The sequence below is a fragment of the Lithobates pipiens genome, unplaced genomic scaffold, assembly GCF_037356315.1.
Source record: "Lithobates pipiens isolate NorthernLeopardFrog02 unplaced genomic scaffold, aLitPip1_a1.2 Scaffold_1, whole genome shotgun sequence".
NCBI lineage: Eukaryota > Metazoa > Chordata > Amphibia > Anura > Ranidae > Lithobates > Lithobates pipiens.
The window spans coordinates 150,208,095-150,280,183 of record NW_027507685.1 but is presented as its reverse complement, the minus strand read 5'-3'; the positions used below and the strand labels follow the sequence as shown (position 1 = coordinate 150,280,183).

General features: G+C 44.5%; 1 long non-coding RNA gene across 1 annotated transcript; it reads right to left on the bottom strand.

The window, feature by feature from the left end:
- Positions 1-41,898: 41,898 nt before the first annotated feature.
- On the bottom strand, positions 41,899-69,620 carry LOC143988454 (uncharacterized). The gene is made up of 3 exons (XR_013276860.1): positions 69,417-69,620; positions 44,684-44,923; positions 41,899-42,547 (listed from the first exon to the last, which is right to left on the bottom strand). It is a non-coding gene; the product is annotated as an uncharacterized LOC143988454 (long non-coding RNA).
- Between the last annotated feature and the right edge of the window lie 2,469 nt (positions 69,621-72,089).

Here is a 72,089-nt window from a genome sequence, read left to right as displayed (position 1 = left end):
TATACTCGGTGGAGCGAGCTCATAGGGTCCCATCCAGACCCCTACCGCCGGAACACCCACCCCGTACTGTATTAGCCAGACTGCTTAACTACAAGGACAAGGAGATAGTGCTACGCCAGGCTCGTGAACGGCACAATGTGCAATTTAATGGTGCCCGCATTTCCTTTTACCCCGACTATTCGGCGGACATACAAAAACGCAGATCCAGATTTACAGATGTAAAAAAAGAGGCTTCAACGTCTCCATGCTACTTATGCAATGCTGTTTCCAACAAAGCTGCGGATCACTGTGGGGGGCAGTCATACTTTTTTGAAATGGCAGAAGATGCCTCCACTTGGTTAGATGCAAATGAACCCATCTTTCGCCAGGCAGGGAAAGGCCCAGCAGAGGGAGACTGAAACTACACCTTACCACCACTACGTTCAGCTGGGAAGCCATAACCTTGATCTTTATTAAAGCAATGTGAGCAAGTGAGATCTACAAATGACGCATTGAGACTTTACTCATACAGTTGTACACTAGCTCGACCACTGTTGGGCGAGCAGGATACCAGTTGGATCGGGATGCCCGATAGTATGTTTTCCTCCAGTTGTGCCCCATTTTCCTGGCATTACTCTACTCCTCAACATACAGGTTGCGAAATCAGGAGGAGACCCAGAGTAGAGATTTTGCAGGCGCTGGAGGCATACAGAGGCCTATTTGGGTTGGGGGACTTGTTTGTGTTACGTTTAACTATTTCTTTCACTGTTTTAACCAGCAACTGTCCAGATTACAACACTATGTGTGAAGGCACAAACTCCACTACGTGGGCCTCACGTCTGAGTCCCCTCATTCGGATGGTCTGCAAGGAGGACACCAGCCACTACCCCAGTCACTCATGGCTATAGAACTGCCTAGCCATGTCTTATACATATCTCTATGGACAAAAACAGTCCCCTGGTATAAATGCTCTGCAAGAAACACATCTTGTACTGGACTCATTGTCTTGTGTGAACTACTCCTGGGTGGGATGGGCGTACCACTCCACTCACACCTCATATTCACCGGGTGTGAGTGTGCTGGTGCACTGAATGGTGGACTTCCAATTGCACGATAAGTTAATTGACCCTGAAGGGCGGTTTGTAATCTTACTCTGTAGAATATATCAGATAAAATGTATAATTGCAGCCTTGTATATACCGCCGCCGTTTGGTTTAGGTGTTGAGAACTGTGTTGACGTATCAGCTGGGCTGCCCGGATGTCCCCTTTGTGGTGTTGGGTGACTTAAATTGTTATATGGACCCAGCCCTGGACAAACAGGAAGGAAGTTGGATGGATTGATCCATGGCGGGACCATAACCCACTCCAAAAGCAGTTTTCCTGCTTCTCCAAAACACACCTTTCCCTGTCTAGAATAGACTTATGTTTGTGCTCCCCTCAGACTGCATGCCTTTTGCAGGACATTCAATACCTTGTAAGGGGTATATCGGGCCACTTCCCCTGATAGTGTCTGTGCTAGCTAGACCGACCTTAGTCCTGCCTAGAGCTCAGTGGAAACTGAATGCCTTCTGGCTTAAATTGTTCCCCGCCCCCGAGAGGATATCTGCGGAGATATCTGAGTTCTGGCAGTGGCATCATGACCACCCTGATCTAAATTTAACATGGGATACAGTTAAAGCTTTCCTACGCGGTATACTTATTAAGGAGGTGAATAGGGTTAAGTCCAAAACAAATTCCCAACGGGAGTAGGCGGCCCAAGTTAGTCGGTTAGAGGCGGATTTTATAGCTGACCCTTCAGATACCTCTAGAGAGGCCTGGTTAGCTGCCCAGGAAACAGTTGATAGAATTACTGGCTCTGCAGCAGACAGGAAAAGGTTTTTTAATAAACTAGCCTTTTATGAGGAGGGGGAGCAGACGGGCAGACTTCTTGCAAAAATTCTACGAACCTCGCAGACCTCACCGTCCATTAGTGCCTTGCGATCTGATGGCGGGAAACTGGTGAACACCCCCGACCTTATTATGCAAACTTTGGTAAAATTTTACTCGGATCTGTATAGATCTCGAGTGAAGTATACGCCAGCTGACCTGCAGGGCTATCTACAAGGTATAAAACTACCCCGCCTGACTGATATACAGAGATCGCAGCTAGACGCCCCAATTCTGATAGAGGATCTCCAGGAGGCACTTGGCCTCTTCCCCAGCTTTAAGGCCCCAGGAGACAATGGCATATAGAACTTTTTAAACAATATGGTATAAATATCCTGCCCCACCTGCTCAGGGTACTGAATGCGGCTAGAGAGAGACAGTGCCTGCCTACGTCTATGACCAGGGCCAATATTGTCCTAATTCTTAAACCAGGGAAGGACCCCCTAGACCTGGGATCATATACACCAATATCCTTACTACAAAGTGATATAAAAATCCTAGCTAAGGTCCTGGCACTACGCCTTAACGGAGTCATTTCCAGCATTATACACTCAGCAGTCAGGCTTCATGCCTCAAAAATCCACCAAATTAAACTCCGGCGACTATTCCTAAACATACAGACGGGGACGGGAGGACAGGGTGAAAGGGCACGGCTGTCGCTAGATGCCCATAAGGCATTTGACAGCATAGAGTGGCAATACCTTTGGGCTGTCATGGGCGGTTTTGGCTTCGGCGATAGTTTTCTCTCATGGGTTAAGCTGCTTTACTGCTCTCCACAGGCGGTCATAAGAGAGGCGGGATGAGTATCACTACCATTTCAACTACACAGGGGTACCCGGCAGGGATGCCCGTTGTCCCCCCACCTCTTCGCTGTGGCCATCGAGCCCATGGCAGCACTGATAAGGGCAAACACACACATTAGGGGCTTCCAACATGCAGAAATTCATGAGAAACTCATGCTATATGCGGACGATGCTATGTTGTTTTTGACACAGAAAACTCTTTGGGAGAGGCTATGGCATTGATTAAACGCTTCGGCGATTACTCGGGGCTTGTGATAAACCGGTCCAAGTCCTCTCTAATGCTGCTGGACGCAGACCCAGATTGTGTCCCGCAGGCGGTTCAAGGGGTACCAGTTACACATAGCTTTAAGTATTTAGGAATACAGGTCACTCCAGAACCTAGAGACTTTGTCTTGCTTAATTTATCCCCCCTAATAAACAGGATCAGGGACAGAGTAAAAATCTGGTCGTGACTTTAAATGTCAATGGTGGGGCGGGTCAATCTTATTAAGATGGTGTTTATGCCCCAGCTTTTGTACATACTGCACAATACCCCTATGGTGACCCCCCTTAAGATATTCCACATAATTAATACCATATTCAGACCCTTTATATGGCTTGACAAGCCTCCTCGAGTTAAGCTTGATCAATTACAGAAGTCCAAGGAGAGGGGAGGCCTTGCGCTCCCTAACCCTTGGATCTATTACTTGGCCACGCAGTTACAAAATATTGCCCAGGCTATGTCTACCACACCACAGTCGGCAGAGGAGGATGCCGGATTTGACCCCATTGGGGCTCTTATGTGCCACACCACGAGTACAAAGAATGTGGCCGAAGGCCTGGAGGCTTTAGCGTACTCCAAATCCAATAGAAAGTTCCCAACATATGTACTCATACAAAAGGTATGGAAAAAGCTCAGGCAGTTGCAGTCTGTGGAGGGGTTTACCAGTTACAGCCCGATATGGGCTAATGGACACTACGAGGAATTGCAGTTACTGGGGGACAGGGGACTGTGGAGGAGACATGGAGTTACTGTCAGGGCTGGCTTAGCCCTTCCTTCTCTGGGCCTGCCTCTCAGCTGTCGGATAATTGCCAGCTCTCTTCTCTCTCCACAGTTACCAGCTGTTCCTGATGATGCTCGTCTGACCTGCCTACTTAAAGCCTTCCAGCTCACTTCACCTCTGCCTTCGCCTTGTTCACATCACTGAAACCATCTCCTGCGGTTTGTTTAAAGACTGGCTTGCTGACATCCCTTCTGGCTCCTTATCCTGCTTGCTGTGCTCTAATTGGATCCTTGACTTCTGGCCTGGCTGACTACCCGATCTGGTTACTGGACTCTGGCTATGCTTGACTACGCTTTTTCTATTTACCTTTTTATTTTTATTAATAAACAAGTGTGATTTAATTGTACTTCTGTCTCAGCCTGATTCATGGTTTCTGACAGTAGGCGAAGGCCATGAATTCAGAAGATACAGTCAATCCACTTGTTGGTAATATTTTTCCAGATTGGATGAGCAAGATCACCGCATGGATCAGTTTGCCATGGCGTTACAAACGCTCCTGAATCGCACGGCTCACCTGGAATCCCCCGCGGTGGCTGCTCCGGTACAACCTGAATCGCAGGCCGTCCCTGCTGTTGCACCAGTCTCTGTGCAGGCACCCGCCTCGAGTATTACCTTTATAAGAGGTATGTCTGGTTCTGCTCCGCTTCCCCAGCGATTTGGGGGCGATCCACTTCAATGCAGAGGGTTTCTCAATCAGGTTGAGCTATACTTCGAGACGCTGCCCCAGGCGTTTCCCACGGACAGAAGCAAAGTAGGTTTCGTGATATCTTTGCTTTCTGAGAGATCCTTGGCCTGGGCTAACCCTCTATGGGAGACGCAAAAACCTGTTGTCTTGAGTTACTCTCAGTTTGTGGCCTCCTTTAAAAGGGTTTTTGACGTTCCCGCACGCTCCGCTTCTGCTGCCAAGTGCCTCATGTCCATCAAACAGAGTACGAGAACTGTTGCCGACTACGCCATTGAATTCCGTACTTTGGCAGCAGAGGTTGCTTGGAACAATGAGGCCCCCGTGGCTGCTTTTTCTCATGGTCTCTCGGATTCCATCAAGGATGAGATAGCAGCCCGAGATATACCCACTGAGCTGGAGAGCTTGATCTCGTTTGCCATCCTCATTGACTACAGACTCAGAGAAAGACTTTCTCTTAAGGAGCACTTGCGGAAGCCTCCTGTAAGTTTGCCTCTGAGCTTTGTAGTCCCACCCATGCCTCCCGCACCTCCCATGCCTCCTGGTACCGAGTTGGTCAGTGAAGATGAACCCATGCACCTGGGCTTCACGCGTCTCTCTGCGGATGAGAGAGCCTTTAGGAGGAGGGAGAGATTGTGGCCAGGCAGGTCACTTTTTTAAGTCTTGTCCTACCCGTCCAAGGAACGCCCGAACCTTGAGGTCCTGTCTTGGACAGACCTTAGGTGGCGTTGTTTCGTCCCCAGTTATCCAGAAGGATAATCCTCTGGTTTTGGTCACTCTTTCTTGGGCTGAGTTGTCTATCGAGATACAGGCTCTAATCGACTCTGGGGCTGCAGGCCTGTTCATTGATGCTGCATTTGTTTTGCAGCACTTGATTCCGATGCAGCTGCGTGACATTCCACTTGCCATTGCGTCTCTTGACGGGAGGCCTGCCCATGTGACTCATGAGATGGTTCCGTTGTCCATGGCCGTAGGGGCTCTTCACCATGAGATTGGGCAGCACAGTGGTGTAGTGGTTAGCACTCTCACCTAGCAGTAAGAAGGGTCGCTGGTTCAAATCCCAACCACGACACTACCTGCCTGGAGTTTGCATGTTCTCCCTGTGCCTGCGTGGGTTTCCTCCGGGTACTCCGGTTTCCTCCCACAATCCAAACACATGCAGGTAGGTTAATTGGCTTCTGTCTAAAATTGGCCCAAGTATATGAATGGGGACTTAGGATTGTGGGCTCCTTGAGGGTAGGGACTGGTGTGAGTGTGCAGTGTACAGGGATGGGGACAGTTGTAGACACTCACTCAGGTTGAACTGAATGGACTGGTGTCTTTATTCAACCTTACTAACTATGAAACTATGAGATAATCCAATTCCAAGTTATTTCCTCACCCAGGTTTCCGCTGGTTATTGGTTATCCTTGGTTACAGAGGCACAACCCCTCTTTTGATTGGCTCCGTGCTGAGGTTCTCTCCTGGTCACCACAATGCCGTGAGACATGCTTCCTGAAAGTATCCAAGGTCCTGTGCACCTCTTCACTCCCCTCCCTGCCGGAGGAGTACCGTGATTTTAGTGATGTCTTTGATAAAGGTCAAGCCGGTAGTTTGCCTCCACACCGGTCTTATGATTGCGCAATTGACCTTCAACCTGGTGCCATACCTCCTCGTGGCTGGGTTTACCCTTTGTTGGTCTTGGAGGATAAGGCCATGGAGGAGTATGTTGCTGACGCACTTTCTTGAAGTTTGATCTGCAAATCCTCATCTCCTGCTGGTGCTGGTTTCTTCTTTGTAAGAAGAAGAAGAAGAAGAAGAGCGGTGAACTGAGACCTTGTATAGATTATAGGGATCTCAATTGTGTCACGATCAAGAATGCCTACCCGATTCCATTGATTACAGAGTTATTTGACTGCCTCAAGGGAGCCACGGTTTTCACGAAGCTTGACTTGAGAGGGGCATACAATCTCGTGCGCATTAAGGAGGGCGACGAGTGGAAAACTGCGTTTAATACCAGAACAGGCCATTATGAATACCTGGTAATACCTTTTGGCCTTTATAACGCCCTGGCAGTTTTCCAGGAATTTATTAACGATGTCCTCCGAAATTTGTTGCAGTTGTGTGTGGTGGTTTATCTCGATGATATCCTCATATTTTCCAAGTCCCTGGAGAGCCACCACACAGATGTCTGTCGTGTGCTTTAGAAACGAAGAGAGAACAATCTCTATTGTAAACTGGAGAAGTGTGAGTTCCATCATGAACAGGTTACATTCCTGGGCTATGTCATTTCCACTGCTGGTTTTTCGATGGACCCAGAGAAACTTTCGGCAGTCCTACAGTGGCCTTGACCCGTGGGTTTACGTCCTCTGCAGCGTTTCCTGGGCTTTGCCAACTACTATCGGAAGTTTATTCGTAACTTCTCGTCTCTGGTCAAGCCCCTGACTGATATGGCCAGAAAGGACGGTAACCCACAGATTTGGTCTCCGGAGTCCATTAAGGCCTTTGAGACTCTCAAGGCTGCCTTTGTTTCTGCTCCTGTGTTGGCACATCCTGATCCTACGTTGCCTTTTATGCGAGAAGTTGATGCTTCTGAGACTGGAGTTGGCGCCCTTCTGTCTCAACATCCTAACTCTGAGAGCGCTATGCATCCGTGTGGCTACTTTTCCAAGAAATTGTCACCTGCTGAGTGCAATTATGAGATTGGTGACAGAGAGCTGTTGGCGATCATTTTAGCCCTGAAAGAATGCAGACATCTCCCTGAAGGTACCACTGTGCCTGTTCTTATTTTTACTGACCATAAGAATCTTACATTCTTGTCTGAGGCTAAGCGACTCTCTCCCAGAAGGGCGCGATGGGCTCTTTTCTTGTCGAGCTCTAATTACATTGTCTCATTCTTACCCGGTACTAAGAATGTAAGGGCTGATGCCTTGTCATGACAATTTTCCTCCACTTCCAAGTCTGAGTCGGTTCCGGTTTCTATGATTCCTCCTGATTGTATCTTGGTTATGATTCGCACCAGTCTTACTTCTCCTTTGGGTGACAAAATTCTTGCTGCTCAGGTCCATGCTCCTCCTGATAAACCTTGTGACCGCTGCTTTGTCCCTAAGAGTCTCCGTACTGCTGTGCTCCAGACTTACCATTCTTTCAAGGCAGCTGGCCATCCTGGGAAGAATCAACTCATTTGGGCCATTTCCCACCAATTGTGGTGGCCTAGTCTACGGGCTGATGTTACTGCCTTCGTAGCTGCCTGTCCCATGTGTGCTCAGAGTAAGACTCCACGACACCTTCCAGTGAGCCTCCTACAACCCATACCCAATGTAGAGAGGCCCTGGACTCACCTGTCTATGGATTTCATTGTGGAGTTGCCCAACTCCCAAGGCAACACTGTTATCCTTATGGTGGTTGACCGGTTCTCAAAGATGTGTCATTGTATTCCACTTAAGAAGTTGCCCACCTCTAAGGAACTGGCTTCCATTTTTGCTCAGGAGATCTTTCACTTACATGGGCTACCCAAGATGATTGTCTCAGACAGGGGCAGTCAGTTTGTTTCCCGGTTCTGGCAAGCCTTTTGTGCACAGTTGGGAATCTAGCTTGCGTTCTCTTCTGCATATCACCAGCAGTCTAATTGGGCCGCAGAGCGAGCCAATCAGTTCTTGGAGCAATTCCTACGTTGCTATATTTCTGACCATCATAACAACTGGTCTGACCTATTACCTTGGGCAGAGATTGCTCACAACAGTGCCTTGAATAATGCCTCCCGATTCTCTCCATTTATGGCCAATTATGGTTTCCAACCTTCCATGTTGCCTGACTCGTTTGTTCCGCAGAGTATTCCTGCGTTAGAGGAGTGGTCCGTAAGGGGTATGGTCCGTAGGAACGCTCCTGGGTTTCATCCTCGGACGTACATGCCCCTGTCCTCCTCCGCGAGTTCCATAGACGGTTTCCCCTCAAGCCCAGTGGCCCTCCGAGGGAGAGGGGTACTGTCAGGGCTGGCTTAGCCCTTCCTTCTCTGGGCTGGCCGCTCAGCTGTCGGCTAATTGTCAGCTCTCTTCTCTATCCACAGTTACCAGCTGTTCCTGATGATGCTTGTCTGACCTGCCTACTTAAAGCTTTCCAGCTCACTTCACTTCTGCCTTTCGCCTTGGTCACATCACTGAAACCATCTCCTGCGGTTTGTTTAAAGACTGGCTTGCTGACATCCCTTCTTATGTGCTGTGCTCTACTTGGATCCCTGACTTCTGGCCTGGCTGACTACCCGATCTGGTTACTGGACTCTGGCTATGCTTAACTATGCTTTTTCTATTTACCTTTTTATTTTTTATTAATAAACAAGTGTGATTTAATTGTACTTCTGTCTCAGCCTGATTCATGGTTTCTGACAGTTACGCTCCCGAAGCACATTTTTGCTCACGGGAAACTGCGTCCCTTTTCTGAGTTGAGAGATCAGTTCTGCCTCCCCATCTCAATGCTTTTTCATTACATGCAGCTGCGTCATGCAGTGGCGGCTCAGATTAGCGGGGCTCCGTGGATCCTTTCTCCAACGTCTGTCTTCCATTACATGGAGGGGGTGTCCCAGTTCAGAGGCTTTATATCTAGATGTTACTCTATGATCCTCCAGATCCATCTGGGGGGCTTCCCCCTGGGAGTAACGAACAGGTGGGAAAAAGACGTAGGCACCTTTGAGGAAGGGCACAGGTTCTGGACGGGGGTTGTGTCCACGATTAATGGTGCCTTTCAGGTCATGGTGCCGATGGACCCGAAGCCTTGTCTGCTAGGGATAGTGGATGACATCCTAACAGGAGAGAGTCAGAGATAGGCCATTGCCAGGGACTTGTTTCAGGCCCGCAAGCTGATCCTTAGGTGCTGGAAGGCGGCGGACCCCCCAGCGCTTAAGGAGTGGATAGCACAGATGGGAGACACGCTCTGGCTGGAAAAATATATATACTAACATAGGGGACGCCTACAAAAATTTGACAAACTATGGTCCCCCTGGCTGGATACCCCTGGCCTTTCACCTCTAGACTTGGTGTTGGATAGATTATTGCTTTTAACCACATATATGTCCTTAGAGTATCAGTAAATATTGGAGCTAGGAACGAGTTGACTCAGAGATAAGGGGTAGACTTTGTGAGTGGCGGTGCAGACAAGAGATGTCTGGGGGCATGGGTAGTCTGAATTTACACTGAATGTTTTTTGAAAAATGGAAATACTGGTTATAGACCTGTACCGTACGTTATTGACCTTTCTGAGGATTAGTGCCTTATTTGTGCAATGGGAACATAGAGTGTTTCTGGATTGTATTTGAGAAATTGTAATGCGTTTTTCCATGAAGACCATTAAGTCAGAACATACTTCTGGACCGGAACCCCAAACCACGTGACTTCAGCACCTTAAGTACCCTCTCCCAGAATACACAGCGAGACATCGCACCCACTGATTGGCTCTGAGAGAGAGATTGGTATCCAATGCGTCCAACCAGACTGTTTCGATGTCAAAGATGATACATACCCCTATGACCAGGCAGAACATAGTACAGTCCAGCCAAACTGATGCCAGAATCACAATTTTATATAATTTAACCCTAAGACCCAACTATGGTCTTAGAAAAAACTAAATTTACAAACATAGCGCGTACTCTTCAGAAGTACCGGCGCTACACATTTTTTGTGTTATAAAACAACAAAAACATTATAAACACTCGTCAGTGGTAATCCATAGGATCAAACCTTGAATCGTAATGTGGGACAATAAAGCCCAAGATTTCGAGATCGAAACCACCTTAAAACGTAATCACTGGAAGTAGGCCCACCAGGTAGGAAAGCCCACGTCCAGCGACCACGGTTCATGAAGTATTACACGTTACCAAGCATTGTAATGGTCCCACAGAAGGGACTCCCGGCTAGAGGTGGCCTTGCGGTTCGCCCGGCTGTCGGTTCATGGCGAACTTTGCTCGTTCGCGATTCGACAAACCGGCGGACTTCTGCCGCTGTTCGCGGCGGCCATATTCATTTACATTTTGAAGAACTTTGACCCATGACACATCCATCATGGGGTTCAGGACAGACAATTGAGACATATCAGCACATGGACATACCCCCTACCTTAGAAATAGACCTGATATGGCGGCCATTTTACATTCTGTCTTTTGTCACTGTAGGGAAAGGACGTTGTGTGGAGCAGGGACAGTCAGTCTAATCACTAGCTAGCTAATTAGCTATTACTATTAGGTCCACAAAAGTCCTTTTAAGGACAATATATAGGGTTGTAATACACTTATAATATACTTTCTTTCAAATATAGAAAGTATATTATGGTGCACTGCTGTGCTGCTGAGTGCTGACCAATTCTGCAGCTGTCTTTTATCAGTGTAGGGACTGAGGGACAGTTTGGTGTTTGGAGCAAGGACAGTCTGAAAATCACTAGCTACTAGGTCCACAAAGGTCCTTTTAAGGACTAGTATAGGTGTACAGTATATAGGGTTGTAGACGTATAATATACTTTCTTTCAAATATAGAAAGTATATTATGGTGCACTGCTGACTGCTGTGCTGCTGAGTGCTGACCGATTCTGCAGCTGTCTTTTATCAATGTAGGGACTGAGGGACAGTTTGGTGTTTGGAGCAGGCACAGTCTTCAAACCACTAGCTACTACTAGGTCCACAAAGGTCATTTTAAGGACTGGTATAGGTGTACAGTATATGGGGTTGTAATACACGTATAATATACCGTATTTATCGGCATATAACACACACTTTTTTCCCCTTAAAATTGGGGGGAAATCGCTGGTGCGTGTTATACGCCGATCCTCCGCGATTTCCGCACAATTTTTGGGCTCTGGGCGACTTTTGGCCCTTTTGGTCCGAGAGCGGCCGAAAGCCGCCGAGAGCGGCCAAAAGCTGCCGAGAAGGGCCGAAGCGGCCAAAGCCGCCGAGAAGGTCCAAGAGCGGCCAAAAGCCGCCAAGAACTTCTGGGCACCGCCGAGATACACAGGACCTCTCGGTGGTGCCATTTTTAAAAAAATAAGCTGACGTCACTGATGCACAAGGCTACAATGATGGAAAAACTGCATGACAAGGCTGCATGATGGACAGGCTGCATGACAAGGCTGCAATGACGGACAGGTTGCATGACAAGGCTGCAATGATGGACAGGCTGCAATGATGGACAGGCTGCATGACAAGGCTGCAAATGACACTGACAAGGCTTCAGATGGACACTGATAAGGCTGCATTGATGGGCTGTTTTTTTTCCCTTAAATTTCCCTCCTAAACTTGGGATGCGTGTTATACGCCGGCACGTGTTATACGCCGATAAATACGGTACTTTCTTTCAAATATAGAAAGCATATTATAGTGCACTGCATGCAGTGCTGCTGACCGATTCTGCAGCTGTCATTTCTCAGTATAGGGAGGGACAGTTTGGTGTTTGGAGTAATTCACTAGCTACTAGCTAGCTACTATTAGGTCCACAAAGGTCCTTTTAAGGACTGGTATAGGTGTACTATTTGGTGTGCAGTATATAGGGGTGTAATACACATATAAAATACTTGCAAATATAGAAAGCATAGTATAGTGAATTTCCACTGTGCAGAATTGTGACTGCTGAGCGGTTCTGCAGCGATACTACAAAGAGTGACAAACGCAATTAGAAAAAAGTATTATAATTGGTGTGATAGACCAGTGGCCCCCCAAAACGACAGATTGAAGTGGGGTGTTATATACCTTCTTCCACATACATACTGCACTTTTGTCACAGGGTCATTTAAAAAATGACAGGCAGAGGAAAAGGCAGGCCCTTCCGCAGGGGTGGTAGGGGTAGGGCAGGAGCAACAGGTTTGAGCCAAAGTGGGAAATTGCAGAAGGTGCATTTGATTACGTCAAGGGACGCACCAGACTTGGATGAGTAGCTCACTCAGCCTTACTCTTCTGCACCCTCCTCATCCTCTCGATCTGCACCCTCTTCTTTACTCTCTGCTGTGTGCACCCCCAAAGACACTACCACCAACACCACCATATACCCTCCGCTTGAGTCACAGGAATTATTTTCCGATCCATATCAAGACATTGCCGATGGGCAGCCATTCTTGGCATTGGATCAGGAAGAGGAGGTAACAACAACCGCCACTCAGCAGTCTGACGACAGTACCCAGATCAGCCCAAGGAGGAGGTTGGTCCCCGGTGTTGCTGCCTACTCCAAGATCTCTAATTATAGCGGTGGGGAAGCTGACGTCGATGATAACGTGTCTAGTGATGTCAGGTGGGTGCCCACAAGAGAGGAAGAGGAGGGGAGTGCAGAGGGAGATATGGACCAGCAGATAGGGAGGAGAAGCAGGCAGAACTTAGATTGCACAGGAGGGACAAACCAGACTGCTAATGTATCAGGAGCGAGGCATCAACCATGTACGGTCACATCTGGCGCTCCCAGGACGTCGGCATATGGCTCCGCAGTGTGAGCTTCTTTTAACGTGTCCGCTGCTGACAATAGTGTTGCCATCTGCAGCCTTTGCAGTCAACGCATAAGTTGCGGTAAGCCCAACACTCACCTAGGGACGACCGCCTTAAGAAGGCACATGAGCTGCCATCACCGAGCCCAGTGGGAGCAAAGGAACCCACAAAGCCACACTCCAGGCTCTCACCGTCCAGCCTCGTCTTCTACTTCTCCTTCTCCTCTCTCCTCACAATTGTCCTCCACTCCACCTTCCATCATGTCGTCCTCACATTTTTCTGGAAAAAGGCAGGCTCCCATGGGCCAAATGTTTGAGCGTAAAAAAATGATGATGCCGGATAACCCTCTTGCCCAACGGTTGATGGCTGGCTTGTCAGAACTGGTAGCCCGCCAACTACTGCCATATAAACTGGTGGACTCGGAGGCCTTTCGAAAATCCCAGAGCTATATGGCCATGTTCAGCAGCAAGCGAATGTATCTCTGGCTCACAGTGTCGGTGCCAAGATACATCTGACCACAGACACATGGTCTAGCAAACACGGGCAGGGAAGGTATGTAACTTTTACTGCCCACTGGGTGAACCTTCTGAGGGCCGTCAAGCATGTAACCCATGGCACCCGTGTAGATTTGGTTTTACCGCCATGGATTGCATGCAGGCCTGCCTCTTCTTCTCCTTCTCGTACTCCATCCTCCCGCTCCTCCTCGGCTGACTCCTCCTTTTACGCTGCTAGCGTCTTTTCTGCTGCGTCGCCCAAGATCCCCAGAACCTATTCGACATGCCAGGTGAGACGTTGCCATGCTGTGCTGCGTCTGTTGTGCCTGGAAGCCAAGAGCCACACTGGCCCTGCACTCCTTTCAGCTTTGCGTTCACAGGCATATCAGTGGCTAACACCGCTCACTTTGACAGTTGGTAAAGTGGTGTGTGACAACGGTGCCAATCTGCTTAGCACATTGTAACATGGCAAAATTATACACGTGCCATGCATGGCTCACGTATTAAATTTGGTCGTGCAGCGATTCGTTGTCAAATACCCTGGGGTCCAGGACATCTTGCGGCAGGCAAGGAAAATCTCGGCCCTTTTCAGAAGATCTTACACGGCCATGGCTCGCCTTGCTGACATTCAGCGGCGACACAATCTGCTGGGCAGACGTCTTATTTGCGATTGCCCAACGAGATGGAACTCAACCTTCTATGTGCTTGATAGGCTGCTCCAGCAGAAACATGTAGTTAATGACTACCTGTACGAATTCTGCGGCAGAACAGGTTCTGGGAGCTTGTTTTTTTTCACTGCGCCAGTGGCTGCTCATGCGCGATGCATGCAGACTTCTGCGGCCATTTGATGAGATCACCAAACTGGTCAGTCGCAGCCATGGTGCCATCAGTGACATCGTACCTTATGCCTTCTTTATGGAGCGTGCATTGCGTTGTTTCATTGATCAAGGGGCAGGAGCAGGAAGATGAGGAAGTCGCAATGCTGGATGAATTGCCAGGGGGGCTACTCTATCTGAGACAAGTCAACAGCAGGAGTCTGAAGAGGAGTCAGAGGAGGATGGTGCCGGGGCGGATGAGGAGGAGGAAGAAGAGCATGCTTTAAACCTTTCTGTGATCCCTGTTGTTGTCCGTGGATGGGGAGAGGAGAACGAGGAAGACGACATTATCCTGGATGATGAGCAGGAGCCAGGCCACCACACCACTTCCAGTTTAGTGCAAATGGGGGCCTTCATGCTCCAGTGTTTTAACAGGTACCCCCGTATAAAAAGCATATAGGTCAAGGACCAGTACCGGGTGGCAACTTACTTAGACCCCCGGTACAAACACAAAATGGCAGAAATGTTACCACCATCACAGAGGGCTGTTAGAATGGAGCACTTACAGGCCTTGCTTTGAGAAATGCTGCATTCTGCTTTTGCGTGCTCTGGCAGAGGAGGAATTCCCACTCCCAGAGAAAGAGTTGTGGGTACCAATCCAACAGCACCTGCAAGAAGAGGGCAGTTTGAAGATGTGTTTGTGACTTCTGATATGAGGTCATTCTTTCAGCCGACCCATCGACAGGTCTCATCTGGATCCAGCATCAGGGAACAACGGGCCAATGTGGACGCTCTGAGAAGTGATGAACCCCTGGATTACTGGGTGGACAGGCTTGACCTCTGGCCAGAGCTTGCCCAATTTGCAATGGAACTGTTGGCTTGCCCCTCGTCCAGTGTCCTGTCCGAAAGGACGTTCAGCGCAGCAGGGGGGATCGTGACCGATAAGCACACTCGCCTAGCTCACGACAATGTTGACTACCTCACATTTATAAAAATGAATGAGGCATGGATCTCGGAGGAATTCAACACATGTGACCAGTAGACCATGTATATGCATAACTCTATAAACAATTTATTTAATCTAGCACACGGACCTTTTTTCTACCTTTTGGCTCACTTCCTTGTACAAAAAAAGCACACCGTACTATATGCTCGTACCCTCCTGTTTGAAGAAGTTGAGTGGTGTCATATTTTTGGGTCCCGCAGTGAGTTGCTGGTATCAGTGCTGGTGTCAGTGCTCTCTATCTCGGTGCTGGTGGTGTCAGTGCTCTCTATCACGGTGCTGGTGGTGTCAGTGCTCTCTATCACGGTGCTGGTGTCAGTGCTCTCTATCACGGTGCTGGTGTGGTGTCAGTGCTCTCTGTCTCGGTGCTGGTGTCAGTGCTCTATATCTCGGTGCTGGTGTCAGGGCTCTCTATCACGGTGCTGGTGTCAGTGCTCTCTATCTCAGTGCTGGTGTCAGTGCTCTCTGTCTCGGTGCTGGTGTCAGTGCTCAGTCTCTATCACAGTGCTGGTGTCAGTGCTCAGTCTCTATCGCAGTGCTGGTTTCAGACAGTAAGGGAGATAGGGGAGAAGCCAATCAGCAGGCAGTGCCAGCACCATGGCTGAGGATCAGCACTGGACTGGCACCTCCGGATCACCGCAGTGGAGCCCTGCATAGGTGGGGGTAAGGGCCGGGCAGAGGGAGGGGCTCAAGTACAGGTTGGCACACTGGGACACTGGCACAGGACTGCGCTGCCCTGTCTGTGGCACTGATCATCTCCTGCACCCCCTTCATAGCCTGCCTTGACCTTGCCTCTCCTCCATGGCCTTCATGCGCTCCTGAATTGTCAACATTTGACAGAATATAAAAGAATGCTTATCGTTGTTGATCCCAGATTCACTTAATACTTTTGTTATGTCAGTGTCCATGTTGTGGGAATATGTGTGCACAGCTAGTAAGTATTTTGTGGCTGAAAATATGACCTGGAGGTTTTTAAAAATGGAGAAGGGGAGGGACTTTGGGATTTTAAAGGCACCAATATAAACTTGTAGGATACAGTACACTCTTTTTATATAAATTTATTAAAAAAATTGAAAAGGTACAAAAAGAAATGATTAAAAACCATAGACAGAGCTTCTATCCATACAAACACTGGGATCTATATCAGCTAAAACCATCATAATATACTATAGTGAAATCATAATTATATATAATGACTATTATTTTAGACCAAAATATAATGAATATTCAAATATGTAGTCACTGTAGTCACTACAGTGACTACATATTTGAATATTCATTATATTCTGGTCTAAGATAATAGCCATTATATACAGTGCCTTGCGAAAGTATTCGGCCTCCTTGAACTTTTCAACCTTTTGCCACATTTCAGGCTTCAAACATAAAGATATAAAATTTAAATTTTTTTATGAAGAATCACCAACAAGTGGGACACAATTGTGAAGTGGAACGAAATCTATTGGATTTTTGAAACTTTTTTAACTAATAAAAAAATGAAAAGTGGGGCGTGCAAAATTATTCGGCCCCCTTGCATTAATACTTTGTAGAGCCACCTTTTGCTGCGATTACAGCTGCAAGTCGCTTGGGGTATGTCTCTATCAGTTTTGCACATCGAGAGACTGAAATTCTTGCCCATTCTTCCTTGCAAAACAGCTCGAGCTCAGTGAGGTTGGATGGAGAGCGTTTGTGAACAGCAGTTTTCAGCTCTTTCCACAGATTCTCGATTGGATTCAGGTCTGGACTTTGACTTGGCCATTCTAACACCTAGATACGTTTTTTTGTGAACCATTCCTATGTAGATTTTGCTGTATGTTTGGGATCATTGTCTTGTTGGAAGATAAATCTCCGTCTCAGTTTAAGGTCTTTTGCAGACTCCAACAGGTTTTCATCCAGAATGGTCCTGTATTTGGCTGCATCCATCTTCCCCTCAATTTTAACCATCTTCCCTGTCCCTGCTGAAGAAAAGCAGGCCCAAACCATGATGCTGCCACCACCATGTTTGACAGTGAGGATGGTGTGTTGAGGGTGATGAGCTGTGTTGCTTTTACACCAAACATATCGTTTTGCATTGTGGGCAAAAAGTTCGATTTTGGTTTCATCTGACCAGAGCACCTTCTTCCACATGTTTGGTGTGTCTCCCAGGTGGCTTGTGGCAAACTTTAGACAAGACTTTTTATGGATATCTTTGAGAAATGGCTTTCTTCTTGCCACTCTTCCATAAAGGCCAGATTTGTGCAGTGTATGACTGATTGTTGTCCTATGGACAGACTCTCCCACCTCAGCTGTAGTTCTCTGCAGTTCATCCAGAGTGATCATGGGCCTCTTGGCTGCATCTCTGATCAGTCTTCTCCTTGTCTGAGCTGAAAGTTTAGAGGGATGGCCAGGTCTTGGTAGATTTGCAGTGGTCTGATACTCCTTCCATTTCAAAATGATCGCTTGCACAGTGCTCCTTGGGAAGTTTAAAGCTTGGGAAATCTTTTTGTATCCAAATCCAGCTTTAAACTTCTCCACAACAGTATTACGGACCTGCCTGGTGTGTTCCTTGGTCTTCATGATACTCTCTGCGCTTTCAACAGAACCCTGAGACTATCACAGAGCAGGTGCATTTATACAGAGATTTGATTACACACAGGTGGATTCTATTTATCACCATCAGTCATTTAGGACAACATTGGATCATTCAGAGATCCTCGCTGAACTTCTGGAGTGAGTTTGCTGCACTGAAAGTAAAAAGGCCGGTGATTCTTCACAAAAAATTTAAATTTTATATTTTTATGTTTGAAGCCTGAAATGTGGCAAAAGGTTGAAAAGTTCAAGGGGGCCAAATACTTTCGCAAGGCACTGTATAATTAGGATTTCACTATAGTATATTATGATGGTTTTTGCTGATATAGATCCCAGTGTTTGTATGGATAGAATCTCTGTCTATGGTTTTTAATCATTGCTTTTTGTACTTTTTCTATTTGTTGAATAAATTTATATAAAAAGAGTATACTGTATCCTACAAGTTTATATTGGTGCCTTTAAAATCCCAAAGTCCCTCCCCTTCTCCATTTTTGAAATTTTGTACTCATTAACCACTACAGCCCCGGACCAATAAACACCTTAAGGACCAGAGGTCTTTTTCCAATTTCGCACTGCGCTGCTTTAACTGGTAATTGTGCGGTCATGCAATATTGCACCCAAACGAAATTTGTGTCCTTTTCTTCCCACAAATAGAGCTTTCTTTTGATGGTATTTGATTGCCTCTGCGATTTTTATTTTTTGCGATATAAATGGAAAAAGAGCGAAAATTTTGAAAAAAAAAGATATTTTCTTCTTTTTGTTATAAGAAAAATCGAATAAACTAAATTTTAGTCATACATTGAGGGAAAAATTTATTCAGTCACATGTCTTTAGTAAAAAAAATGTCAATAAGCGCATATTTTTTGGTTTGCGCAAAAGTTATAGCGTCTACAAACTAGAGTACATTTTCTGGAATTTACACAGCTTTTAATTTATGACTGCCTATCTTGCTGATGGGTATGTTGAGCCCATTGAATATTTATTTTTTTTGTCCTAAGGGATTGAATAATGACAAAAAAAAAAAAAAATGTTTACAAAAAGTTGTCACTAAATGATATATTGCTCACACATGCCATGGTTATATGTGGAATTGCACCCCAAAATATATTCCGCTACTTCTCCCGAGTATGGGGATACCACATGTGTGGGACTTTTTGGGAGTCTAGTCGCGCACGGCACCCCGAAAACCAATCACCACCTTCAGGATTTCTAAGGGTGCAAATTTTTGATTTCACTCCTCACTACCTATCACAGTTTCGAAGGCCATAAAATGCCAAAATAGCACAAAACCCTCCAAAATGACCCCATTTTGGAAAGTAGACACCCCAAGCTATTTACTGAGAGGCATGTTGAGTCCATGGAATATTTTATATTTTGCCACAAGTTGTGGGAATATTACAAACTTTTTTTTTTTTTTTGCACAAAGTTGTCACTAAATGATATATTGCTCACACATGCTATGGGCATATGTGAAATGACACCCCAAAATACATTCTGCTGCTTCTTCTGAGTACAAGGATACCACATGTGTGGGACTTTTTGGGAGCCTAGCCGCGTACGGGACCCCGAAATCCAAGCACCGCCTTCAGGATTTCTAAGGGCATACATTTTTTATTTTACTCCTCACTACCTATCACTACCTATCACAGTTTTGAAGGCCATAAAATGCCAAGATGGCACAAACCCCCCCCAAATGACCCCATTTTGGAAAGTAGACACCCCAAGCTATTTGCTGAGGGCCATGTTGAGACCATTGAATATTTTTTTTTGTCCCAAGGGATTGAATAATGACAAAAAAAAAAAAAATTTTTTTTTTTTACAAAAAGTTGTCACTAAATGATATATTGCTCACACATGTCATGGTTATATGTGGAATTGCACCCCAAAATATATTCCGCTACTTCTCCCGAGAATGGGGATACCACATGTGTGGGACTTTTTGGGAGTCTAGTCGCGCACGGCACCCCGAAAACCAATCACCACCTTCAGGATTTCTAAGGGTGCAAATTTTTGATTTCACTCCTCACTACCTATCACAGTTTCGAAGGCCATAAAATGCCAAAATAGCACAAAACCCCCCCAAAATGACCCCATTTTGGAAAGTAGACACCCCAAGCTATTTACTGAGAGGCATGTTGAGTCCATGGAATATTTTATATTTTGCCACAAGTGGGAATATTACAAACTTTTTTTTTTTGCACAAAGTTGTCACTAAATGATATATTGCTCACACATGCTATGGGCATAAGTCAAATTTCACCCCAAAATAAATTCTGCTGCTTCTCCCGAGTACGGGGATACCACATGTGGGGGACTTTTTGGGAGCCTAGCCACGTACGGGACCCCGAAAACCAAGCACTGCCTTCCGGATTTAAATATAAATGGGATCAGGCCTGACTCTGCGATCGCTGCAGTTATGTGTTTAGTGTTTTGTAAGTGACAGTGATCGATCGATACTGCACTTGGGTGGGCTGGGCAGAGGGGCAAAACGCAGGTGCTAGCAGGTATCTGGGCTGATCCCGCTAACAATGCGTTTTTTTGGAACCCTGAACTACTGGGGACGCTAGTATAGATCTGATCAGATCAGATATTGATCTGTTCAGATTCTATACCACTACAGGAGGTTTATGCTTTGCGTGTGGGTGTTAGCGGTACTGGCACTAACCTAGCACTGCCTGGGGCGACGCAGACCCTGACCCTAAAACCTAATTGATATCACCCGCCGGGTGATCAGGGGGTTAAACCTTTATTGGGTAATAAATGGTGGGTGCCCTGATGCTATAAAAAGCAAACTAACCAGAGTCACCCGTAACACTTATACGGTGATCAGTGGTGAAAGGGTTAATTAGGGGCAATCAGGGGGTTCAAATTTTTATTAGGTAGTATATGGGGGTCCCTGGCGCTATATAAAAACCTGACGGGGAACCTAAATAACTAACTGGCTAACCAGCGGCACCAGTGATACTTATACTGTGATCGCTGGTGAAAGGGTTAACTAGGGGCAATCAGGGGGTTAAAACCATTATTGGGTAGTATATCGGGGTACCTAGCGCTATAAAAACCTGGCGGTGAACCTAAAAAAATAACTAGCTACCTAGCGACAGTAGCGACACTGATGCAGCGATCAGAAAAATTATCGCTTAGTGACACTGGCAAAAGGGGGTGAAAGGGTTAACTAGGGGCAATCAGGATGTTAAAACCATTATTGGGTAGTATATCGGGGTACCTAGCGATATAAAAACCTGGTGGTGAACCTAAAAAAATAACTAGCTACCTAGCGACAGTAGCGACACTGATGCAGCAATCAGAAAAATGATCGCTTAGTGACACTGGCAAAAGGGGGTGAAAGGGTTAACTAGGGGCAATCAGGATGTTAAAACCATTATTGGGTAGTATATCGGGGTCCCTGGCGCTATATAAAAACCTGACGGGGAACCTAAATAACTAACTGGCTAACCAGCGTCACCAGTGACACTTATACTGTGATCGCTGGTGAAAGGGTTAACTAGGGGCAATCAGGGGGTTAAAACCATTATTGGATAGTATATGGAGGTACCTAACGCTATAAAAACCTGGCGGTGAACCTAAAAAAATAACTAGCTACCTAACGACACTAGTGACACTAATGCAGAGCAAACCGGACCGCCGTATCCAGCGGGTCCCCCCACCCGCTGGACGGCAGGCACGTACATGTACGTGCTTGTGCCTGCCTGTGCCATTGTGATGACGTACAATGGCAATACGGCGGTCCTTAAGTGGTTAAGGATGATGGCACCTTCCTTTAAGTAATTTTATTCGAGATATCCACTTCCTACCACGAAGTGTAGTATTGATATTTCTTATATCCCTATATGTTCTCCGGAGGTTTTTAAGGTTCGCCTGCCATTAAAGTCAATGGGGTCCACTGCGAACCTTGCGGTTTGCAAACTTTTGGCCACATTCGTGGTTCGTGTTCACGAAACGTCCCATCCAAAGTTCATCCATCACTACTCCCGTCCCCCAAATGTAAACATTGGTAACTTAAATAGGAAAGGAAAAGAAAAAGCGAACAGAATGTGATGTCAAGGCTGGCATGAGTCAAGGAAACAAAGAAAGGAAAGGAAATGGATCCGTCCAGGGATCCTGCATCAACCCATTCTTACAATTAGATTCATTCATCTGGGACCTGCAAGTAAGCAAGCCAAGGTGACCACATTTTGTCAAAAATTGATTGTTTATCTCATAGGACACAATTTTTTCATTCAACATGAGCCATGTGAGTTTTCTTTTACTATCGCAATGTCTATAACAGAGCTTTTCCACGCTGTCGTTACAGTGATTTTATCTGCTAGAAACAACAACAAGTAAATTAAGGTCTGAGTGTGGAAAATTTTCAGCAGGCTTATTTAGAAGGGCAATATTTGCATCTTTAGTCTTGTTAGCCTTTGTGACTGAAAAAATAAATGAGTGAACCCTCATCCAAAAACGACGACCCTTGGAGCACGACCAGCACACATGCAATGGTGAGCCTATCTGGCCACAGCCCCTGAAACAGGTAGCAGAGGTGCCTGGGTCTTTGACAAGCGCTCTGGCACTAAATACCATCTGGCGTGGACTTTGTAACATGCCTCAATAAAGGCAAAATTAAGGATACCTTTATGGATTCATGTACTCCATTTACACCAGTCCTCCATCTCAGAGGTTATGGACAGGTCCATTTCCCAAGCTACCTGGTAAGATAATCTAGCAATGGAGTCAACAAACAGTTCACAGTGCAGAATCCTGCATGCATCTGTTTTGGAACACGGTTTGGACTGAAAAGAGCTTTTCTTCTGCATTGATTTTAGAAAGTGGTAAATTTGTTGCAAATGGAAGATCTCCGCAGGGGGCATCTCCAGACTTCCAGTGAAATAGGAGGGGGGAGTATGCCCCTATGAACAAAATAGTTGCCTATACAGTACAATCCCTTGTTCAACCACCAGCCAAACCTTTCAGGTTGCACACCTGGTGGAAACAGGGTATTGCCAAAAAGAAGAGCTACCATGATATGTGCCTAGCACGAAGGCCATCTCTTATAGCTCATGTCCCACACTTGTTATGAGTGGAAGAGCGTAGGGCACAGTATAGCTTTATGATGTTTTGGTGGACACAAGGGACAAGATCTATTTCTAAGTGGAGGACACGCCTGGGCCTCTATAGAAACCCAATCTGGTTGATAATGTCGGCTATGAAGTTGGTATAATTGGGCAAGCTGTGCAGCCACATAGTATTTCCTAAAATCAGGCCTGCCTGGCCTGCCTGAATCCTTAGGAGGATACACTGTGGCCCAAGCTATCCTGGAACCTTTGGTTCCCCAAATGTAATGGAAGATGTTTGATTGAAACTGTTGTGTGACATGAACAGGGAACTGGATAAATACAAAAGTAATATAGTAACCTAGGTAAAACTGTCATTTTCATAGAGACGATTCTACCCATCCATGACAAATTCACATCAGACCATGCTTACATATCCTCTAATAGCTTAGCGAAAAAAAGTCAGATAATTAGCTTTGCAAAGAAAAGAGATGGTGGGGGGCAGTCAGATTCCTAAATAGGGAAGGGATATCTGTTGTCACTGAAAAGGGTATTGAGTCTGGATACTTCGCAAAGTTGAGGTTGGCAAATTTATATTCAATGCCTCTGATTTATCGTGGTTAACCATGAGCCCCCAAATTTTCCCAAAATGGTTTAGGAGAGACAATAGGTTTTGCAGAGTGAGGGTAGGTGATGAACAGCAACAGGTCATCTGAGAATAAAGCACACTTAGGGCTCTTTCCCCCACTCTCTATTCCTAAAATGTCTGAGTTTTTACGTATTGCTATTGCAAGGGTTTCAAACAATATTGGAGATAACGGGCGTCCTTGCCGAATACCCGATGAGATTTGTATAAGATCCTATCTATTGCTACGCATAACTATCTGGGCTATGGGTGAGCTGTATAATGAGTGTAGTAAGGCCAAGAACTTGGGACTGAAATTCCATCTCAAAAAGGAAGGGCCACGATAGGTAGTCAAAGGCTTTGCGGGTGTCAAGGGACAGCAGCATCCCTGTCCTATTTGTCCCACCATCCCAGGCAGGGCTGATGCAAGGATTTTTGGCACCCTAGGCGAAACCTAATTTTGCTGCCACCCCTCTTTGGCTTCACCCCTGATTCCACCCCATTTGCCATGCCCATGTATACCCCACCTTTTTAATGAAGCACCCATCAAATGCAGCCTCACCAGCACCCATCATTGAATGTTTGCTTGCTTCCAATCATTTGGGAGTCAGGACACAGACACAGTCCTCCGCCGCTGCTGCGCCCCTGAGGCTATGTGCGAACGGAGCAGTTGCTGCTGGCTGTTGCTTAGACTTAGTTGCTTGCTGCAGAGAGAAGAGAGTAGGAACACCAGTGGCCGGGCACCTTAGGCAGCAGTGCGCCCTAGGCGGTTGCCCAGTATGCCTAGTGGTAGCACCGGCCCTGATCCCAGGAGGAGTGAAGTATGGATATGAGGTCGATTGGTCTATGAACCTGGTTGGCTGCCCGTCTATGCGGCAGAAAGCCCACCTGATCAGAGTGTATATAGCTAGCTAGAAACATTAATAGTCGGTTTGATCTTTTAGATTCTATTTCTACTTTTTATTCATGGAGGGAGCCATGGTTCTCACACAGGTTGGACATGCCTGCCTTTGTTCATCCCTATTATATGGTGGATTGCTAGTAGTTCACACAAGGTAGATAAGGTTTTTTGTGCTTTCGTTAAAGATTGCAAGAAGTGACACTTTTTAGCAAGATCAACAGGTATTTTCTGTATTGTTGAAAATGTTATTTGCCTAAAAAGTAAAAACAAACTCACCACTTAGGGTAAGGACTGCAATATAATAACATTTTGCTTATGGGTCTAAATGCTCTTTAAATTGTTTTTAGGACTGATTGGACAGTTTTGACACTTTTTTGGAACCATTGACATTTATACAGCAATCAGTGCTATAAAAGGGGTGATCAAGGTGTTAAATGTGTTCCTTGGGACGTGTTTCTAACTGTGGGGGTGGTGTACTGACTGCAGGAAATGAGAGCTCCTGATCACTAGGAACAGATCCTCATTCTGCCTCTCTGTGGAGTGATTGCGGGTGGCTGAAAGACAGCTCCCTGGCCATGCAGCGGGTGTGCACTTGGTATAGCTATTTAAAGGGCCGACATACAGCTACAGTGATTTGTGGAAAAAAGTCCTATTTGCAACCCCAGAGCACCCAATAAGGAGATAGTATGCGACCGGTCTAAACTACGTGGGATGTTCACCAATGCCAGGAGTCTGGCAGACAAGATGGGAGAACTAGAGCTACTGTCAGGAGCTGGACTTGAACCTGGGACTTCAGCTGTGTCTGGCAATGAACCTTCCCACTGAGCTATCTGAGATGCTGGACAGTGCCTTGTCAGATCCTTTAGACAACCCTGCTTTGTACCTTGATTTCAGCTGAACCTTGAACGCTTTGCTTCTCCCATGAACTTCCTGATATAAGCCATATCTCTGCACTTCCTCCTTGCCAGAATATTGTGCTATCTCCAGCCTGTATCTCGCTCCTGTCTTCCCTGCTGCCGTTTATATTTGCTACTGCTCGTTTATCGACCCTTGGCCGGTTCCACGGCTACGATTCTGCCTGATCCCAACCTGCAACAACCCGTTACCGACCTTTTGGCTTGCTTTCTGACCACGCTTCTGTTTGATCCTTACCTGCTCATCCGCTACTGAACCCCAGCTTGCTCACCTCCTGGTGAGGGGCAATCCTGAGGACCGCGACCTGGTACGAACACGCAGCTAAATCTATCTCCACCATCAGGAGCTCTGGTGAAAACCGGTTAGTACTTAGACTCCGCCCCTCAGTTGAGCCTGTGTCATCTGCCAGGGTGACTGCCTGTGTACCTATCCTGCTGGTTAGTGGTAGTCCTGCAACTGCTATAGCAATTGGTTTTCGAGCCTGACCCCTGATCGTACCAGCTACTGTGTGGAGGATTTAGATTTTGTATGAATTCCAGAAACTTGGTTTGACAGCTCTCTCATGATTGGCTGACAACCATTCAAAGGTATTCCCTATATCACAGGGATAGAGAGGGGAAAAAAACGGGCCGAGGGTTATACCTGTATATCAAAAATGATGTACTAGTGAACGTGAGAGATGGTATCACTAAGGGAGCAAGGGAAGAGGTGGAATCCTTATGGATAGAGCTACAAAGGGAGGAAACTAAGGGCAAAGTAATACTGCAAGTATGCTATAGACCCCCTAACCAGGGGAGGGAGGGAGGAGGTGGAGGCGGGCCTCCTATCACAATTTGGATTAGCTGCAAGAATGGTAAGTGTCATTATAATGGGGGATTTTAATTATCCAGATATAGACTAGGTGGAAGGAACTGTGCATTTGACTAAGGCTCGCCAGTCCCTAAATGTCTTGTAGGACAATTTCATGGGTCAGTTGGTAAATGCACCAACTAGAAACAAAGTGTTACTAGAACTACTGATTACCAACAATACAGACCTGATCATGGATGTGGAAAAACGGGACAATTTAGGAAACAAGTCAATGAGTTTTAGTATAAATCACACAAATACGAAACATAAGGGGAATACAAAGACACTGAATTTCAAATTAGCCAACTTCTCTAAACTACGATCCTTGCTAGAAGATAATAATTGGGATAGATTCTTAGGAACAAAGAACACGGAGGAAAAATGGGTATGCTTTAAGGGCATAATACATAAGGGCATTAGCCAGTGCATCCCAATGGGAAATACATTTAAAAGAGCTAATAAGTCCTGGGTGGCTTAACTCTAATGTAAAAATGCATATAAAAGCAAAGGAGAAGACCTTCAAAAAATACAAGACTGAGGCCGCGTACACACGGGCGGACTGTCTGTCCAACTTAGTCCGCTGAAACACATTTCAGCGGACAGTCCGCTCGTGTGTGGGCTTCAGCGGACTTTTTCAGCGGACTGTCTGGCGGACTAAGTCTTTCGGAATTTCCGTAATATTGTCCGTCCAACTTTGGTTTCAGTGGACAGTCCGCTCGTGAGTAGGCAAGTTGGACAGACTAAGTATGGCGCATGCTCAGAAAGGATTTACACGGCCGAAGGTTGCATTGCAGTGTATTGGACGTCGCATTTCTAGTCCTGTCGTACGTGCTGTACACGTCATCGCGCAAGCTTTCAACGGACTGTCTGTTCATCGTGTGTGGTCAAGTCCGTTCATTCAAAAGTAGGACGGACTGTCTGTCGGATTGTCTGACGGACTTAGTTGGCCAGACAGTCCGCCCGTGTGTACGCGGCTTGAGGGATCATCGTCGGCATTCCAACTTTACAATAAATGCAACAAGAAATGTAAGGGTGTAATCAGGGTGGATAAGATAAAACATGAAAGGCACATAATGGAGGAGAGTAAAAAAAGAATTGAAGAAATTATTTAAGTACATACATAGTAAGAAAAGGAGGTCAGATCATATTGGTCCCATAAAGAATGATGAAGGGAATCTGGTTACTAAAGATGGAGGGATGGCGAAGGTATTGAATTTATTCTTCTCCTCAGTCTTCACAAGGGAAATGGGGGGCTTCAGTAACCAAAATTGCAATTTTTATCCTCATGACACGTCACAGGAAGCACCCTCATGGCAAACAGAGGACAAAATTGGAAAAACTTGGAAAACATAACATTAATAAGTCACCGGGACCAGATGGCTTGCACCCAAGGGTCCTTGAACTCAGTCAAGTATAATTGTTCCTAATATTTATGAACAGTCTACTGATAGGAATGGTACCAGCTGATTGGAGAAAAGCCAATGCAGCACCAATATTTACAAAAGGGCCAAGATACATCCCTGGGAATTACAGACCAGTTAGCCTAACATTAATTGTATGCAAGCTCTTGTAGGGGATGATAAGGGACTATATACAAGATTTTAGTAATGACAATGGTATCATTAGCAGTAATCAGCATGAATTCATGAAGAATCGTTTTTGCCAAACCAATCTATGAGGAGGTGAGCTGCCATCTAAATAATAGATAAAGGAAGGCTTGTAGATATGGTGTATCTGGATTTTGCAAAAGCATTTGATACAGTTCCCTATAAACGTTTACTGTACAAAGTAAGGTCTGTTGGCATGGACCATAAGGTGACTACATGAATTGAAAAGTGACTACAGGGGCGAGTTCAGAGGGTAGTAATGGGGAGTACTCAGAAATGCTCTGCTGTGGAAAGCGGGGTCCCCCAGGGTTTTGTCCTAGGAACAATCCTATTTATTTTATTCATAAACGACCCGGAGGATGGGATAAACAGCTTAATCTCTGTATTTGTGGATGATACTAAGCTAAGCAGGGCAATAACTTCTCTGCAGGATGTGGAAACCTTACAAGAAGATTTGAACAAACCAATGGGGTGGGCAACTACATTGCAAACAAGGTTTATTTTAGAAAAATGTAAAATACTGCACTTGGATGGCAAAAATATGAATGCAATCTACTCACTAGGGGGAGAACCTCTGGGGGAATCTAGGATGGAAAAGGACCTAGGGGTCCTAGTAGATGATAGGCTCAGCAATGGCATGCTAAGCCAAGCTGCTGCAAGCAAAGCAAACAGAATATTAGCATGCATTGAAAAGGGGATTAACTACAGAGTTAAAACGATAATTCGCTTACTCTAAGACTCTGGTCCAGCCACACCTGGAGTATGCTGTCCAGTTCTGGGCATCAGTCCTCAGGAAGGATGTGCTGGAACTGGAGAGAGTCCAGAGAAGGGCAAAAAAATTGTTAAAGGGACTGGAGGGCCATAGATAAGAGATAATAAGATAAGAGCAATAGAGATAAAACTTTTCCACGAAAGGGAATCTAATAAGATACATGGCCATTTACTAGAAAACGGTTTAACCTTAAAATTCACTAGAAATCAGTTTAACCTTAAACAGCGTAGAGGGTTCTTTTTTGTAAGAGCAGTTAGGATGTGGAATTCTCTTCTACAGGCGGTGGTTTCGGCATCGATAATTTAAAAAAAACTATTAGATAAGCACCTGAATGACCACAACATACAGGGATATAAAATTTAATACTGACATAAAATCACACGCATAGGTTGGACTTGATGGTCTTTATTCAACCTCACCTACTATGTAACTATGAAACTATGACCTGCCGCAGTATAATGATGGTGGCTGGTCGGCAAGTGGTTAATCTCTGGGTATCACATTAGGCCAGTCACTTCACTGGGTATATGAGAGGGTTTACAACCACTCTAAGGATTCTTACCCTAATATATTCTCTGTATTAGGGTACAAACCCTTCTGTGCTGCAGGATCCCAGGATCCCCTCCAGCCTCCCTATATACTTACATAAGCCTGATCTCGATCCAGCACTATGCCCGAGAGCAGTGTCTCTCTCCTATCTAGCCCTCCTCACAGGGCAGTTTGATAGCAGTGGGATCCATTGGCTTCTGCTGCTGTCAATCAAATTCTGTGACAAGAGAATGAGGGGCAGGGCTGATTCTCACTGTCCATGTCTATAGACGCAGGCGGCACAGCTTGGGTATCGAGCCCACAAGCGTACCACAGTAAGAAGAGGAGGAGCCAGGAGCACTGGGGGAGGACTTGATAGAAGAAGGATCAGGGCAGCTCTGTGCAATGCTTATAAGGGATTTTTTAAAATAACAATGGCCCTGGGACAACTGGTTAAGAACAGGCGAGTTAAAATATCCGAAATTTCCCTGAATTTGATTGTAATGTTTGATCAAATCCCTCCTGACCTGGTTTAAAAAAAGGCCTGTAATAAATCAGCTTAGATATCCTTTCTTTTCTCTGAGTTTTAATAAAGGACCCCACAGAATAGCTTGAGTACAAGGATGTTTTGCTTGGGGCTTTTCATTCCTGTATGTGGCACAACTGGTTCAACCATTAAATGTAATTTGCCCATGACATGGAGCCAATCGCTGGTATATTATGCAAAAGAGCTGACGTGCAGGTTCATCTGTCCTTGCAATACATAGAAAATCCCTTAATAGGAACACATCACCGTGCGATAGGGATGCAAAACTGCCACAGCAGGTTGCCATAATTTAATACCATTCCAAAGTGACCCTAGTTGTGTAATACAAGTAATGATTTGTACACCAGGTTTCCTTGCCGGCTTTTCCTATTTGCAACCCCATTAAACATTTGCTGTGCAACAGAAGATTAAGGAAAACTTCACTTCCAGTTGTCACTCACATTTTTTCTGATTGGAGATGATTGCTTTAAATATCTAACACCTTAAGAGATGAGAGGTTTCCATCTTCCAGTCAGGATAAACATTGTCAGAAAATATATGGGTTTATAGAACACTTTGTGTTTTGTTTTGTTTTTTCATTTTTTTACATTTTATCTTGAGCTCCAAGAGTCCTAATGTTGAAGATTAAAGTAAAACTGTCAAAAACCTGGGAATTTCATGCTGTGCATATGATAAAAAACTTATATGCAGAAAATGTCTTTACTCAAAACTATATGTGAAAATGAGCAGTAGATCCAGAGATATGAGCAACTGAATTTACATGCAATTCTTGCATTATCTTTTGAAAATAAAACATTTTTCTGCTTCACGAGCCATCCATACTGTTTATTAGACCACCCATCATTGGAGAAACCAACAAGAAGGCCTGAGAGGTAGGAAGAGCAGAACCAAACTTAATTTTTCCAAGAAGTATCAAGATTTGCGTATAACTATAGCTGTTTAGTCATCATGTTGGTCATTTTAATATGTGTTTTCATTGAATGTATCCTCTCTTCAATGTGAATTGCCCATGTGTACAACTTAGCACTATCCTGCTGTAATTCTGAGAAAACTACAACCCTATTTGTGAAAGAACTTTTTTTTCCCAATTCCTTTATGTTTCTCTTTTTCTTTTAAACAAGGACATAAACTTACATGAACAATCTTTCCAAATGTTTTACATTGCATTTCTATATATATATATATATATATATATATATATATATATATATACACATAAAATAAATCAATTAATTCTATTTCCTTCGTCTCTGGCCTTCCTTATAATTCTGTGTAAAATCTAAGGAAACAGCTAAATTGGCAAGTGAAGGAGGTAAAGTATGGGGTTGATAACGAGGTAACACCTCCCTCTGAATTCCCCCCCCCCCCGTACCCTGTGTTCATTTCCCTCCTTGCTTTCCCCAAAATTAACAACTAACAAACCAAAAAAAAAAAAGGGGGAGAAGGAACCAGGGGGGGGGGGGGTTCCTTCTCCACCCATATCTCCTCCTCTTCCTCCCCCCCCCCAGTTCTCATCCTCGTCTCCTACACCCCTCCCCCCCTCTAAATTGCATCAATCTGTTTTTTTTTTACTTCCCCCAGAAGAAATGTAGCAATTCCAAGGTGTCCAAATTTCAAGTAAATTTTTCTTCTTTTCCTGGCTGTCCATACTAGGTCTTCCATCCTGTTCACCTCCTCTACTTTCTTAAGCCACATGCTCACATTAGGAGGTTGTGTCTGTTTCCACTTAAGTTTTATACATGCCTTAGCTGTATTCACCAAGTGACACAGGATAGAATGCCTCTAGGTTTTCCTCGGGATCTCTGACAAATGCAAAAAGAATACCGCTAAATGTGAAAGAACTTAATGGTGTAGATATTTGGATTTTATGTAAAGAAATAAATGGCATGTTGTTTTATTTAAATTCATATTAAAATATGCAACCACCTTTGTTCAACATCATACAGCTCTTAATGGGCTGTATTTAGTTACTTTTTTTTGGCTGAAGATTTTTAATAAAAATGAGTTGCCATTAGATAAACATGTATGTAAAAAGACTAGCATGTGTGGATCTGGGTAACTATACACTTGGTAAAACTAAAACTGACCATAGACACTAATGAGTAGTCAGGCACCCACACACAATTCAACTTTCTTCAAGCCTACTTAATAGCAGCACATGCCTAAACACAAATGGTTGCCTTGGGCAACTGTGCACTCCATGCTAAGCGGTGTGGATGGAGGATCTCCCCTCCCCTGTGCTGACAGACTACCCAAACAGTGGCTGCATCTGCTATTCTGCTGTTAGTTTTCTGCCTTGCCCCTTCTATTATTTCGATTAAAGCATGTTGGGTGGGATGGTGTTGACATGGCCACCCACACCCCCGAATTGCATCTGGTTCATTGAGGGTGAATAGGTTTAGTCAGTGGAAGGTAAAGGGGAAGCCATGCTGCAGATATCAGTTGGCAGTGTTTGCGTGAGTCATAGAAATCTGCTGTTCAGTGCTGGTTATATACAGTGCCTTGATAAAGTATTAATGCCCCTTGTAATTTTCCACATTTTGTCATGTTACAGCCAAAAACGTAAATGTATTTTATTGGAATTTTATGTTATAGACAAACACAAACTGTCACATAATTGTGACGTGGAAGGAAAAATGATAAATGTTTTTTACAAATAAATATGCCCCCCTGAGTCATTACTTTCTGCAGTTCTTTGGGGATGTCTCTACCAGCTTTGCACATCTAGAGAGAGAAATGTTTGCCCATTCTTCTTTGCAAAATAGCTCAAGCTCTATCAGACTGGATGGAGAGCTTCTGTGAACAGCAATATTCAAGTCTTGCCACAGATTCTCAATTGGATTTAGGTCTGGACTTTGACTGGGCCATTCTAACACATGAATATGCTTTGATTTAAACCATTCCATTGTAGCTCTGGCTGTATGTTTAGAGTCATTGGAAGCCAAACCTCCACCCCAGTCTCAAGTCTTTTGCAGACTCTAATGCCCCATACACACGGTCGGATTTCCAACAGAAAATGTGCGATCGGATCATGTTGTTGGAAAATCTGACCGTGTGTGGGCTCCATTGGACTTTTTCCGTCGGAATTTCCGACGCACAAATTTTGAGAGCTGGATTTGAAATTTCAAATTCCGATCGTGTGTAGACAATTCCGACGGACAAAGTACCACGCATGCTCAGAATAAATTATAAAACGAAAGCTATTGGATACTGGCCCGTTTATAATCCCCTTCGTACGCGCTCTACGTCCCCACGTTCAGAACGATCAGATTTTTCGACAGCTTTGTGCGACTGTGTGTATGCTAGACTAATTTGGGCCAAAATCCGTCTGAAAAAAATCAGACGGATTTTGTCGTAGGAATGTCCGACCTTTTGTATGGGGCATTATGCAGTGTACACACAACCGTTTTTTCAGTCAGAATAAACTCTCACGGTCTTTCCGACTGAGTTCAGACAAAACGGACTTGCCTACACATGATCACACCAAAGTCTGTTCATTTAGAACGCAATGACGTATAAGGGGACTAGAAAAAGGAAGTTCAATAGCCAGTAGCCAATAGCTGCCCTTGCGTCGTTTTTGGTCCGTCAGAATAGCATACAGACAAACTTTTTTCCTGATTTCCTTATTCTGTCATACATTTTCTTCCGGAAAGTCCAGTCGTTTCTATGCGGCATAACAGGTTTTCTTCTAAGATTCCCCTGTATTTGGCTCCATCCATCTTCCCATCAACTTTGACCAGCTTCCCTGTCCCTGCTGAAAAAAAGCATCTCCACAACAGGATGCTGCCAGCACCATGTTTCACGGTGGGGATGGTGTGTTCAGGATGATGTGCAGTGTTAGTTTTCTACCACACAATGAGTTTTGCTTTTAGGCCAAAAAGATAAATTTTGGTCTCATCAAATCAGAGCACCTTCTTCCACATGTTTGCTGTGTCCCCCACATGGCTTCTCACAAACAGCAAAGGGACTTCTTATTGCTTTCTTCTTGCCACTCTTCCTTTAAGGCCAGATTTGTGGAATGCAGGAATAATAGTTGTCCTGTGGACAGATTCTTCCACCTGAGCTGTGGACCGCTGTTAATGCTCTCCCTGCCCGGCCTGTCAGTTTAGGTGGATGGCCATGTCTTGGTAGGTTTTCAGTTGTGCCATACTCTTTCCATTTTCGGATGATGGATTGAAAAGTACTCAGGGAGCTGTTCAAAGCTTGGGATATTGGTTATAACCTAACCCTGCTTTAACCACTTGAGGACCGCCGTATTGCCATTGTACGTCAGCACAATGGCACAGGCAGGCACAATCACGTACATCTACGTGATTGCCTTCCAGCGGGTGGGGGGTCCGATCGGACCCCCTCCCGCTGTTTACGGCGGTCCGATTCGGTCCAGGAGCGCTCCGTGATGAGGGGATGGCCGTTGGTTTTCGGCCACCCCCTCTGGATCGCTCCTGGCCAATGAGAAGCTTCCTCCCCTGTGTATTGTTTACACAGGAAGGAGGAAGTGATGTCATTCTCCTCGGGGCGGTCTTTTTGACCGGACTACGAGGAGAAGAGTAAAAGTAAGTGTGCACCAACACTACACTGACATGTAGGTACACACAGGCACACAAACCCCCCCCGATCCCCCCCCCGATCGCCCCCCGATCCCCCCCCCCCCCCCTAGTCACAGTGTCACTGATTGCATTGATCATTTCTTTACTGATCAATGCATTCAGTGTCAGTTGTGACAGTAAAAACTGTCAGGACAGTTAGTGTTAGGTCCAGGGTAGCCCCCTATCACCCCCCAATAAAGATTTAACCCCCTGATTGCCCCTAGAGTTAACCCTTTCACCCCCTTTTGCCAGTGTCACTAAGCGATCATTTTTCTGATCGCTGCATGTGTCGCTAGGTAGCTAGTTATTTTTTTAGGTTCACCGCAAGGTTTTTATATCGCTAGGTACCCCGATATACTACCCAATAATGTTTTTAACCCCCTGATTGCCGCTAGTTAACCCTTTCACCCCCTTTTGCCAGTGTCACTAAGCGATCGTTTTTCTGATCGCTGCATTAGTGTCGCTACAGTCGCTAGGTAGCTAGTTATTTTTTTAGGTTCACCGCCAGGTTTTTATAGCGCTAGGTACCCCGATATACTACCCAATAATGTTTTTAACCCCCTCATTGCCACTAGTTAACCCTTTCACCCCCTTTTGCCAGTGTCACTAAGCGATCATTTTTCTGATCGCTGCATGTGTCGCTAGGTAGCTAGTTATTTTTTTAGGTTCACCGCCAGGTTTTTATATCGCTAGGTACCCCGATATACTACCCAATAATGGTTTTAACCCCCTGATTGCCGCTAGTTAACCCTTTCACCCCCTTTTGCCAGTGTCACTAAGCGATCGTTTTTCTGATCGCTGCATTAGTGTCGCTACAGTCGCTAGGTAGCTAGTTATTTTTTTAGGTTCACCGCCAGGTTTTTATAGCGCTAGGTACCCCGATATACTACCCAATAATGGTTTTAACCCCCTGATTTCCGCTAGTTAACCCTTTCACCCCCTTTTGCCAGTGTCACTAAGCGATAATTTTTCTGAACGCTGCATCAGTGTCGCTAGTGTCGCTAGGTAGCTAGTTATTTTTTTAGGTTCACCGCCAGGTTTTTATAGCGCTAGGTACCCCGATATACTACCCAATAATGGTTTTAACCCCCTGATTGCTGCTAGTTAACCCTTTCACCCCCTTTCACCAGCGATCACAGTATAAGTGTCACTGGTGAAGCTGGTTAGCCAGTTAGTTATTTAGGTTCCCCGTCAGGTTTTTATATAGTGCCAGGGACCCCCATATACTACCTAATAAAAATTGGAACCCCCTGATTGCCCCTAGTTAACCCTTTCACCACTGATCACCGTATAAGTGTTACGGGTGACTCTGGTTAGTTTGTTTTTTATAGCATTTTATATTCAAATCCGGAAGGCAGTGCTTGGTTTTCGGGGTCCCGTACGTGGCTAGGCTCCCAAAAAGTCCCCCACATGTGGTATCCCCGTACTCGGGAGAAGCAGCAGAATTTATTTTGGGGTGTAATTTGACTTCTGCCCATAGCATGTGTGAGCAATATATCATTTAGTGACAACTTTGTGCAAAAAAAAAAAAAGTTTGTAATATTCCCGCAACTTTTGGCAAAATATAAAATATTCCATGGACTCAACATGCCTCTCAGTAAATAGCTTGGGGTGTCTACTTTCCAAAATGGGGTCATTTGGGGGGGTTTTGTGCTATTTTGGCATTTTATGGCCTTCGAAACTGTGATAGGTAGTGAGGAGTTAAATCAAAAATTTGCACCCTTAGAAATCCTGAAGGTGGTGATTGGTTTTCGGGGTGCCGTGCGCGACTAGACTCCCAAAAAGTCCCACACATGTGGTATCCCCGTACTCGGGAGAAGCAGCAGAATGTATTTTGGGGTGTCATTTCACATATGCCCATAGCATGTGTGAGCAATATATCATTTAGTGACAACTTGGTGCAAAAAAAAAAAAGTTTGTAATATTCCCGCAACTTGTGGCAAAATATAAAATATTCCATGGACTCAACATGCCTCTCAGTAAATAGCTTGGGGTGTCTACTTTCCAAAATGGGGTCATTTTGGGGGGTTTTGTGCTATTTTGGCATTTTATGGCCTTCGAAACTGTGATAGGTAGTGAGGAGTTAAATCAAAAATTTGCACCCTTAGAAATCCTGAAGGTGGTGATTGGTTTTCGGGGTGCCGTGCGCGACTAGACTCCCAAAAAGTCCCACACACGTGGTATCGCCATACTCGGGAGAAGTAGCGGAATATATTTTGGGGTGCAATTCCACATATAACCATGGCATGTGTGAGCAATATATCATTTAGTGACAACTTTTTGTAAAAAAAATTTTTTTTTTTTTTTTTTGTCATTATTCAATCCCTTAGGACAAAAAAAATAAATATTCAATGGGCTCAACATACCCATCAGCAATTTCCTTGGGGTGTCTACTTTCCAAAATGGGGTCATTTGAGGGGGATTTGTACTGCCCTGCCATTTTAGCACCTCAAGAAATGAGATCGGCAGTCATAAATTAAAAGCTGTGTAAATTCCAGAAAATGTACTCTAGTTTGTAGACGCTATAACTTTTGCGCAAACCAAAAAATATACGCTTATTGACATTTTTTTTACTAAAGACATGTGGCTGAATAAATTTTGCCCTCAATGTATGACTAAAATTTAGTTTATTCGATTTTTCTTATAACAAAAAGAAGAAAATATCTTTTTTTTTCAAAATTTTCACTCTTTTTCCATTTATATCGCAAAAAAAAAAAATCGCAGAGGCAATCAAATACCATCAAAAGAAAGCTCTATTTGTGGGAAGAAAAGGACGCAAATTTCGTTTGGGTGCAATATTGCATGACCGCGCAATTACCAGTTAAAGCAGCGCAGTGCGAAATTGCAAAAAGACCTCTGGTCCTTAAGGTGTTTATTGGTCCGGAGCTGAAGTGGTTAAACTTCTCCACAACTTTATCTCTGACCTGTCTGATGTGTTCCTTGGCCTTCATGATGCTGTTTGTTCACTAAGGTTCTCTAACAAACCTCTGTACAGAACAGCTGTAGACAGAGATTAAATTACACACAGGTGGACTCTATTTACTAATTAGGTTACTTTGGAAGGTAATTTGTTCCATTCTATTTTAGTTAGGGGTATCAGAGTAAAGGGGGCTGAATACAAATGCATGCCACACTTTTTAGATATTTATTTGTAAAAAAAGATTGAAAACCATTTATTATTTTCCTTCCACTTCACAATTATGTGACACTTTGGGGGTTATTTACCAAAGGCAAATCCACTTTGCACTACAAGTGTAAACTACAAGTGCAAAGTGCACTTGAAATTGCACTGAATGTTCACTTGGAAGTGCAGTAGCTGTAGATCCGAGGGGGACACGCAAGGAAAATAAAAAACAGCATTTTAGCTTGCACATGATTGGATAATAAAATCAGCATAGCTTCCCCCCCCCATTTCAAATCTACCCCTCAGATTTACAACGACTGCACTTCCAGTGCAATTTCAAGTGCACTTTGCACTTGTAGTTTGCACTTGTAGTGTAAAGTGGATTTTCCTTCTGTAAATAACCCCCAAAGTGTTGGTCCATCACATAAAATCCAAATAAAGTACATTTGCGTTTTTAGTTGTAACATGACAAAATGTGATTCAGCATTTCCCCCCCCCCCCCCCCCCCCCCCACTGTATCCTCCACCCAATTCATCAATGTTCCAGGCTCCATTCCCTGCGAGTGTCACTACGCATGGGGCGGAGCCCGGCGGCAAAATTCAAAAAAGTACACAAAACATAACACACAATACACTGCAATCTGTAAGATTTCCAGTACGTTGCTGTATCAAACCATTTTACCTCCCTTTTGTCCCTAGTGCTATGTCCAGTGCCCTGCCTGCACTTTTACATTATATCTACCATTCACTTGAAGTAGCGCGATCTCAAAGTAGCAATTTCAGCGCGATTTCAGGTACATACAGATATCTATTGAAGTTGCACCTGAAATCTGCAAAAGTAGTGCAGGAACTACTTTTGCAAATCGGTGCAGCACTGCAAAATCGGTGTCACACCGATTGGAACATTGCCATTGCCTCCAGTAGGTTGCAACTTATAATGCAATTTGACCTCTCAAATCGCATGACAAATCACTCCAATGTGAACCTAGGCTAAAGCCGCATACACACAATTGGATTTTCCAGATGGGAAATGTATGATGACAGGCTGTTGGTGGAAAATCCGACCGCTTGTTCTCTCCATTGGACAATTGTCGGATTTTCCATGGACGAATGTTGGATGGCAGCTTTTAAAATTTTTCCGCAAATGTGTGTTGTCGAATTTTCCGAGAGTGTCTGTTGAACAAAAGTCCAAAATACAAACACACATGCTCGGAAGCAAGGACGAGCCAGAAGTGGTCGGTCTTGTAAACTGGCATTCGTAATGGAGAATTAACTTTTGTGATGCACAAAATTATGAAATCTCCAAATGCAGCGCACATTCTCTTCTTCTTTAATGGGATAATAGTGAAGCTGCTTTGCTGGTGATACTGATGGAGTTATTGAAAACTAGTTTTCAAAGACTTTTTTTGTCAACAAGAGTTGGTGAAAGCAGGGGTCCAGCGTCAGGATTATTCTCCTGGAGCTTGCATAGCAAAGGCATATGACATAATTGTCATGATTAATAAAGCAACCTATTTTCCAAGAACTCCCCCTCCTCCTGTTCTGGACTGGACTTGGGTCAAAGGAATAACTCCAAGGCCAATAATAAATAACATGTTATCTCCTCTGATTCCGCAACATGTCTGGTTGACGAACAGCCGCTCAGGAATGAACTGAAAAGCGAGAAATGAAAAGTGTGAATCAACACTCACCAAACTTCTACTAACACGAAATTAGCAGAAGGAGCCCAAAGGGTGGCGCTAAAGAGCTGAAAAAACACGTAGTACGTCACTACGTTCATGTTTGTTGGCCGACAATTCTTTGTCGTTTGTATGCAAGACAAAAATGCAGGCACACGCTTTCGGACAAAAGTCAGAGGTTTTGTCTGCGGAAAATCCGATCGTGTATACAAGGCTTTAGTCAGCTAGTGACTGTATCAAATTAGATGTAGTCACTGGGGTTGATTTATTAAAACAGGAGAATGCAAAATCTGGTGCACCTGTGCATGGTAGCCAGATCCTAAGTTCAGCTTGTTCAATTAGGCTTTAACTAAAAAGCCTGGAAGCTTATGGGTTTCTATGCAGAGGTGCACTAGATTTTGCACTCTCCAGTTTTAGCAAATCAACCTCACTGCTTGGTTATTCTGACAGCCAGGGGAGACTGTTCAGCATGAATGGGGAAATCTATTGATTTCTCTTGTTCAGCCCTCAGGCTTTGTATCAAATCTATACCAAGCTTACCTAAAGTAGGGCTAAAGGCAAAAACTGTTTTTTTTATTTTATTTTGGATAGCGTAAGGGAAGCTTATAAACCCTGTCAGATTTTTTTTTTTTTAACATCTGTGTCCAGTTAAGGAGATTTCCCTTCACTTCCTGTCCCATAGCCAGAATAAAGTGAAAGGAAACCACCCCACCCCCCAAAAGTGACGAAATGCCTGGTCACCAGAATTAGTGTCCCCATTGAAACATTTCCCCTCTATTACTGTTCTGGGGAGAACCCAAAATTTGAAATTTTCTTTAACTTTCCTGATGGGGTTAAACATGATAAATAGAGAATGCGACTCTCCCTAACACATATGCAGACAATAAAAACCTGACAGGTGTTCTAATTCCCCTCCATGCTGTCAAAAAAAAAAAAAGATTTGTCTTTATGCCCTGTACACACGGTCAGATTTTCAGACGGAAAATATGCGATTGGATCATGTTGTCAAAAAATCTGATCGTGTGTGGGCTCCATCAGACTTTTTCCGTCTGATTTTCTGACGCACAAAGTTTGAGAACAGGATCTAAAATTTCGACAACAAAATCCGATCGCATAAATTCCGATCGTGTGTAGACAATTCTGTTGGACAAAGTGCCACACATGCTCAGAATAAACTAATAGATGAAAGCTATTGGCCCGTTTAAAGTCCCGACATACATGTTTGACGTCATCTCGTTCAGAAGGATCGGAAATTCCAACAACTTTGTGAGACCGTGTGTATGCAACACAAGTTTTGGCCAAAATCCATGGGAAAAAATCTGACGGATTTTGTGGTCGGAATGTCCAACCGTGTGTACTGGGCATTAGACTTTACATTTACTCAAAAAAAAAACATTAAAATATACAAAATTTTATAAATGCTTTAAGCTAAAGTCTGCCATGTTTGTATGTCAATTGAAATCTTTGGATGCAAAAACTCCTTTATTGAAAACATTTAATGAGAATAAAAGAGGAGTTATGCGGTACAATTTTTTTCTATGGGAAGTGTCAAGTCTTTTGGGCATTCTGTTAGATTACAGCTGCTTTAGGGCCTGTTTACACTGCTGCACGGTGCGAGATTTCATGTGATTCGCACCGCAGTGCAAATCACATGCCATGTCCGTGCAATGCGATTTCAGCCATACAGATAGTATGACTTAAATCGCATCGCATCGCATCGCATTCGGACTAAACTCGCATAGAACCCTTTTTTGGTCTGCACCAGAATCAGAACGCCTGGGTGTTCACACTTATGCGATCCAATTCATGTCCGATATGCAAGCTGAAATGGGGGTTTCATTAATAATGTATTGACACTCCCCGCAGTTCACATATAGCAGTGTGAACTGCCATGCGAGTCAGGTGCGATGCGGGAACCCGCAGCGGATTCGCATGGTTCCTGTATCTCACAAGTGTGAACCGGCACTCAGAAAATGTGTGTTGCCCCTTCCAACAAATCTGATCAACATTATACCTGGAATCTACTTGTTTTTTTTTTTTAAAGCAGAACTTAATGTTTGCTGTAAATTGCCTCCAGCATTATTCCTGTTTATTCTTGCTGGAGGCTGCCATTTTGCTGAAGCCCAGCGCCCCTGAGCATCAGCAAATCTTTAGGCTGTCAGCAGATCAGCTTCTAGTGGCTCTGATTTTTCTCACAGTGCTTAAAAATAGTGAGCAACTGAGCATGTGCAGAGCAGAGTAAGAAAGAGTAATACTGGATTTTAAACAGTATAAGCTCTTATTTTTAATGTTTTACATAGTTATACCTGCAAAATTGGCGAACCCAACGTGATCTAGCAGGACTTAATTTTCTGTCTAAAGTTACATTTTAACCCACGACCCAGGCCATATGCAAATATGTGTCCTCCCGGCACCCAGTCCTTACCGCTGAGGGGCCACATATTTGCATGAATTGCAGTGTATGCATCGCACACGCTCCCAGCACAGTTACTGTCCCCTAACTGAAAGCTCCCGATCGCTCATTGCGATCTGGAGTTTTCAGACCAGGTGCCCCGCTGCCTGGCATCATAAACCTCTAAGAGGTTAAAGTGATACTTAAAAAAAATAAACATCTTATACTTTGTAATGGATTTGCAAAGAGCAGCCCTGATCCTCCTCTTCTCTGGGCCCCTACCAGCACTTCTGGTTCCTCCACCCTGCTGAGTGGGGGCACTTATGCATGCTCACTTCCAAACCCCACTCTGTGTATCCATTGATACACAGAATGGGGCTCAGCCATGCTTCCTCCTCACTAGCTCTGATTGATAGCTGTGTGAGCCAATGAGGTGGGAGAGAGCCAGGAGAACAGCTACTCTCGTGGACATCGCTGGATCAAGTTTCGGCTCAAGTAAGTATTAGGGGTGGAGCTGAATTTGGAAAAAAAATGTCAGCCTTTAGAACCACTTTAAGCAACACCTCCACAGGACCAGCACAGTAGTAGACTGTGATACTTTATTACTAGGAAGGCAGACACACATGAAGTGAACTGATCATACATTTCAAGATCCTTTTGCAACCAACACATCTGGTATTCAGTATGTGTTAGGTGAGTTCTCTGTACTACATGAACTTGGAACTAGCTCATTTATGCATCTTCAGCAGTGAATAATGGGTAATCTGTTGATCATTTTTACTCTATCAGATCCTATTTGTCTTCAGCCCTGGTTTATACAAAAAGACTGACACAACTACAACAAAATTGTTCTGTATATTTGTCTTTCTGTTTAGTGGGGCAATATTTGATTTAAAAAGAGACAAAACAGAAAAAGGTTTCAACTATAATTTTTCTACATTGTTATTTCTACCATGAAATGCAAGTTTTTCTTTTCAGCTTAGCCATTTTCAGATCATTGTAATTGTTAACCTTCTTTTTATGTCACGGTTTCTGGTCTCACTCTAAGAATATATATATTTTTTTCTGCTTGTCTCTTGCTTTTATAAGCCCTCCTGGTCCTTTCAAACCATCTTGCGGCATCCTTTGACCTTAGTTTTTTATCCCTCTGGAGCACATTGATCGATGCATTCTTTTTTCTCCGAGCTGCCTGTGCACACAAGAGCGTTCTACCATAAGGAAGCAAACATGAAGGCTAAAGGAGAAAAAGGAAAAGAAAATACAAACAATAAAACAACAGACATCAATATTTTGCTAGAATGTCTAAAACAATTTACAGCATTTAAATTCTGCTCCGTATATCCTGTTTTATTCGTATTTCTCATATGCATTTCGAGCTCCGAGCTGTGCCATCGCGATTCGACTTGTTATTTTGGTAATCATCCTCCTTTCTCTCACATCTGAGCCTGCCAATGATTCCCGGAAAAAAAACAGAAATAAAAAAAAAAATCTATGAAGCCTCTCAAGGGTAAAGGTCGTCCCTGTGGTAACAGCTCTGTGATTGGCTAATGCGGTGCAGGGGCTTTCTTTCTGTGGAAGTGCCGAGTGATTAATGAGCCATCCTTGTGAGCAAGAGAGGCTGCAGATTTTGTACAGCTTGAAAATCCGGTATTTCTACACTGCCGGTGAACTTTTTTTTTCCCCCACCTTCATTTCTTTTTCCAGGCAAAACTAGTCAAGCTATATTTGCTAACATGAGCAGACTTTAAATATTGCTCAAATGTTTTAGAAGAGTACATTTTTTTAATATTTTTTTATTGTATTATATAGAATACAAATACTCATGGATGCTTATTTGTTTGGTCCAGTACAATTACTCATAGATAAACTAACTCCTAAATGCATGGTTCTACAAAAAGCCATTAAAATTCACAGCTTACTTGCTAAATCAAAGCAAAGATAGAAAGATCACAGCTTAAAGGATAAGTGCCCTTTCGGATATAATGTACTTTTTCTTTTTGCCCCGTGCCCTGACCTAAACCATCCCATGCTTTCCCTTCACAAATGCATACTGCAGATTAAAGCGCCATAGACTTAAGAAAAAGCATTTGGGTCGACATTACCAGTTAGAAGCAGACATAGAGAAGTGCAAAGACATATCTTGATGTATCTTTCACAATGCCCTGGGAGCCTGGGCCACTCAATTTCCATGGCTGTATTCAGCTCTGAAATCAGAGATTTGCTGTTGTACATTCCTCAATGGTCTAATGCCCCATACACACGATTGGACATTCAAACCACAAAATATGTTGTATTTTTTCCGGATTTTTTTTTTCCGGATTTTGGCCGAAACTTGTCTTGCATACACACAGTCACACAAAGTTGTAGGAAAAGCTGATCATTCGGAACGAGGTGAAGTACAAAACGTACGATGGGACTACATAGAGGCCAGTAGCCAATAGCTTTCGTCTCGGAATTCTCTACACGCGATCGGAAAAAGTCAGATCGGATTTTGTTGTCGGAAAAATTTAAGATCCAGCTCTCAAATTTTTCCCATCGGAAATTCCGACAGAAAAAGTCAGATAGAGCCCGCGCATGATCTGATTTTCCGACAACATAATCCGATAGGACTTTTTCTGTCTGAATTTTCCAACCATTTGTATTGGGCATAAGCCTTTCCGACCAATAAAGAGCCTTGGTTTCAAGACAGAAATTCAAGATTTGCATGTTGAGGCCTAAGTTCAGGGGATTTTGAGAAAATAGACTATGGCATGTGCCCTCTTTTCATGGCTACAGTGGGGCAAAAAGGTAATTGCCACTCCCTTCCCCCATATATACTTTTCAGTCTGTTCATTTTTTATTTTTTATATTAAAAGCATGGTCTTATATCTGTCAGCTGATTCTGTCAGAAATTTTGTGCTGTCCTGTTTACTCTTTCCATGCTATCTCAAGCAGTTATATCTTCTCCTAGGGTGACAACACTGCTCTTACATAGATACAGAATAATGAGTAAAGTGTTGTCACACTAGAACAGGAAGTGTATTATTGGAAGGAGCACCAGGTGAGAATGAAGGGAAAAATAAAATGAATGGCAGTCACAAAATCTAAGGGCTGGTAACCTGCAATATATTACGGTACTTTTTTTTTTTCTTGGCTTTAAATACACTTTAGTGCTCATGAACATTAGGCATTTAGCAAGACGTTTGTAGTCTTTGGAGCATACCAACCTAAACTTTAGTAACATCCAGCCCCTTCATTTCATGGTAGCTTTTAGACTGTACCTTCCACCTGCATGAAAACGCTGGAATATTATGCTCAGGGTCTAAATAACTAAAATGCATGCGGCATTAAAGAATTCTACTTCCAAAAGCACAAGGGACAATTACCTTACCATGCAGTACATTTCTTATAAGGAATGGTGACCCCTTCCACCATTCTTCTTTAGGCGAGAATGACGTGTGCTGCTTCTTCATTCCCCTGGGATAACCTTGTCACATATCTAAGGAGTCTGCAGGAGTAGGAACACACAGCGACTATTGGGTGGAGATGGTGCTTGTCATCAGGAGCTGGCTTCCCGAACCTAGAAGACGTGCAGAATATGTGTCTGGCTGTGCAAGGAGAAGTTCAGTGCCTGGAGGAAAATTCAGATAAGGCTTGATAACTTAGATGACACCATTACGTTTACGTTAATTAAATTTTTGAGCTGTTACTAAGATGGCACTTGCACCTTTAGGGCTCATTTACACTAACAATGACTCTCTGAAGAGCAATCCATGGGGAATTGCTTTTCAGAGGGAGTTTGACAGGTGTTGAGGAGACAGCCTGTTAACTGCCTTTTTTAACCACACCACCAGGGGCGGTAGCTGTGTGGCACTATAAAATTGGGGGATAGTAATTTGCTGTGACAAGGGTGCAGATAGTAGGGTCCTTAACACTTTTTTTTGATCAGGTAATTTTTTATTGGTATTGTTTGTTTATAATTGAAATGTATCAAAAATACAAAGGAAAACAAGTACAAGGTACAAAAGGGAAAACACAGAAATCGCAGTTCATTACACATTCTCATATCACATAGTTGTAATACAGAGCTTCCATACATCATTTTCAATCATAGTTTCAAAGTTGGTAGGGTTGAATAAAGATATTGGTCCATCTAGTTCAGTGTGTGTGTGTGTGTGTGTGTGTGTGTGTGTGTGTGTGTGTATTTATATCTCTACCGCTTCACGTATCTCTGTATATTGTGTTCAGTAAGATGCTTATCTAAAAATTCTTTTTATATTGGTGACACTTCATGAAGAATTGTTTTTGCCAAATAGTGATGGACGAACTTCCGACGGGACGTTTCGCGAACGCGATCCGTGAACGTGCCCAAATGTTCGCGAACCGCAGGTTCATGGCGGATCCCATTCACTTTAATGGCAGGCGAACCTTAAAAACCTCTAGGTCATATTTTCAGCCAAAAAATACTTACTAGCTGTGCACACATAGTCTCACAACATAGACACTGACATACCAGAAGTATTAAGAGAATCTGGGATCGACAACGACAAGCATTCTTTTTTTATCTGAGAAATTTTGTCAATTCAGGAGCGCATGAAGGTCATGGAGGAGAGGCAAGGTCAGGCCAGGCTATGAAGGGGGTGCAGGAGATGATCAGTGCTACAGTCAGGGCAGCGCAGTCCTGTGCCAGTGTCCCAGTGTGCCAACCTGTGCTTGAGCCCCTGACCCCTCCCTCTGCCTGGCCCTTACCCCCACCTATGCAGGGCTCCACTGCGGTGGTCTGGAGGTGCCAGTCCAGTGCCGATCCTTAGCCATGGTGCTGGCACTTCTTGCTGATTGGCTTCTCCGCTGCTATCTCCCTCACTGACACCAGCACTGAGATAGAACACTGACACCAGCACCGCGATAGAGACTGAGCACTGACACCAGCACCGAGATAGAGAGCACTGACATCAGCACCGAGATAGAGAGCACTGACACCAGCAACTCGCTGTAGGACCCAAAAATATGACACCGCTCAACCTCTTCAAACAGGAGGGTATGGGCATATAGTATGGTGTGCTTTTTTTTGTACAAGTGAGCCAAAGGTAGAAAAAAGGTCCGTGACCTAGATTATATAAATCGTTTATAGAGTTATGCATATACATGGTCTACTGGTCACATGTGTTGAATTCCTCCGAGATCCATGCCTCACTCATTTTTCTAAATGTGAGGTAGTCAACACTGTCGTGAGCTAGGCGAGTGCGCTTATCAGTCACGATCGCCCCTGCTGCGCTGAATGTGCTTTCAGACAGGACACTGGACGAGGGGAAAGCCAACAGTTCCATTACAAATTGTGCAAGCTCTAGCCAGAGGTCAAGCCTGCCCACCCAGTAGTCCAGGGGTTCATCACTTCTCAGAGCGTCCACATCGGCCATTAACCCGATGTAGTCGGACACCGGTCGGTCTAGGCATTCCTTGATGCTGGATCCGGATGACACCTGTTGATGGGTAGGCTGAAAGAATGATCTCATATCAGAAGTGATCAACACATCTTCAAACCGCCTTCTTCTTGCAGGCGCTGTTGGATTGGTACCCGCAAATCTTTCTCTGGGAGTGGGAATTCCTTTGCCAGCGCACGCAAAAGCAGAATGCAGCATTTCTCTAAGTAAGGCCTGTAAGTGCTCCATTCTGACAGCCCTCTGTGATGGTGGTAACATTTCCGCCATTTTGTGTTTGTACCGGGGGTCTAAGGACGTTGCCACCCAGTACTGGTCCTTGACCTTTATGCTCGTTATAGGGAGGTCCCTGTTAAAACACTGGAGCATGAAGGCCCCCATTTGCACTAAACTGGAAGCGGTGTGGTGGCCTGGCTCCTGCTCATCAACCAGGATAATGTCGTCCTACTCGTTCTCCTCCCCCCATCCACGGACAACAACAGGGATCCCAGAAAGGTTTAAAGCATGCTCTTCTTGCTCCTCCTCATCCACCCCGGCACCATCCTCTTCTGACTCCTCTTCAGACTCCTGTTGTTGACTTGTCTCAGATAGAGTAGCCCCCCTGGGAATTCATCCAGTATTGCGACTTCCTCACCTTCCTGCTCCTCCACGGCTTGATCAATGACACAACGCAATGCACGCTCCATAAAGAAGACGTAAGGTATGATGTCACTGATGGCGCCATGGCGGCAAGTGACCAGTTTGGTGATCTCATCAAATGGCCGCAGAAGTCTGCATGCGTTGCGCATGAGCAGCCACTGGCGCTGTAAAAAAAAACAAGCTTCCCAGAACCTGTTCTTGCGCAGAGCTCGTACAGGTAGTTGTTAACTGTGCATTTCTGCTGGAGCAGCCTATCAAGCATATAAAAGGTTGAGTTCCATCGCGTCGGGCAATCACAAATAAGACGTCTGACCGGCAGATTGTGTTGCCATTGAATGTCAGCAAGGCGAGCCACGGCCATGTAAGATCTTCTGAAATGGGCCGAGATTTTCTTTGCCTGCCGCAAGATGTCCTGGACCCCAGGGTATTTGACAACGAATAACTGCACGACCAAGTTTAAGACGTGTGCCATGCATGGCACATGTGTAATTTTGCCCTGTTTCAATGCGCTAAGCAGATTGGCACCGTTAACACACACCACTTTACCAACTGTCAAATTGAGCGGTGTTAGCCACTGATCTGCCTGTGAACACAAAGCTGAAAGGAGTGCAGGGCCAGTGTGGCTCTTGGCTTCCAGGCACAACAGATGCAGCACAGCATGGCAACGTCTCACCTGGCATGTCGAATAGGTTCTGGGGATCTTGGGCGGCACAGCAGAAAAGACGCTAGCAGCAGAAAAGGAGGAGTCAGCCGAGGAGGAGCGGGAGGATGGAGTAGGAGAAGGAGAAGAAGAGGCCGGCCTGCATGCAATCCATGGCGGTAAAACCAAATCTACACGGGTGCCATGGGTTACATGCTTGACGGCCATCAGAAGGTTCACCCAGTGGGCAGTAAAAGTTATATACCTTCCCTGCCCGTGTTTGCTAGACCACGTGTCTGTGGTCAGATGTATCTTGGCACCGACACTGTGTGCCAGAGATACATTCACTTTCTGCTGAACATGGCCATATAGCTCTGGGATGCCCTTCTGTGAGAAATTCGTCCTTCCTGGGACCTTCCATTGTGGTGTTCCAATGGCCACAAATTTTCGAAAGGCCTCCGAGTCCACTAGTTTATATGGCAGTAGTTGGCGGGCTACCAGTTCTGACAAGCCAGCCATCAACCGTTGGGCAAGAGGGTTATCCGGCGTCATCATTTTTTTACGCTCGAACATTTGGCCCATGGGAGCCTGCCTTTTTCCAGAAAAATGTGAGGACGACATGATGGGAGGTGGAATGGAGGACAATTGTGAGGAGAGGGGAGAAGGAGAAGTAGAAGACGAGGCTGGACGGTGAGAGCCTGGAGTGTGGCTTTGTGGGTTCCTTTGCTCCCACTGGGCTCGGTGATGGCAGCTCATGTGCCTTCTTAAGGCGGTCGTCCCTAGGTGAGTGTTGGGCTTACGGCAACTTATGCGTTGACTGCAAAGGCTGCAGATGGCAACACTATTGTCAGCAGCAGACACGTTAAAAGAAGCCCACACTGCGGAGCCATATGCCGACGTCCTGGGAGCGCCAGATGTGACAGTACATGGTTGATGCCTCGCTCCTGATACATTAGCAGTCTGGTTTGTCCCTCCTGTGCAATCTAAATTCCGCCTGCTTCTCCTCCCTATCTGCTGGTCCATATCTCCCTCTGCACTCCACTCCTCTTCCTCTCTTGTGGGCACCCACCTGACATCACTAGAACCGTCATCATCAACGGTGAGCCACTCAACCAAGTCTGGTGCGTCCTTTGACGTAATCGAACGCACCTTCTGCAATTTCCCACTTTGGCTCAAGCCTTCTGCTCCTGCCTTACCCCTACCACCCCTGCGGAAGGGCCTGCCTCTTCCTCTGCCTGTAATTTTTAAATGACCCTGTGACAAAAGTCTCTAGAGAAGTGCAGTATGTATACATGTGTACGCGGCATTATAGTAGCTAGCTAGTGAATTATAGACTGTCCCTGCTCCAAACAGCAAACTATATCCCTACACTGAGAAAAGACAGCTGCAGAATCGGTCAGCACTGCAGTGCACTATAATATGCTTTCTATATTTGAAAGAAAGTATATTATAAGTGTATTACAACCCTATATACTATACACCTATACCAGTCCTTAATAGGATGTTTGTGGACCTAATAGTAGCTAGCTAGTGATTTACAGACTGTGCCTGCTCCAAACAGCAAACTCTATCCCTACACTGAGAAAGGACAGCTGCAGAATCGGTCAGCACTGCAGTGCACTATAATATGCTTTCCATATTTGAAAGAAAGTATATTATACGTGTATTACAACCCTATATACTATACACCTATACCAGTCCTTAATAGGACGTTTGTGGACCTAATAGTAGCTAGCTAGTGAATTACAGACTGTCCCTGCTCCAAACAGCAAACTCTATCCCTACACTGAGAAAAGACAGCTGTAGAATCGGTCAGCACTGCAGTGAACTATAATATGCTCTTTATATTTGAAAGAAAGTATATTATAAGTGTATTACAACCCTATATACTGTACACCTATACTAGTCCTTAAAAGGACTTTTGTGGACATAATAGTAATAGCTAGTGATTACAGACTGACTGTCCCTGCTCCACACAGTGTCCTTTCCCTACACTGACAAAAGACAGAATGTAAAATGGCCATCAGATCAGGTCTATTTATAAGGTAGGGGGTATGTCCATGTGCTGAAATATCTCAATTTGCTGTCATGTACCCCATGATGGATGTGTCATGGGTCAATGTTCTTCACAATGTAAACCAATATGGCCGCCGTGAACAGCGCCATAAGTCCGCCGGTTTGGGCGAATCGCGAACGAGCAAAGTTCGCTGCAAATCGACCGCCGGGTGAACCGCAAGGCCATCTCTATTGCCCAACCAATCTATTAGGGAGGTGAGTTGGCATCTTGATAAAATAAGCCCTGTAGACGTGGTGTGTCTGGATTTTGCAAAAGCTTTTGATACAGTTCCCCATAAACCCTTACTGTACAAAATAAGGTCCATTGGCATGGACCATAGGGTGAGTACATGGATTGAAAACTGGCTTCAAGGGTGAGTTCAGAGGGTGGTGATAAATGGGGAGTACTCAGAATGGTCAGGGGTGGTTAGAAAAATGTAAAATAATACATTTGGGTTGCAAAAATATGAATGCAATCTATACATTGGGGGGAGAACCTCTGGGGGAATCTAGGATGGAAAAGGATCTGGGGGTCCTAGTAGATGATAGGCTCAACAATGGCATGCAATGGCAAGCTGCTGCTAACAAAGCAAACTGAATATTGGCATGCATTAAAAAGGGGATTAATTCCAGTCATAAAATGATAATTCTCCTGCTCTACAAGATTCTGGTCCAGCCGTACCTAGAGTATGCTGTCCAGTTCTGGGCACCAGTCCTCAGGAGGGATGTACTAGAAATGGAGCGAGTACAAAGAAGGGCAACTAAGCTAATAAAGGGTCTGGAGGATATTAGTTATGAGGAAAGGTTGCGAGCATTGAACGTATTCTCTTTGAAGAAGAGACGTTTGAGAGGGAATATGATTTAAATTTACAAATACTGTACTGGTGACCCCACAATGGGGATAAAACTTTTTTGCTGAATGGAGTTTAACAGGACTCGTGGCCACGAGAAGAAAAGAGGTTTAACCTTACAGTAAGTAACCCTCTGCATAGTTTAAGAGTGGCAAGGATGTGGAATTCCCTTCCACAGGCGGTGGTCTCAGCGGGAGGCATCGATAGTTTCAAGAAACTATTAGATAAGCACCTGAACAACCACAACATACAGGGATATACAAGGTAATACTGACATATAATCACACGCATAGGTTGGACTTTTTTGACCTCACCTACTATGTAACTATGTAACTTCCCGCTGAAAGTACAGATTGTAGCAGGGAGTTCCACATCCTTACCGCTCTGTAAATAATCCTTTATGCAGTTTAAGCTTAAACCCATTTTCGTCCAACTTCATTGAGTCGTCATGTGTCCTTTTGAGTGATTTGAGACTGAATAGTTTCCTTTCAATGTTGGAATCACCATTAAGATATTTGTATATCACTATCATATCCCCTCTTAAGCATCTATTCTTCAGGGAGAATAAGTTTAATGTTTGTAATCATTCTTTGTAATCATTCTTTTTAACTGGGGTCCTCCAGTCCCCTTACTAGTTTTGCTTCCCTTCTCTGTGCTCTCTCCAGTTCCAACACAACCCTTTCTGAGGACTTGTGACAAGAACTGTACAGCATAGTGAAGATGCAGCCAAACCAGAGTTTTGTAAAGTGTCAGAATTCTAATTTGTCTTGAGTAAATACCCTTTTTTAATGCATGCTAATATTCTGCTGGCCTTGCTTGCTGCAGCTTGGCATTGCATACTATTGCTGAGTCTGTCATCAACTAGGGCTCCCAGATCTTTTTCAATGCTCAATTCCCCCAGAGGTCCCCCCCCCTAGTGTGTAGCTTGAATTCATATTTTTAGCCCCTAAGTGCATTACTTTGCATTTCTCTACATTGAACCTCATTTGCCATGCGTTTGCCCACCTCTCTATTTTATTAAAGTCTTCCTGTAAAGCTGCTATATCATGTTGTGAAGTTTTTGCCCTGCTTAGCTTTGTATGATCAGCAAATGATGAGATTGGAGATTGAACTATTTATCCCTACCTCTATATAATTTATGAACAGGTAAAACAGGATTAGTTCCAGGACAGAGCCCTGGGGTACCCCACTTATAACTCCAGACCATTCAGAAGATACACTGCTTATCAACACCCTCTGGATGCTCCTCTGTAACCAGTTTGATATCCAGGTACATATAATATTGTCAATGCCAACAGATCTCAATTTGTGGAATAGACATTTCTGAGGAACTGTGTGTTGACCTACACTACATCCACAGGCCTTCCTTTATCCAGGTTACAGCTCATTTTCTCATAGAATGGTAAAAGCTTGTTCTGGCAAGAAAGTCATGCTGGTTACTACTAATAATACTATTCTTATCAGCAAATGTTCACATATGGTCCCTTATCAACCCCTCCAACAGTTTACAAACTATTGGTGTTAGGCTGATTGGCCTATAGTTTCTAGTTATGTATATCAGCCCATTCTTGAATATTGGTACCATGTTAGCCTTTTGCCAATCCACTGGTAGCATTCTGGTCAGTAAGCTTTCCTTAAAGTTTGTGAATAATGGTCTAGCAATGACCTGGCTAAGTTCTTTGAGAATGTTCGGGTACAAAACATCTGGTCTTGGTGATTTGTTCATATTAACTTTTTGTAGTCTTTTTTTTTTAAACACCAGCTTCTGTTAACTACAGGGTACTATCATTCACAATACAGTCTTGTCTATTATACCCCTACTTTTCCATGCTAAAAACTGACGAAGAAAAATGTACTTAAGACAGTAGTCTTCTCCTTATCACCTGTAATCAACATCCCTTGATCATTCTTTATGGGGCCAATATGCTCTGGCTTTGCTTTTTTACTATTCATATATTTAAACTTTTTTGGGGATTCCTTTTACTCTCCTCTGCTATGTGTCTCTGGTGGTCTATTTGTGCTGCCCTGATTGTGCACTTGCATTTTTTATTACATTCTTTTTAGTGCTGGAATGTTGACGGTGTCCCCTCTGCCTTATATTTTTTTAAAGGACAGTTTTTGTTCCCTTTTATGTGCTTTTTTACACTCAAATTTAGCCACCCAGGTTTAACCTTGGTTCTTTTGTATTTGTTGCCCATTGGAATACACTGGCTAAAGCCATTACCTAAAATGTTCTTTAGCCGATTCGCGCCCGCCCTATAGCCGAAATACGGCTACAGAGTGGACGCTAACTGCCGGGAGGCCGTTCCTGAACGGCCTCCTGTTTACTTCTGCAATGCGCGCTCCCGCGAGCGCGCATCGGGGAAGTTCAGTGCTGGCCGTGTCCCTCGGAGACACATTCAGTCACAGATCGCTGTAAATGGCCAATCACAGCGGCCGTTTACAGCGCGATCGGCGTGTCCAATGTGAGATAATTTCATATGTAAGCATATGAGATCATCTCTCAGCACCGCTCTCCTTCCTCACACAGACAGCGTGTGAGAAGGGAGAGATCAACGGCTGCAGCGGCCGTAACTTAAAAAAAAGTGCCATCCTCGCCCAGTGCCATCCTCGCCCAGTGCCATCCTCCCCAGTGCCATCCTCCCCAGAGCCACCTGCCCCCCAGTGCCACCTGTTAGTGCTATATGTTACCAGTGCCACCTGTTAGTGTTATCTGTCCCCAGTGCCACCTGTTGTCAGTGCCATTTGTCCCCAGTGCCATCTGTCATCAGTGCCACATAGGGCCATCTGTCATCAGTGCCACATATTAGTGCCATCTGTCATCAGTGCCACGTATCAGTGCCATTTGTCATTAGTGCCACCTGTCAGTGTCACGTGCCATCTGTTGTCAGTGTCACATGTCATCAATGCCACTTATCAGTGTCATCTGTCATCAGTGTCACGCGTCATCGGTGCCACGTATTAGTGCCATCTGTCAGTGCCACGTATTAGTGCCACGTGTCATCAGTGCCACGTTAAGTGCCACCTGTCATCAGTGCCACGTATAAGTGCCATCTGTCATCAGTGCCACATATTAGTGCCACCTGTCATCAGTGCCACGTATAAGTGTCATCAGTGCCACGTATCAGTGCCATCTGTCATCAGTGCCACGTGTCATTGTCCTGGTGCTCCAGGGCCTTCAAAAGTGTAATAGGTAGTCAACAAGTTAGATGTGTAATTTATGCTCCTAGAACATGTGACGGCGCTCCCTGCATGTTGGGCCTCTCTATGTGGCCAGGCTGTGAAAAAGTCCCACACATGTGGTATTGTAATACTCAGGAGGAATAGCAGAATTTTTTTGGGGGTGTAATTTGTGGTATACACCTGTCACGTGAGAGAAATAACCTATTACAATGACAATTTTGTGGAAAAAAAAAATCTTAATTTTGCAAAGAATTGTGGGAAAAAATAACAGCATCAAAAAGCTCACCATGCCTCTTACTAAATACCTTGGAATGTCTAATTTCCAAAAAGGGGTAATTTGGGGGGTATTTGTACTTTCCTGACTTGTTCGGGTCGCAAGAAGTGAGATAATCCACCAGTACATCAGGTGTGATCAATTTTGTGCGATTTGCACCACAGCTTGTAGACTCTCTAACTTTCTCAAAGACCAAATAATATCCACTAATTTGGGTTATTTTACCAAAGATATGTAGCAGTATAAATAGTGGCCAAAATTTATGACGAAAAATGAATAATTTGCATAATTTTGTCACAGAAACAAAGAAATATGCGTTTTTTTTCCAAATTTTCGGTCTTTTTTCATTTATAGTGCAAAAAATAAAAACCCCAGAGGTGATCAAATACCACCAAAAGAAAGCTCTATTTGTGGGAAATAAAAGGACAAAAAATTCATTTGGGTACAGTGTTGCATGACTGAGTATTTGTCATTCAAAGTGTGAGAGCACCGAAAGCTGAAAATTGGTCTGGGCAGGAAGGGTGTTTAAGTGCCCAGTAAGCAAGTGGTTAAGCACTATCACATTTTCCTTGTGTTTTTTTTCTTTCTAGAATATCTTCCCATTTAGTGTCATGCATTATGGCGTGCAATTTGGTAAAGTTGTCTCTCTTAAAATTTTATGTACTTGTCTTCCTCTTGTGTCTGCTTTCCCTGTGCTTTACCGTGAGTGTCATTGCTCTGTGTTTTAACAAAATGTATTTACAAAGTAAAAGATACTAAATGCAAAAAACATACAGAGATTTGCATAAAACACTAATTGCCTCAGAGCATAAAGATTACACTGTCAATGTAGTCTACTTAGATCATGTATTGATCAAAAACTCAAATAATTACACTTAGATATGGCAAATAATAATTTGACATAAAAGAAACAATAATGCAGACAGTGTATCATAGATGACTCAGCTCGAATTGCCCTACATGTTACACATTATACAAACGCTTCATCAGGAGCTTTTGGCGTTTTCTAAAAATAAATACACAAAAATAAAAAAATACACAATTTCAACAAATAATTCATATAGTACATATATTGTTTTGTAAATGTGCTCACATACACCCGAAACACAGAATTTTATCCACCACCGTCATAGACTTAAAGGGGAGAAAAGAAGGAAAAAAATGGAGAAAAGAGAAGAAAAGAGGGAAAGAGGAGAAAAGACTTCTAGTTAGATTGTCAGGTGTAAGGTAAAATGCACCATGGGAACGGGTGTAACAAGCTCCAAAGTTAGGTACTATTAAATATAAAAGAATCATTTTATTACTTACATTCCCTCATACGGGTAAAGTAAGCGTATAAACGAGCGGGGGATAGTGATATAGACCTTGGTATACAGCCAAGGACAGGGAAGATTGAAGATACTTCTTGGTCCTAATTAGGATGTTATGTGGTGTGAAATTACTGCTATAGATAAAAAAAAAAAAAGTGCCCCAAAAATTATATAGTTTTTAATATTTACATTTTTCCTCACCTAATAATTAGTAAGTTGAGATGGTCACTGCTTTTAGATTTGCTCGGGGTTCTCCAAGAGTATTAAACTACAAGTACAATCAGTCCCAGGATGTTCCCAAAAGCGGGAAAAATAAAAATCTTTTGCTGATAGAAGACCACCGTAGTCTTCTATCAGCAAAAGATTTTTATTTTTACTGCTTTTGGGAACATCCTGGGACTGATTGTACTTGTAGTTTAACTTGTAACTAGTAAACTTGCATTATTATAATACTTAAGACTGTATCCTCGTCATAAGTAAGTAGTTTTTTTTCTGTTACAAAATTCTAAATAGGAGGGCACTCTACCTCTTTCTTTGATTTTTGTTGTCTGGCTAGCTCATGTCATCAAAGGCTTTAATACCCTGGAAGCCAACATTTCTGCTGTGCTGCACATTTGCTAACTCTCTGCAGTAAAACATAATAACATGCCTTATAGACCTACAATCAGGCAACACAAGACTCTGATTAACAGGTATAATTTTTGCTAATCTGGCAGGGAAAGAGGGCATATTGAGGTTTATTCTTCAAAACTACAGTTAGGCTCTAACTAAAAGAAGAGTTCTTATCACTTCTTAGTTTCAGTTTCCTGCAAGGTCACAAAACTGTTAGTCATTGTCATAGCCACCTGTCAAAGATACTCTAACAACTGCAAGCATAGTATTTAGGGTAGGTTCACAAAATTGCACACAGTCCTGATCCATAGACAAACATGCTGCAATTTAGTAGATGTGCAGAAGTGCCATTAACTCATAATGGCACCTGTGGTGCTTTTTCATGTACGCCAAACTGCATGGTGCAGCATGATTTTAAAAGAGGGTCGGGGAATTTTTTCCCACATTTCTTCTAGGTAGGGCAGCCCATTGAAATGAATGGGCTGCTCTACTTGTTATGTGCACACGCCAAAAAAATGCATGCACATATGTGAACCAGGCCTTAGCGTATGTAAAACATAAAGATTAACTTATATTTGATATTTTTTTGGTCTGTTAAAAATATATTTTAAAGTATTTTATGCCTGTTTGATAAGTCCAAAAAAATACCTGTTGATCTTGTCAGAAATTCAGAGCCATTCTGTATCTTCTGCACAATTCCTGTGCTTTCCTCAAAGAACCTTCCTGACTCTTATCGTTGGGTGAATTCACACTAGGAATAGTTGAACTGAACCATGCCCGAGTTTGATTGTCCCCCATTCCCACTCCCCTGCTGGTTCACACTTACACTGGGCTAAAAGAAAGTGTTCCCCATCACACTTACATCATCACCTTTGTCAACCAGACCACAGTGATCCCTGTTTCTGTGCTCAGTTATCTATGGAGAGTTCTGTACTCAGGCATGGTTTGCACTCATACTGAAGTAAACCGCAGCGGAACAAAAGTGAACCATGCCAAGGACCACCTCCTCCAAGTGTACCCAGACACGGTAAACTTAACTGTTCCTGGGTACAGTTCGGATCACGCACACTACACAAACAAACCAGACCAAAGGGGGTGAATTGTGCCTGGGTTTGTTTAAAACTAGCAGTGTTAATGCACCCTTAATGTGGCCAGAGATGGATTGGAATTTGGCTGGTTCAGCAGGGACCAACTGAATTTTGATCCATGTGTGGCCACTGCAGTTAAACAGAAGTTGCTCTATAGATCAACTTCTGTTCAACCGCCCTATAGGATAAAAGCCGCTCAATCAGTGGCTGCAGCTCTTTGTATTATGACAGTGGGGGAGATTCCCCACTGTCATACAGTGCCGTAAGTGGGGAGGATTCCCCCATCCGCCATGAATGTGTGGATGGGGGAGTTGGTTCCATTTTTTCATTCAGCCCCAACTGCTAAATGGTTAGCTTTTATGTTGTAGAGATCAGAGTGGGAGTGGTTGAGTTTTTTTTTAGCAAAAGATAGTGGGCGGGGCGGAGAACGTAGAACGAAGTCAGTCCACAAAAATGCTGTGTGTTGTCAATTCGCAACAGGTCTTAAAGTAGATGATCATTCAATAAATTTTTTGTGCTTATTGCAATACTTGTAATTTTAAGGTTTTCCTCCCCAGTTACATGACCACAATTCCCTACAGAGCCGAACACAGAGTGGCCAGTGGGTGTATGATTTATTAGCCTCAGCTAGTCAGTGCTGGAAGTGGTGTATGGCCAATGATACTTGTGCTTCTAGGACAAATGAATGTCAGCTCTAACAGCAGGTGGCGACTGTTGGAGCCTTCTCATGAATGAGAATGCTTGTGCGTCCTCATTGATGAGAATTGCCCTACATGCAGGTGTCACCAGTACAGGAAAAGATATGTGTGGACAGACAATTTTAGTAGGACGTAGCAGTCAATAAACATACAAAAAACAGTGCTCAACATGCTCAGGACCAGAGGAGGGGTGGAGAGAAGGGATCATGCTGCAGAGGGTGAAGAGCCGCTTTAACGGGATAACACATAGGGAAATGTACATGTTTTTGCAAAGATGTATTACATACTTTTTTTGGATATTTTTTGCCTCAATATATAACGTAGTGACGTACTACGAGGAATTTCAGCTCTTGAGCACCACCCTTTGGGCCCCTTCTGCTAATTTTGTGTTTGGTGAGAATTGATTCCGAGCATGCGTGTTTTTACTTTTGACTTTTGTGAGACGGATTTGTGTACTGAGTATACGAAAATCTGACGTAAAACCGTTGTCTGCCAAAAATTTACTAGCCTGTTGTCCAACCATGTACTCAAGCTCCGTGCTCCCTCCCACAGTATGTGATCAGCGCTGCCATTGAAAGCCCCCTCCTTCTTCACCTCCCACTCTGCACTACTCCTGACGCCTCCCTCTAAGTTCACAGGAGCCCGAAACTACAGAGGAGGCCTCAGGTATCAATGTGCACATTAAGAACAACACTGGAAACAACATTGGGTGGTATAAATCTGCCACAATGTTGATTTGTGGCAGAACTCCTGGAAACCGCTAACATTTTCTCATGGACCATCAGTGGTCCACGGACCACTGGTTGCCAACCGCTGCTCTAAATCATTGCATCTGTATACTAACTTGTCGCCTTCATTGTATATCACAGAAGTAATTTACACTTTAGGAGGGCCCTTTACAGCAGTCTGCATCCTATGAAACACAAAATAGGTTACCTAAATAATTCCCTGTATTCTTTGTGCACAGGTGACAAATGTTCTTTAACCCCCCCCTGACGGTATTCCCGAGTCTGGCTCGGGGTGGAATTTTTATACCAAAAGCGGTATCCCCGAGCCAGACTCGGGACTGCATCGCTGGATCCAGGAGGATGTTTACTTACCTTCTCCCTCGGATCCAGCGTTGTCTCCCCGCTGTACGAGCGAGCCGTGTCACGCTCAATCTATCACGGACCCGATCTCCGTTCCCTGCGAGCGTTGCGACGCACGGGGACGGAGATCGGCGCCAAATTCAAAAAGTGAAACACACAGTATACATACAGTATAATATAATCTTACAGATTACATTGCTGTATGTAAATATTTCACATCACCTTTGTCCCTAGTGGTCTGCCCAGTGTCCTGCATGCAGTTTTATATAATAAAAACTGTTCTTTCTGCCTGGAAACTGGAGATTGTCCATAGCAACCAAACTGTCACTTTACATCAAAAATGGTTTTAGACCAGCTAGAAAACAGCGATAATAAATTAGAATCACTCGCAGAATTGAGCGATAGCGATTTGTGGGGAGATCCGTCATCAAATACTGAAAAGTAATGACAGTGACAATTCTGCAACTGAGCAAATTTCAGTGTTTTTGATTTGCTTACATTATTGAATAATTTTTATTATTGTTATATTATTATTTGGTATTATTATTTATAGTTATTTATTATATTATAATTTATGATTTCATTTTTCAAACTTTATCATACCCGGGATGTCTGCTAGACTCTGGTTTGAACAGATTTAAGAGAGTTATTCCTAAGAATTACAGGACTACAATATAAAACGCCAAATTTTCATGCAAAATAATTCTACCGCTTTTAGCACCTAAAATCAAAAATAATCGTACCGCCAGGGAGGTTAATAAAACTTGTGCAGAAGAAGTATAACCTGCATGCTCAGAAACAATGGTTGTGCTGACAAATTCACTGCCTCAATGGTAGACTTTTACAGAAGAAATATAAACTGCATGCTAAAAACAGAAGTATTTCAGCAGACAAGATGGCTCCCACCACACTACATAGGTGACAGGTACATTTTAACAAAGGCGCTGTAGTATATTTACAACATGGATGTTACACTACCTACAACTGATTTCATTACTGGGTAACACAATTTCTCCATTTCACAAGATCATTGTTGTCTAATAAGTTAGAATAAAGCACAAGGGGGAAGATGTGTAGCTCTACAGATGTGTACTCATTAGGGTTCCAGTAAAGCAAGCTGCTATTTATACCAAGCATTCTCTTTAAGCCGCAGTGACTACAGCCCTTAGCATGCTTTATGCTTCCTCGTCAACTGCCTTTTGAAGCCCGTAGCTTTAATCCACAAACTGTTCACGACGCAGCTAAAATCTCCTTCTAAAAAACACTGAACTTGCCAGAAAGGCATATCTGCCTCTGTTTCTTTTCAACTTTTTCTCTCTTCATGTTGGAAAGTCTTTTTTAAGATAGCATGAAAATGTCATATTTTCAGCTGAGGCTTATCTGGAGCAAGCTAAAGCTACTCCCCCCACCTCTGCATTCCACTTGCATATGTATAGCACAGAAGTGAAGGAAAAATAAAAGTAATCAGGGTGCTCTTTTACACAGGTACCCCAATCGTATAATGCCTATTTACTGCATGCTATGCTATCTTACATTTACATGAAGATGATGACTTTTGAAAAAGTATAATCCCACAAGTTTGTATTCAGATCTAGAATTTTTAGTACTCTCTGTTTTACAGTCTATTACTATATGTTTGGTTGAAGCGTAAAGATAAAGGCAAGAATAATGTATGACATATACTAAGTAAAATTGTTTATCCATGGTCTTTTGCCTGGCCTGAATACTATAAAAAAAATTATGCAGGCCAGGTAGCAGCCTATAAATGGTTTGAGAAAAGATTCAATTATAGAGCAATTCATTGCAGCTTTTCATACGTTCAGCCATGTTTTCTTAGATTTTTCATGAAGAAAGGAAATTGGGGTTGATTTACCAAAGGCAAATCCGCTTTGCACTACAAGTGCAATGCAAGTGCACTTGGAATTGCAGTCGCTTTAGATCTGAGGGGAAGATCTGAAATTAGGGGAAACTCTGCTGATTTTATCATCCAATCATGTACTAGCAAAAATGCTGTTTTTTATTTTCTTTGCATGTCCCACTCAGATCTACAGCGACTGCACTTTCAAGCAGGGCCGTAGATCATTTTTCTTCCTGAGGGAGGGGATTTCAGGTCTTTCAAACTTAAAGGCATCATGTACACTTTTATGTTGGGGGAGGTATGGTAAAAACATGTGACAGCAGAGTGGGGCCATCAGGCTTTGCAATGCAGCGCAGCAAAAATTATTCCCATTCAACTGAATAGAACGCAATGCACGCAGTTGTGGTGCGATAGTGTACTCATTACTACAGCAAGCTCTTCCTAAGCTCCTTTTTTTTTTCTGTTCAGCCCCCCAGGTTGAACTAAAAAATCTGAACCAGGCTTTAGATCTCATTCATATGTTCTAAATGGTCGAGTAATGGCAAATATACCATGAATACCTACAGCCAGAATCCTAGATGTTCCAATTTTTGTCAGCTGCTTAGCCTGTTCACCTGAGTGATTGGCTGAAGAGAGCCACTGCTGTTAACATGTATCTGCGCATTCAGTGCTCGGGGGACAAAGCAAAACACATTGGGGTGTGGCCTGGTGGGAATCCACGCTGAGGTAGTCTCTCCTATCATTACTACCTTACCATAGGACTCTGTGGATGTGTGGCACCAGTGATTTTTTTTTCTCTCTTCCCTTCATTGACTACAGGAGCTGGGATTAGCTCCATCCCTCGCTGGCACTCCTGCAGCACATTCGGTATCATCTACATTACTCCCCACATTGATTAAGCCTGAGTGGCACACTAACAAACCGTGGGTCACAGTGGTTACCGGCTGTTAGGGACACATTTCTGACCCTGGATGTAGAGAGATTTTATCCAAGGGCAAAAATGTATCCCTACCTGCAGGTCACCACTGGATGTGCAGATACGTGTGGATATATGTTTACAGCAGCAGACAGCCTTGGCTCTTTTAAGCCCATCACTCAGGTGTACAGGCTGAGCAGATACTGGAACATTTGAAATCCCGGAGGCAGGTATTTGCAGTATACTTGCTGCACCATGGTCATGTAGCATGTATGAATGAGACCCAAGACTGGATTTTAGCTAACCTTACTATGCAAGTTGAGCAGGTGCAAGGGGGAACATATTGTGGTAGGCAGTAAATTTAGTGTCCTATGAAATCTTATGAAATGTTTTAAGAGATTAAAAAAATATATATGTTGTGCACTGCCTACCACAGGATGGTGCCCTTTTCACCTGGTCAATATGGTTAGCTTTTATTCAGTCTTAAACTGTAGTAAACCCAGCTTTTGAACGTGTACTTACAAGTAAGCCTATAATAACGCTTACCTGTAGGTACAGCAAATATCTCCTAAATATGTGATGTTTAGGTGATATTCACATGGAAAGCAGCCGGGGATGTCACTGGTGCATGTGCTCTGAAGGGATGACATACCACTTGGTTGTACTTCTCCTGGGGAGGAGTGCAGTTCGTTCTTATCATGGATCTGCCCCCTAGGGGTTAAAATAGTGCATACTAATTTCAGTGATTGGTAACAGGCTGCCTTATTTAAACACCTCAGCAGCACTGTGTCTTTGCTGTCTGGTCTGCAGCTCATACCTGTTCCAGTGACTTCCTGTTCCTGTGATCTGATCTGTTTCCTGTGTTTGACCCAGCTTGTTTGACTACGATTGGTCTCTGCTATCCTGACCCTGGTCTGCCTTGTAACCACGCTCTACTCTACACTGCTTGATATCCTGTTGCCGAACTTTGCCTGTATCCTGACCATTCTCTGCCTGTCGTCTATATTTACATCTGATCATCTGTTACCAAACCCGGCTTGTCTGACTACATATTCAGTGTCTTCCCAGCTTACCAACCTGCTTCCTGTTTCCGGCGCACCAGCTGAACTGACAAGACCAAAGACGAACCAGGCACCCATAAAACGCCAGCCTCTTGCGGCCACTGTTGCAACATCGGTGGCCCTTGGGCCGGGGTTGTACGAGACAGCCTTCCCACTGCACATCAGGCTCATCCAGCAGGTACGTAACAGTACCAGACAGCCATGTCTGAGCCTGCAAGTGGGAAGTCAGCCATGGATGACATCTGTCAGCATCTTGCAGCCCTTACCCAAGCAGTTAAATCTCTACAGGAGGGTTATACACAACTGGAACAACGTGTACAGACTATAGCTACACCAGCAAGCGATGCTGCGCCTTCTGCTTCAGGGACTGCCACTGCAGCAACATCAGTGGTGATGTGGCCTGCTGAACCCAGAGTTCCAGCACCAGAGAGATTTTCAGGTGACCGGGGGAAATTTCGATCCTTCCGTAATGCATGTGAACTGTATTTCGCCTTGCAACCTCGAACCTTCTCCATTGAAGCCACCAAAGTAGGATTCATCATATCACTGCTTCAGGGTGAGCCCCAGTCCTGGGCTCATCGGATGTTGGAGAAGAACGATGTCTTGTTACAGTCCATGTCTGCCTTCTTCGGTGCGATGGCCGAATTATACGACGACCCGCAAAGAACCACCACAGCAGAGGCTGCCCTTCATGCACTCCAGCAAGGCCACAGAATGGCCGAAGATTATGTTACAGACTTTAGACGCTGGAGTGCAGACACACAGTGGAATGACGCAGCCCTGCGACACCAGTTCCACTTGGGGTTATCAGAAGGTCTGAAAGACGAATTGGCCCGTGTTGGAGTCCCAAATACCCTGGAGGCCCTTATCTCACTAACCATTCAAATTGACCGTCGGCTCCGTGAGTGACGATCCGAAAGATCAGCCCAGCAGCCACGCCCGGTCTGGATGATGCCACGGATCCCAGCTCCTACTCACTCTGCACCTGTTAGCTTGACTCCAGTTCAGCCAGCTCCTGTTACTATTGCCGCCGAAGCACCAGAGCCTATGCAAGTTGGCCTAATACGCCCCTCTCTGTCTCCGGAGGAGCGCCTGCACCAACGACAGAACAACCTCTGCCTATACTGTGGGGAAGCGGGCCACTATGTACGTTCCTGTCCAACCAAGACACGTAAGTGGCGGATGTTTTCTTCCGTTAATAACTTTTCTTCATCTACCAACGCCACCAACCTAACCCTTCCCATCTCTTTCCAGTTGCTAGAAAGGGAAGTGCCAGTTACCGCAATCATTGATCCGGGGCCTGCAGTTGCTTCATTGATCTAACCTTTACAACACAACAACGTATCCCCTTAAGACCTAAAGCACAAGGACTTTCTGTTTTTCTAGCTGACGGGTCATGTATCAAGTCCGGACCTGTGACCCAAGAGACAGTTCCCTTACCCGTGTTGGCCTCCTCCCAACATAAGGAAGTCCTAAGCCTCGATGTCATCTCTTCCCCACTATTCCCCGTTGTTCTGGGCCTACCCTGGCTGCAGGCGCATAATCCACGAGTTAACTGGGCCACAGGGAGAATTGATTTCCACTCAGCCTATTGCCAGGAACACTGCCTTCCAAGAGCCCCAGCTTCTTCTACAACACTACTTTGTGTGGACTCTGAGTCTGAGGTGTGGCAAGTCGTACCTGAACCTTACCATGAGTTCCTGGATGTCTTTAGTAAGCGAGTGGCTGACATACGACTGCCCAATTGAACTGCTTCCAGGGTCTGAGATCCCTTTTGGTAGAATCTTCCCCCTCACTGAACGAAAACAGGAGGCACTAAAAGAATATATCCAAGAAAACTTGAAAAAGGGGTTCATCCGACCCTCTACCTCCCCAGCAGGAGCAGGAATGTTTTTCGTTGAGAAAAAGGACCACTCCCTACGACCTTGTGTGGACTATCGGGAGCTCAACAAAATTACAGTTAACAATCCTCTCCCTCTAGTACCCAAACTATTTCAGAGATTAAGGTCGGCAACCATTTTCACCAAACTAGAGCTACGGGGGGCCTACAATTTAGTCCGCATCCGTCAAGGGGATGAGTGGAAGACAGCTTTTCGCACCCGATTCGGCCACTATGAATACCTTGTGATGCCCTTTGGACTATGCAATGCCCCGGCTACCTTCCAACACTTTGTCAATTACATTTTCCGAGACTTCCTGGATATATTTTTGATTGTTTACCTAGATGACATTTTGATTTTTTCCATTTCCCTAGACTCTCATCGAGATCATGTCAGAAGGGTGCTGAGCCGGCTCCACCAGCACAGACTCTATGCTAAAGGTGAAAAATGCGAGTTTGAACGAAGCAGCATCCAATTCCTAGGACTGATAATCTCACCTGAAGGCATTAAGATGGACTCTGAAAAAGTCTCTGCTATCTTAGACTGGCCTGTACCTACTGACAAGAAGGGGGTGCAGCGCTTCGTAGGATTTGCCAACTTTTACAGGAGGTTCATTAGGGGCTTCTCCGCTATCATAACCCCTATCACACAGCTGACTAAACAGAACCTCCGCTTTCATTGGACACCCGAGGCACAAGCCGCATTTGATACCTTGAAGGGACTGTTTACTTCAGCACCTGTTCTTGGTCACCCAGACCCGTCTCTGCCATATACACTAGAAGTAGATGCATCTGAAGTCGCTATTGGAGCAGTCATCTCCCAACGCCAAGGCCCTAAGGATCTGATGCATCCAGTAGCCTTTTTCTCCCACAGGCTGTCTCCAGCAGAGAGAAACTATGATGTTGGGGACCGAGAATTGCTGGCCATAAAGGTGGCTTTAGAAGAATGGAGGTACCTCCTGGAGGGAGCAGCGCATCCCATATTAATATATACTGACCACAAAAATCTTGAGTACCTGAGGACTGCTAAACGCCTTAAGCCACGTCAAGCACGTTGGGCCCTGTTCTTTTCCCGCTTTGTTTTCCACATTACCTACCAGCCGGGTTCGAAGAATGTCAAACCAGATGCACTGTCTCGTATGTTTGATGACCCCAAGGAATCACCAGTGGCAGATACCATCTTGTCTGAAAATAACTTCTTACTTTTACAGGGCAACCTTCTCAACCGAATGAAGTGGGCTTCGACAGATGTTCCTAGCCTTCCAGGTATCACGCTGACACTCCAGGAAGGATTGCTGTTTAATGGAAGCAAGGTATTTGTGCCTGAATGTCTACGTATAACCATTTTGGGTCTGTGTCATGATCATCCCCTAGCAGGTCATTTTGGTGTGCATAAGACGCTTGATCTCCTGAAATGCACGTTCTGGTGGCCAGACCTGGAAGAAACCTGTAAGAGATACGTAAATTCCTGGGAAATCTGCAACCGGAGCAAGGGTACAAAGAACCGAGCCTGGGGTCTACTTTGGCCACTGCCAGTCCCTGACAGACCATGGGGAATGATAGCCATGGATTTCATTGTGGATCTTCCCCCATCAGAAGGAGGCACAGTCATCTTCGTGGTAGTGGACCGATTGTCCAAAATGGCCCATTTCTTGCCTCTGAAGAGTACTCCCTCTGCCATGGAGACGGCTAAAGTGTTTATCAGGGAGATTGTTAGGCTTCATGGAGTCCCTATGAACATTATCTCTGATCGGAGGGGGTTCAGTTCACTTCCCGATTCTGGAAAACTCTTTGTGAAGCCCTCAAAATTGAAAGATCCTTGTCCTTCGACTACCATCCCCAGACCAATGGACAGACAGAGAGGACCAATCAGACGTTGGAGCAGTATATCCGATGCTTCACCACTTTTGTCCAGGATGACTGGGTATCGCTACTACCACTAGCGGAGTTTGCCTACAATAATGCCACTCACTCAGCCACAGGTCAGTCACCCTTCTTTGCAAATTATGGTTTTCACCCATCCTTCTTGCCCGACTTTATTCCAGAGACCACAGTCCCTGCTGTCCAAGACACCGTGGATTTCCTCAACCGCAACAATAAGTTACTTCAAGAAGTGGTTACCAAGGCACAAGCAACAAGCAAGAGGGATTTTGACAAGAAAAGAAGGGGTGAACTGATTCTCCACCCAGGAGACCAGGTATGGCTGTCTACTATGAATCTCAGGTTGGCATGTCCCTCAAAGAAACTGGCACCTAAGTTTGTGGGACCATTCCCAGTCAAGAAGAAACTTAATGAGGTTGCTTATGAATTATCTTTACCTGATTCACTTAAGATACATCCTGTCTTCCATGTTTCTCTCTTGAAACCCGCAGTCCCTGACTCTTTCCCAGATAGAGTATCCAGGCCACCAGAACCTGTGACCATTAATGGCGAAGAGGAGTACGAGGTAGAGGCCATCATAGACTGTAGGAAAAGAAGGAATCAGGTACAGTACCTAGTTAAGTGGAAAGGTTATGGCCCAGAGGATAACTCTTGGGAGGCTGAACAGGATGTGCACACCAGAGACTTGGTTAATGCCTTTTTTCGCAGTCACCCACAGAAGCGAGACCTGTTGGGCACCTGGAGGTTGCCCGTAAGAGGGGGGCAATGTCATGGATCTGCCACCTAGGGGTTAAAGTAGTGCAGACTAATTTCAGTGATTGGTAACAGGCTGCCTTATTTAAACACCTCAGAAGCACTGTGTCTTTGCTGTCTGGTCTGCAGCTCATACCTGTTCCAGTGATCCGATCTGTTTCCTGTGTTTGACCCGGCTTGTTTGACTACGATTGATCTCTGCTATCCTAACCCTGGTCTGCCTTGTAACCACGCTCTACTCTACACTGCTTGATATTCTGTTGCCGAACTTTGCCTGTATCCTGACCATTCTCTGCCTGTCGTCTATATTTACATCTGATCATCTGTTACCAAACCTGGCTTGTCTGACTACTGTGACAGAGCGAGGCTCTGTCCCTGTGAAATTGGAGGAAAGAGGGATCTCCAACCCTGTGTCCAGGTCTTGGTGATAACGAGCAGGGTGTGTGCCCAGCTGCACACAGGCCATAAAACAAAGGGGCTGTTGGGAGTAGGATGGTGGAGTGGAGTAGCTTGCTGCTGTGCATGTCCAAAGAGCCCAAAGCTGTGTGCGTTGAAGGGTTGAAGCTGTGTGCGTCCAAAGAGCCCAAAGCTGTGTGCGTTGAAGGGTTGAAGCTGTGTGCATCCAAGGAGTCCAAATCTGTGTGTTAAAGGGCTTGAAGCTGTGTGCGTCCAAGGAGCCTAAGACTGTGTGTATCCAAGCAGTTCATTTGAGGGGCAAGTACTTATAGCAGCACTACTGCTGAAGAGTAGCCAGGTGGGCTAGCATTTTCGTTTGGATTTTTGTGTGTATTTAATTTAAGCTTGGACCCCTGCGTGGGATTACTGGATGGACTAATATTTTGTTTTTCTTATAATAAACGTGGGCTACCAGGCCCTTAACCATCAACGCCTGCCTGATGTGGACTAAAAAATGCATCTACCAATTGAGCTAAACACCCCAATGTCACACTACGTATTCAGTGTCCTCCCAGCTTACCAACCTGCTTCCTGTTTCCTGCTGCACCAGCTGAACTGACAAGACCAAAGACGAACCAGACACCCATACACCGCCAGGCTCTTGCGGTCACTGTTGCAACATTGGTGGCCCTTGGGCCGGGGTTGTAAGAGACAGCCTTCCCACTGCACGTCAGACTCATCTAGCAGGTACGTAACAGTTCTGCACTTTTGTGACCCATTTTGAGCCGACAGCCAGCTATAGCCCACTGTCAGCTGAGCTCAGCAAGTCTAGGCTGCCTGGACCAGCAGCTTGCTCAGATGCCTGGACCAGCAGCTTGCTCAGTCTCTCAGTGAGCCACTGAGACCCTGAGCTAGCTGCTCCTGCCCTCCTCCACAGCCTGGCATTCCAGTCAGTGTGGGGGAGGGGGGGCAGAGCCAGGGACTGACAGTCTCCACGTTTTGCTCACTGAAGGCTGAGAACTGAGTGATCAGTGGTCTTTGATCATGCTGTTGTTGGTTCTAGAAGCAGCTGAGGACAGATGCAACATGGGATCAATGCTCCATCCACCTAGGTAAATATAATAATAATAAAAAAAAAAAATCTCCCTCCTGAGAACCCTCCCTCCCCAAGCAACGATTCCCCCTGTAAAATATCTCCCTCCCTCAAATATCCCCCCAAAAATTAAACCCCCCTGTCTCTAAACCGACCCCCCCAATACAAAAATATCTCCCTCAGTGAGCACCCTCTCCCCCAGCAAAGATTCCTAATTATGAAGAATATTTCCCTTTATCCAATCAAACTCCCCCCCAGAAGCAAATCCCTGCCATTAACCACCCCCTGTAAACATCTCTACAAGAAACTCCCCCCTTCTCCAAAAGTAACCCCCCACCAAAAGAAACTCCTCCAGGATAGAATTCTAACTTCCTCCTTCCCAAAATAGACAATTGATGCCTTCCCACTTACCAGGTCTGAGATTCAGCACGGCAAGCAGGAAAACTTCTTCGGCTGTGTCATATGATACCTCAAGGAGGAGTCCCCTCAACCGTGCACTGTTGCCGGAATCTGAGACCTTGCAGTAATTTCATGCTTTTCAGGGGTACCTCTTATTAAAATGAGGGTATGGGGCACAATAGAATGGGGGGCTGGTTGCTGCACTACAAAACTCTGATTGCTTCTTCTGAGCTAAAGTTAAGGCTAAACAGCAGGGACACTGTCTGGGCATTTTGCCAGGATGCTCTGGGGGGGATTGGACACCCCTGACCCCCCACCCCCCTTATCTATGCCCCTGCGTCCAAGAACACTTGCATTGCAAAGTGGATTTGCCGTTAGTGACTAAACCCTATTGTCCCATTTGGTCATGTGGGAGTGTGATTTTTGGGACTATTACTGTTAGCAGAGCACATTTTCAAAAGCAGTGCAGTACATATGGGCCAGATTAGGTCTTTGAAGCAGCAAGGAGGCTGCGGGTTGCGGTAACACACGTTCCTTTAAAGCAATAGCACAGGAGGCTCAGCAAGCAGCAGCATCGTCAGTCTGGGCAGAGGGGCATGTTAAATGTATAAAATACACTTAGGGCTCATTTAGACAGGACTCATCTTTGCTCAGCGGGGGATCGATCCATTGATCCCCGCCGAGTAAACGGATGACAGGTCCGTCTTCGCTCACTATGCAGAGTGGGACCTGTCAGAGCCGTTTTCATCCGATCCTCCAGACGAATGGACAATAGGGTCTCCATCTGTCTGGATTTTATGGACAGGATTGGATCGGATAGCAGTGGGTGTCAGTGGACATGTCACCAATGACATCTGCTGCTCCAGAGGTGAATTGCGTTCTCCCAGCAGGGGGGACAGGGGGTGCTGCCCCCTTATAATCACATGTAAAATCCAATAGGCTTATTGTACCCAGGTTGATTGATCGATCAACTTGGGTACATTCAGCCTTCCCATACATGATTCAAATCTTGACCGGATTAGATTAGAACCACCTACAGTGAGGGGAAAAAGTATTTGATCTCCTGCTGATTTTGTATGTTTGCCCACTGACAAAGAAATGATCAGTCTATAATTTTAATGGTAGGCTTATTTTAACAGCGAGAGACAGAATAGCAACAAAAAAATCCAGAAAAATGCATTTCAAAAAAGTTATAAATTGATTTGCATTTTAACCGCCTCACGCAGATATCCTGCGGTAGAAGGGCACATACAGGCAGATTAACGTACCTGTACGTTGCCCTTTAAGAGGCGGTTCGTAACCGCGATCATGGGTCCCACGGACCTGATGCCCGCGGGGTTACCTGCGATTGACTCACAGTGAGGAAGAACAGGAAAATGCTAATGTAAACAAGCATCCCCCCGTTCTGCCTAGTGACACTGTCACTGATCAGTTCTCCCTGTAATCAGGAGCGCTGATCAGTGATGTGTCACACACAGCCCCTCCCCCCCACAGTTAGAATCACTCCCTAGGATACACTTAACCCCTACAGCACCACCTAGTGGTTATCCCTTTCACTGCCAGTGACATTTTTACAGTAATCAATGCAGTTTTTTTGCATTGATCGCTGTATTATTGCCAATAGTCCCAAAAATGTGTCAAAATTGTCCAATGTGTCTGCCACAATGTCGCAGTCACGATAAAAAATGCTGATCGCCGCCATTATTAGTAAAAAAAAATATCAATAAAAATGCCATAAAACTATCCCCTATTTTGTAGACTCTATAACCAATCAATAAGCACTTATTGTGATTTTTTTTTTTTACCAAAAATATTGTGAGGGGGTTCGCTCGGTAGCGGGTGTGTGTGACCCCCTGGATGGGTTCACAACACAAAGTCAGGCACAGCAGACAGCGGTGTAGGTGCAAAAAACAAAAGATCCGGTTTATTTAGGCTACATGCAGTGATGCATATAACAGCCAAACAAAATAAAACAAGAAAATAAATCCTGGTCAGCTTGACCTCTAACTACACACGTAGACTCCCTGTCTAACAACTGGGTGCAGCCTTGTGCTGCCCCAGTCCCTGTCTCTATTGTAGGGGTTTGCCACACAGGCGTTAACTCACCGCACAGAACAGATCTCAGACTCCCCAGTCTATACACACAAAACTGGTTCCAGGATGGAGCATCTCCCTATGCATGCTGGGGTTTTTTGTAGAGGTCTTAATGAGCCCACTTACTACAGCTGGGCTCATTAACTCTTCCCCTCTAATTGTAAAAGTCTGCATAAAGCCTGAATCTAGGACACACATATTTCCCATCCTGAATACAACCAGGTGATTTTACCTGCGTGCTGCCACATACCCCCCCCCTCTTGTTTCAACCTTGGGGTTGTAACACAAGCAGCCAGACACGCATGTATCCGAGACAAAGCATCCACATTCCCCATTTTAACACCAGGGCGATGCTTAACTGTAAAGTTAAATTCCTGTAGGGCCAGGAACCACCTATTTACCCTTCTATTGGTCTCCTTGTTTTGAGCCATCCACTTTAAAGGAGCGTGATCAGTCACCAGGTCAAAGTGCCTACCTAGCAGATAGTACCGAAGGGAATCTAGAGCCCACTTCACTGCTAAACATTCCTTCTCAATCGTGGAGTAATTTACCTCATGGGACTTTAACTTCCTGCTGAGGTAAATGACTGGG